At 40.5% G+C, this 55,864-nt stretch overlaps 3 protein-coding genes and 1 long non-coding RNA gene across 7 annotated transcripts; 3 read left to right on the top strand and 1 right to left on the bottom strand.

Annotated features, from left to right (window-relative positions):
• Window positions 1-6,025: 6,025 nt before the first annotated feature.
• On the top strand, window positions 6,026-18,425 carry kcnk5a (potassium channel, subfamily K, member 5a). Its single transcript, XM_018695128.2, has 5 exons — window positions 6,026-6,525; window positions 13,113-13,224; window positions 14,509-14,675; window positions 14,789-14,957; window positions 15,222-18,425. Exons 1-5 carry the CDS (start codon window positions 6,340-6,342, stop codon window positions 16,160-16,162), a joined length of 1,575 nt encoding a protein of 524 aa, XP_018550644.1. The 5' UTR covers window positions 6,026-6,339; the 3' UTR covers window positions 16,163-18,425.
• Window positions 18,426-23,860: 5,435 nt separating this feature from the next.
• Window positions 23,861-40,371, top strand: rab3gap2 (RAB3 GTPase activating protein subunit 2 (non-catalytic)). The gene is given in 36 exon segments (XM_018695115.2): window positions 23,861-24,258; window positions 25,497-25,585; window positions 26,018-26,135; window positions 26,220-26,301; window positions 26,513-26,560; window positions 26,673-26,748; window positions 26,925-27,026; window positions 27,523-27,622; window positions 28,158-28,256; window positions 28,653-28,801; window positions 28,952-29,031; window positions 29,477-29,569; window positions 29,689-29,828; window positions 30,153-30,348; window positions 30,523-30,586; window positions 30,588-30,667; window positions 30,846-30,928; window positions 31,036-31,100; window positions 31,204-31,294; window positions 31,500-31,621; window positions 31,850-32,060; window positions 33,000-33,097; window positions 33,992-34,100; window positions 34,255-34,415; window positions 34,614-34,788; window positions 35,517-35,684; window positions 35,932-36,038; window positions 36,233-36,299; window positions 36,396-36,466; window positions 36,570-36,605; window positions 36,784-36,858; window positions 37,893-38,108; window positions 38,416-38,505; window positions 38,611-38,832; window positions 38,958-39,122; window positions 39,551-40,371. Coding segments are annotated over 36 exon segments (4,110 nt in total). The 5' UTR covers window positions 23,861-24,149; the 3' UTR covers window positions 39,704-40,371.
• Window positions 40,224-51,472, bottom strand: iars2 (isoleucyl-tRNA synthetase 2, mitochondrial). 4 transcript variants are annotated; one of them, XM_051077950.1, is made up of 24 exons: window positions 51,042-51,472; window positions 50,581-50,703; window positions 50,206-50,359; window positions 49,973-50,121; window positions 49,683-49,732; window positions 49,474-49,583; window positions 49,284-49,374; window positions 48,454-48,569; window positions 48,185-48,354; window positions 47,557-47,647; window positions 47,304-47,455; window positions 46,949-47,109; window positions 46,684-46,786; window positions 46,309-46,402; window positions 44,915-44,992; window positions 43,967-44,075; window positions 43,463-43,565; window positions 43,167-43,289; window positions 42,939-43,070; window positions 42,715-42,821; window positions 42,486-42,631; window positions 42,206-42,396; window positions 41,826-41,970; window positions 40,224-41,086 (listed from the first exon to the last, which is right to left on the bottom strand). In XM_051077950.1, the coding sequence occupies exons 1-24, from the start codon at window positions 51,306-51,308 to the stop codon at window positions 40,941-40,943; spliced, it is 3,111 nt and encodes a 1,036-aa protein (XP_050933907.1). In that variant the 5' UTR covers window positions 51,309-51,472; the 3' UTR covers window positions 40,224-40,940. The 4 variants fall into 4 exon arrangements, with proteins under 4 accessions (XP_050933907.1, XP_050933908.1, XP_050933909.1 ...); XM_051077951.1 differs by having other exon boundaries at window positions 49,284-49,371; XM_051077952.1 differs by lacking the exon at window positions 44,915-44,992.
• A 429-nt stretch (window positions 51,473-51,901) lies between these two features.
• On the top strand, window positions 51,902-53,531 carry LOC108896123 (uncharacterized). Its single transcript, XR_001963068.2, has 2 exons — window positions 51,902-52,080; window positions 52,906-53,531. It is a non-coding gene; the product is annotated as an uncharacterized LOC108896123 (long non-coding RNA).
• Window positions 53,532-55,864: the final 2,333 nt, after the last annotated feature.

The following is a 55,864-nucleotide window of genomic DNA, read 5'->3' as shown; positions in this document are numbered from 1 at the left end:
TTCTCTGTTATAAACTTAAACATCAATTTCGAAAAGTTTTTTAAAATATGACTTTATGAGCTGTTTTCTCAGGGGGGGTTTAAAAAATCATTTCTTATTTGCTACATAGTGCTCGACATTTACCTTCCATAATTTTAAGAGTCCACATTCTGATTACATTCGGATTATACTATATGAAAATGGAACAGTGGTGAACAAAAGTAGTGAATGCACATCATATTCATAGATATCCAAATTGCAGTTGTGCAACACTACACAACTTCCCAGTTTACTGCTCACTGTAGAGTTAACTATTGGTGTTTTTTTATATTAGGAATGGTGAATAAGTGACAAAGCAACAGTCAAGTGAAACTGTAACCAATACTTTTTTATTTTCTATGTTTCTTAATCAGTTCTCTCTTTGCCCACTGTTATTGTCATTCAAGTCATGGTGTCCTGCTTTGATTTAGACAGATTAGAAAATAAAGAATGATCAAAATGGATGCAGCAGAGGCAAAAGAGTTTTAAACCATAGTGTGGGTCAAGCTCCAAAATCATTTTCAGTCCTGCATTTCCCATGATGCAACTCTATAGTGTCTCTTGGGTTGACCTTCAAAGCCTGGTAAATGGCTGTCTTTCAATTTCCATTCCCTCTGTTTGTGGTGCAGGCAGCCTATCAAAGATTTGTAGTCTCTGAACCAAAGCTGAGATAACCTTGAAGGGGTTACTTTCTCTGACTTTAGAAAACTCCTAAGAGCCACAAAAGATAATATTCAGCAGTTTTCTCAGGCTTATTAGTACTCTCTTTGACATGTAAATGAGTCTTGATGTGTAAAAATGGTGGAGTGCTCCTTTAAGATTTGCTAAACAGCAGTTATTTATGGTAGACTGGGAGACCATGAATATCTATAGGCCTCAAGCTCATGTCTCCACTCTTGTGCAGCCACCCAGTACTCTCATGCTGATTATGCTGTTGTTTCCAGTGTGATACCAGAAAACAGGTCTACAGACAAACACAGCCCCATTTCAAACCAACAGAGCTGCACTCTGAGATTCAGTCAGAATGAATCTGTCATTGTCTCACCAGTGGAATCCTGCCAATGATACTAAGACAGAGGCAGTTTGACATTTGACTACAATTGATAACTGTGTATAGTATCGTTAGCCTTGCACACAGCAACAGCACAGCAGCACAAAGTGTTACTACCTAAGTGCAGTTGGGGCTTCCAGTTAAAAGTTTTTGTCAAAATGCTACCTGACATGAATTCAGTGTCGTGTTAAAAGCCTTCACTACATGGGAGAGATTGTGTTGTAAGGTTGTGCAATGGCAGAGCCCAGAAACAAAAACCTGCCAAAGAGTTTATTTGTTACACAGGACAAAGAATAACAGTCAGCAACCCATTAAAAGTGGCTTTACTATCCCAAAAATAGGCTACATTACAGTGCAGTACTATCATTAGCATTAACATTGTGAGCATAGATAGTCTCATATTAAATGGGGGATCTGTTACAACATTTTTTGATTCGCATGGTGAACTAACAGGTTCTGTGGGTTTGACCTCCACAGTGTAATAAATCACAGGGAACAGAATGCTAACACTAAAATCAGCCTCCGCTTGAGGCAATCTGTGATTTATGTTTGACTCGTTGCTGTAGGCTAAAATTTGCTTATTCAGCTGGTGACACTCTTTTTAACAGTACTGCTAGTTCTACACTGTTTAAGTAAGAAGGAAGAAAAAATGTACATGAAAATTTTATTACGCTGTGCTAAAATAAACCCAGGTCATCAACGTATGATATGTTTTTGAAAAAAAAAATGTCAGAGAGCATGGACCACTAAAAACATTTATTATCAATCTGATTTTCTCTTCATGTGCTCTGATTTTTATGTTTGGGAACGCATAAAGATTCACACTCAAAGAAACACATACCAACCAGAGGCAAATTAGCTGGCTGATTGTGTAGGCTTCCTTCCTCTTCCAAGAAGCTCGGAAAAAAACACAACACAAACATAAAGCAATGGAACTAGGAAGCAGTTCTTCAGTCACTTCACATGGTCAAATCACTGGACACATTAAAACATGCTAAAAATAGTCCTTTACAAAGGGATGGCTTTCATTATTGCTCAACAAATAGGAAGAACAAACTATAAACACTTCTTCAGTGATTAATAGAAAACTCAATGGCTTTTTAAGTGTATTGTGTTAATGCATTACCGATGAAATTAGAGGCTTTATTTTGATTCAAGGTGACTAATTATTTATAGTCATACTATTAATGATGTTGTGATTGTGAAATTGTACTGTCACCTGTGGTAAGGTCAGAGGTCAACAACAGCTACTGAGCAGCACTACAATAGTTGTGTTGCCTAAGGACACTTCAGCAGGGCAGTTGTTTGCCAACATGATGAACCTGAGTAACCCCACTGTGTAATCTGTTAAACAAACATGACATCCCACTGCTCCAGAGATGTTGTAGATAAACTGATGCAAACAACAGCTGATTTAGTTTCTCCACTCACCGAACCACCTCTACCTAACCAAATAATGTACGACCACATTCACTTGTGACAGGATTTTACTGCCTGAACACCACTGAGCCTCTTTTCTGCAGTGTGAACCAGAGATTCTTGTATCTCCTGTTGTTGTTTATGTGGAAATAAACTTTACAGACTACTGAGGAACTGCCATACCATTTGCCAGCTCATATGTCCAACCTCTTCCTGGAATTTTGTAGATACATTCACTTTCTGTATCCAGAAAAGATTCTCTTTACACTTTGGTTAAACCCAAAGCAGGTTTAACCACTTTTTGTTAGGGATCAGTCTTTAGAGGTGTATTGTAACAAACTCTGCTACGTGGCTTCTACGTGACTTTAAAGCATTTTGCAGCAGCAGCAGCAACAGTGTATCAGTGCTATAATCTTGCCTAGTATGACTGTTTGTGTGTGATAACTGAGAAATATGATACTAACTGAAATGAATGAGTCACTCATTCCTGCTAAAGATCTGTGCATATATATATATATATATATATATAGAGAGAGAGAGAGAGAGAGAGAGAGAGAGACTACAACAGAACTACAACATCTGTGTTTTTAAACAGTTTTGTCTGTAAATGCAAGTAAGTAATAAAGTAAATAGAGTTAAGTAGCAGAAAGTCTGGTCTTTCCAAGATCTCTAAAAAGATTCTGCCCTCATTTGAGTCTTTTGGTCACCAATTGAAACATGTGTTAATGCATCCAAAGCAAATAGTGTGTAATCTGATGTGGCTCTTCCGGTTGTCTTATCTGGCCTGACTGAAACTCCGGAAGTCCCCTTGTATCCCAAAGGGTCTTTCACCAGACCACCATGATGGGCACATTTCTTTCTTGTCACATTTATAACTACATGTGAAAACACAGAACTTATACTCCTTAAGATGGTTAAGTGATGCACATCTGATTCATGGCTAATGGCTAATGGCATGTTTTTGTTGTTTCTGAACTAATATTTGAAGAACAGGATGACAAGATTTTATATCAACCAAAATAATGACTTGATATGACAAAGAAGGAATGAGTGTTACATAGTGTTACGACCTTCAAATGTTTTGCTGTCTCACCGTTCATCTCTGATCTCTGTCCCTACCACAAAGATACCCGCAGCTCAGTCTGCCTGTGCACAGCTGAGTCAGCTGATTTTTTGCTTTTGCATACCTCCGTAAGAGCTTTCATTTATCTCTTAATGCTAAATTGTGTATTGGTATTCAAGAGACATGTCATATGTTGAAATTCAGAGAAATAGTTGGACATTTTGGGAAATATCCTTACTTGCTTTCTTGCCAAGAGTGAGGTGATAAAATTGGTACTGTGAATACGCAGCTGGAGCCAGCAGCTTGCTTTGTGAACTTGCTCAGCAGAAAGTGTGGAAATGGGGATAGAAAGTCATAAAAATGTACAAATTTACACATCAAATTCTTCACAAAACAAAATGGATCTGAATGACTCAGGGTAAGGTATCTTCTTTTGTGCTTATAAAGTGTGTGTGAAATCGCAAAGCCTTCCTGATGAACTTGCATGTCATACTCGTACTAGATTATGGTCGATGATATTATTGATCTTTACATACTGAGAAGTTCAGGAGACGACAGAACAGTCAGAGGAGCCAGCGCAGCCTGCAGACATGAAAGGAGGATGTTATCGTGAACACACAAAATTACTGTTTTGAGCCTAACCTAAATATTTTAATGAAAGAAGAGCTTGTGTATAATTAGTTAAACTGAGCTGGCATGTTAATGTAGGCTACCTCTGACTCCTAAAAAAATAAAACGTCAAAGGTGTTCACTGACACGATGAAGGTGTTTTTTGCTACAGAATATCCAATGAAATGTAAGATACTCGTTCTTCATAAAGCTTTCACATCTTTCACTTGACTTTTACCCTATCACTGGTTTGTTCAAAGAACAGGTTAATACTTGCTCTTGCACAGCTTGCACAGAACTGTGAGTGTACAGTCAGTGTCAGTCACCACATTATGCTGTGAATGTAATCCTGGCTTTTATACAGTTCCACACATATCTCAAACATTTGCCACGCAGTGATATGCCTTCAATGTAATGCAAAAAGGAAAAGCATCATTATGTTAGCCATTTGTTATGACAGGAAGTATCACTCCACATGATGATTTTCACTTTCTCACCAAAGGAAGCAAAACACTGCAGAAATATGTGGGAGAGCACATGTCAAAAAAATGAATCACTAAGTTTGTAACTTGTACTTGCTTGAGCATTAAACAAAACACACACACACACACACAGAGAGAGAAAGAAAGAGAGAGGAGAGAGAGAGAGAGAGAGAGAGACGCCTAGGGCAAGTAGTACACCAGTGGTCATGATGCAATATCTGACTGTCTTGCATGCCGTGAATTCTCACACACACACCAACTTACACTGTTGGATCACAGGTGCACGACAGCCAACAGTGTCTTTGTACAACAAAACGATTGTTTCTCACACCGTCTCATGCAGTGTAATGAGTAATAGCTACATGCAGTGTCCCACTCTGTGCTTTGACTGAGTGAATGCTTACAAACCATCTCTGTCTGAGGATCTGTGGCTCCACCTAAACACTGATCAATATTTGTTCCTTTGTTTGATCTTTGCTCCTCATGGCATCAACAAGGAAAACAGAACGCATCACTTGAAGCAAACATTTGAGCAGTTGATGTCTGGACATTGATGCCGTTTATCTTTAAGGTGCACGTCCCTCTATAACTATTCTTTTAAGCTCAATGTCTTTATTTGCAAGATTGCTGCATATTGACTAGCACTATCTTTCCAAACACCCTGAAGACATAATTAGGCCACACCTGATTCTTGGCATGTCAGACAGGTTCACATGTGTGGTGAATGTCTTCAGACCGCTATGATATTTATAGCATATATAACAGTTTTTTTTACTGTCTGCCGGCACTCTTTGAAGTTATGTGATAAAATTTACAACCCTGAGCACATATAGTTTCATCATGGCTTTGCAGACTGATCCATTCTTATGAAACATATATGTTCTGCAGGGAGAAGCTGACACAGTCGCACTGCTTGAGTCATTGTTGGCCCATTTTCAAATCTTTCCAGTTGTTAACAGTAAACAACATTTAAAAAAAAAAAATCATTAAAAGTCAACCAGGCTGGAGTTTGTGATGTTTCTGATTTTTGATTTTTTTTTTTAAGGTCATTTTATTGAGGCTGTTCCACGGTTTGCAGTAAATTCCTGAAAAAGTGAAAATGATATGAGCTTTGGTGAGCTCTACTCAGTCTGTCTCGTACTATATTTAATCAAGAACGTTTGAGAACATTTTGAACTCCATGATTTCTTGAGATTTTTACCCCCGTTTAACCTTGCATATTAGCAGCTCCATACCTGCACTGATAAAAACTCAAACGATCAAACCGCAGAGGAGGTGAACCCCTCCTTGCTGAGTGTTTTTTTTTTTTTTTTTTTTTTTTTTTTTTTTTTTTTTGCTGGGCGGATCTTCTCTGCTCCTCTCCACCCCCGTTACTCAGAGTTCAGTACTTCAGCAGGCAGTATTTCTCTGGCTGCGCACGTGGGGGGAGAGAGTAGTACTTGCAGCTGTAGTAGCACGCGCGCGCACCGCCCGGTTTTGCGAGTACTTTCGTACTGTTATGTCTCGAGCCCAATGCTGTCAGCAGTGGCACGTTTCAGTCATTTTTCTGAGCCATCGCGCGGAAGAGGAAACATTTTGTAAGCCAAAAGACCTGCTGAGAATGAGTCCTGCATAACTTCGGGTATTGTTATCTACCCCCTCCTTTCTCTCATTTTCCCCTGTCCCGCGCTCTCCAAGTTGAGGCATTGTACATAAGTATGGTAGATAAGGGGCCCTTGTTGACTTCTGCCATTATTTTTTACCTGTCCATTGGGGCAGCAATTTTTCAAGTCCTGGAGGAGCCTAATTGGAAGCTGGCTGCAAAGCAGTATAGTGCCCAGAAGGTTAAAATACTTAAGGATTACCCCTGTCTGACGGAAGATGATTTGAACAGAATATTAGAGGTATGGACATGTTCTCACACTCAACACTTTCCTTTCTGAATTTCTGACACACACCCTACTTTAAACCACGTTAACTGCTGCACGCTTATTTCAGTCCTCATGAGGATGATTTCAAAGTGAATCACCTCATCCGTGTTTAATATTGCGCTGCAGTTTTCTCTGACTTGAAAGGGGGGTGACACATGAGGACCTAATGAGCCTCAGCTGGTATGTTGGCCTTCACCAAACACTAACAAAACTCTCGGGAATGAGATGTTGTCAGTCTATGGTTCATCTTTGTGGGTCAACACACCCACACTTGTCGCCTTGTCTCCCAGTCTGTCATGGATATTATCTCATGTTATCTTTGGTGTGGTTCCCTGTGTCCACAGTTAATGAGGATAATTATTTTATTACCTAGTTCATTTAGTTTTCTCCTGTAAACTTAACAGACTATCTGTCTGCAACGGTGATTAGGATTCCAGATGTGGTGGACCAATCTGTAACCTCAGCTCTTAAAAGCTGCAGTACATGGTGTTCTGTTGCCATTTTCGTGGCAAAATTGCAATTCTTTAACCAAGAGTAAAAGCTGGTGTCACTGACCTCTGTGGTTTTACTGTCAACACTGAATAAATGCGTAGTAAGTCAACATGGTTGTGATTTTCACAGGTGTTTGTCCACTTCCTTCTAATACAGAGGTTTTGCTTTTTTTGTGTTGGCTATGAGAAGAAGATATGATTTGTAATGCGCAAGACTTGCAACATACTATTTTAGAAGAACTGATACTGATAGTCATTCATTTCTATACAGAGAAGGATATCAGGCATTACTGAAATACAGTTTTGCTTGGTTGTTTGTTCTTTTTTTGCTCTTGCAAGCACATCAAGAAACATGTCTCAACCTGTTTCCCTTTTTGGGCCCACACCAGTATTGGCAGTATTGGGGAGATTTATTATCCCCCCCCTTCTGCTTCTCCTTTTTGTGTTGGGAGGACTGAAAGGGATATGCCCCGAACCTCCCCCCACTCACGGCACCTCTGTAAAAACCAAATCCCTGCAATGGCCTAACCAGCTTCAGCAATATTATGGGTGAGAGATTTAGGAGTTTTACCTTTTGCAGGTGAAAGATTTGGGACTTCAGTTGAAATCTTTGAGGCAACTCAACTGCGGCTGAAACATTTCCTGTCCTAATATCACTCTGTAGAGGACTTTTAAGGCCTTGTCAAAAGATAATATTAAATTATGTTTGACGCTTTAACCCTTTCCCCAGTTACACAGACAGTTTTGTTTTCTTGTTATCATCAGTCTACTGGTATTTTTCCTCTGTTGGTGGGTGCCAAGACACCTGCTGCAAAGGCTTTGGAGTCAGTATATTAAAACAGAGAAACCTACAGTATATTGCCCTTGAGTTGCTTTAACAGCCTCATTTGTGTTAGGAGCAGAGATTCCATTAGGTTTCCATTGTGGAAACTATGCTCAGCTTGTTAACAATTAAAATATATAAGCAGGCTTAACAAGAAAAGGCGACACTCTTGTAAAAGTTAGTCTTCTCTGTTTTATTAACAAGGAGTTTACTATTAACTATAGGACTCTTGAAGTGGTCACAGTTTACAGATTGGATTTTATGGCCCATCAATGTTGGCTCTTGAGAGGCAGTTATAAAAGCTCAGCAGAGGGGGGGGGGGGATGGGGGGGTTGCAAAGTTTACAGCATAGCACATACTACACTGTACTTGAATGCATGTATGTATATCTCTGTTATAAAAGTGGTGTTTGTTTTCATCGCTCCTAGAGTGTTGAGCTTGTTTCACACATTCTTCCAAGTGCCCCGTCATTTCCTCAGGTTTGATCCTTGATGCTCACACCATTACAGCACCCACACTTGTAAATGTAGCAATTATTTATGCTTATTCAGGAATCCATACACTTAGTTGGCAGTTTATTAGGTGCACTAATGTTCAACTTTTGTATTGCAGTATAAACAGAGGTGTTTCTGTTGTTCAGCCTGTCCTCAAATGGGGTGGACAATTTAATATGAAGCCCTGTCAACATTAACAGCAGCTTCATTAGTGCTGCAAATCGCAGCCTTCAAAATGACCATAAAACAGAACAGCCTTTTGACCCAGTTTCCTGCTGTGGGAAAAATGTAGCAATTTTGAAAATATTAGAAATTTAGATTTTTTTTTTAAAATCAGCCCAGAATATTACAGTCAAGAGTTTCCTATAAAGAGTCAGACTGTAACCAGTGATGCAAACTTGAAATTTGTCTTTCCTTAGGCACTTGTTGCTTTTTCCTTTCTCTGAGGAGCATTGGGTTATTTGATTGCACTTGCATGACTGCAGAAGTTGCTCTAGTAGCCCCGTTGCACATGACTTAAAGATCACGTTTGTGTGGCCAAAAGTTGTTCATCAATACACTGCTGTCACATGGTTCCAAGTGAGACATGGCCCCTGGTCAGAATGAAAGCACAAATAAATGAAGTAGCACACTGTTTTTGGGAATATCTAAACTTTGTCATGTGCCAAGGGTGTTGCGTAGGGGCTGCTGGCTTCAGATAGTTAAGTCTTTCTTCCTCTGTTGGGAAGTGTTAAAAAAAACAAGTCATGGAAGGTATCTTTGAATTTTAATGTAATTTAGGCAATTAATTGGCAAGACAGAAATGTCTTTATTGCTCTGTGTGTCTAATTTGTTTCTGCTGCAGACCCAGATGACTGTGTGCACTATACAATGTCAGTACAGTGTGAGAATGTCAGCATACCAATAGCAACCAACCTCTCTGCACAGCTGAGGAGGTTAACCTAGTTTAGCAACGACCCTGCAACAATTCCAAACCAAGTTGTGAGTTTGATTAAATGTTAATCAACTCAACTAAGGAATATGAGACTTAAGAAAAATACCATGTGTGGTGTTAATAAAGCAAGCCTCGCAATTTCATGCACTGTTAACAGCGTAATTTAAAGAACCACACAAGTCTGTTAATGGTCAAATATGCTGTTAACCAGATGTAAGATATAAGGGTCTTTTGCTGTGCAGGGATTTTACAGCTTGCCCCTTTAAGTTTTTACTAAATCCAAAAAAGCTGTAAAATGGACACAATTTGTCTGTACTTGGTCTTAATCAACAGCAGTTTCTTGTGAAGACATGACTGGTTTGTGCTTTGGAATATGAGGATCACGCAAACAGTATCCCACACCTTTCCAGATTTTCCATCTCTGGCAAAGTCCCCCCCCCCACGCTCTCTATCGGCTCTTTGATTGGTGCACACTGTGAAATCTCAGCATTGTTTCTCGGAGGCATTGTTTGCAACCCATCCACCTCCATATCAGAAATCAATACATAATGACATGGAACAGCTTGAGTGACTTCATTGTTTGTAAGTCGGTCAATCCTGCCCACAAGCAGCTGCTTGTATGCTGGAAGTGGAAAAGTACCTTGGAACTGGAATGGTATGTGGACGGCTAGCTGTCCTGATAACAGTTGGAGTTTGTCATTGTGGTTTTTACTGTTCCTTGTTTATCAGAATGTGGCAGTGGCAGACTGCTAATACTGCAGTTTGGCTATCGTTTCACTTCCACAAAAGTAAAGGAATCCTTTACTTGAGGAGTGTGGCACAGACTCTGTTTTGATCATGGGATTTGTGCGGCGTGTGATCGGTTTGGCTGCTTATTTTACGGCACCATATTGTTGTTTTCAATATGAATGGAGGTCAACATACTGTAATTCATGTCTTGCCTTTTCACATCTCTTTGCAATCCTTTTATTATAGATGTCTAGCTTAAAAAGTGACAAAAATATTTGTTCAATGGGTGAGTTATTATTGCTGTAATTATTGGTTTGTTTCAGAAAACATCCAAAAAAAGAGGTCTTGCAGAAATGTATTCTGTTTCCAATATGGCATTGTGTCTCTCCAGTGTTGTCCTCTGTTTACCGCAAGTTTAGCTGACAGCATCAAATTTTAAGCATAAGCATTCTGGAGCATTCTGTCATTTCCCTAAAATGATTTTGGACACGTTCTCTGTCTGTTTGTCAATTCATTAGTTAAATCTGTATCTTACCAAGACTGCTGGTCTATTTTGTGCTGTTTTTTCCATTACTTTTTTTTTTTCAAGAACTAACTCTGAAGAACATTAACAGAAGAACTGTTTTAGAGAAGCATCTAATAAATGTGGTTCCTTTCCTATGGTCATGTTTGATTTTTTTTTTCCCCCATTGGATTTACTTTAACACTTCATTTTTGGTCTATATTTAATGAATTGTCCAGCAAAAGAATATCCATGTTGTTAGCTGTGGTGTGACTTTCAGCTGTTCAGAGGTCAGACCTATGAAGAAGCCAGTGAAACAACTTCCTCCTGAGCTGGTTTTGCCTGAGCGTGACACACAGTGTCTTATCTTCCTCCCCCAGTACTTGTACTTTTTGCCTTGTTCCCAGGGTCATTTGTGACCTGAAGCAACTATGACTTGACCAGTGGCTGACCCTTTGCTATTCAAAGACTTTGTGCATTGCAAAGCCTGTTCAGTCAGTCCATGGAAATCTTTTCACTGGCTATTGCTTTGTGGCTTCTCCTTGTTGCCTTGTGTGAGTGAAAGTTAAGACAGTTCAATTATAGCCACACAGAACATTTTTTAACCTTCATAGTCTGACATTGTTGTAAAGGTCATATGTCTTGTCCTCTGTTTGACTGACACACTGAGTGCATGGCATTCAACCTCACGATTTAGCTTGCACTCTGCTCTCGTCGTATTCCTGTGAATCAGCATTTTGCATGCCTCAGACTTCAGCACTTTTTATCTGGCAGACAGACTGAACATGTGCAAATCACCCTCATTAAGCTCGAGTAAGGTGCAGAGCTGAACACACACAGACCACAGACATCACACACAAATGTAACATTTGTCACTTCATCTGTTCCCCACATGGCAAACAAACCTCAAACACCTCAAATTTTTAAACACTCATAACTCTGTGCGTGTGTGTGCATGCATTGGTGTGTGTGTGTGTGTGTGTGTGTGTGTGTGTGTGTGTGGTTTGAATTTTTAAATATCTGCTTGCATAAAACTTGTGCAGCTGTGTTATTGTAAAGACTGTAACACTTTCCATTAGTACAACCCACAGTGCCTGAAACCTACAGTATGTGTAGATGTAGATGCTCTTTTTCCTGTGGGTACATACAGAAGTTACCAAAGTAGCTTGTTTTTGATTTGATACAGTCTGCTTTGGTGTCTCTGTTTCACTAGTGTTTTCACTATTTGTGCAAAAAAAATAAAGGAACATTTTCACATTTAAAAAATACATTGCACAGATTACTAAGCACAGACATGTCTTATCTTTGTGTTTTAGAAGAACCCAATTCTACATAGTTGGAGGGTAATTGGAGGCCAACATGTTCTTGCCTGTTAACTGGTTCATCAGGTCAGCAGGGATATGCAGTTGCTAGATATCAAAGGTTCCTGTAATCAGTTTAAGCCAAACAAGATTTTAGCCTAAACAAGGCCAATAACTAGTTTACCCCATGCATGTAAATGTAAGCAGTCATTACAGATGCTATGAACTGTCAGGAGGACTGGCAAATGTAAAAGTGCGTAAGCAGTACAGTTATCCACTTACTCAGAGAGGTTTTTACTCTTTAATTTCTAGTCATGGTTTGAACACAAACTTGGTCATCACTGCTGTCATCCTAAAGCCCAACGGAAGAACTGTGTTGCTTCAGCAGACAAAAGAATGGCCTCCTCTTGTGCTCATAATTACACTGCAGGGCTGTCACAGACCTGTTATTATTAAAGAACCAAGCATATTCTAGTACTTATGTACTCATGTGAATTTTGCTATCCTCTGCATATTTCCTCCCTTCCAGCACATTTGGAGAAAGAGCAAGTTTGGTGTGGGGGAATGCATTGTCCCAGCACACATGGCCGAGTGTTTGCAAATACCCAAGAGAGACAATTCTGTTTCTGTTGTGGCTGTTCAAGCACACATTTGGTTGGAAATGATTTAAATATTTTTTTGTCTCCTCTGGATTTCGCACTAAGATGTCCTTGCAAGAGTGAACCAGTGTGTGTTGTTCTTATGCTCAAGGTGGTTAGAGACAAATATGGCCTGTGGGTTAAGCACAACATATGTTTTTTTTTTTTTTTCCCCGATGACTTTTTTTGTATTGCACATATTGAGCGCAACTTTATATCTTGACATAGAAAAGAGCAACAACTAAATAACCACCTGATGCTTTCTAAGTCACATATCATCATGTGATTACAAAATAGCTGTTTAGGGATGCAGCACTTGCCTTCCTGTTTCCCTATCAAAGTAAGCAGTGGTTGGAACTACTAAGCCCTCGGGTTAAAGGCGACTCTCCAGGGTGCCTGAGCGTCGTTTCAGCTCATCAGTACTACTTGAGATACTATCAACATATCACAGGAAGGATATGGTGGAAGAAATGGAGCTTGCACATAATAAACTTCCTGTCATCATTTTGCTTAACCAGATTGGACTCTTTTTTTTTTTTTTTTTATAACTGCCAATTGGTAGTATCCATCTCTTGTTATTTATTCATTTCTCTGTTATATTCAATTCCATCCTTTTCTGAGTTGCAGTCTTTATTTTTTTGTCCTCAGGTGGTGTCTGATGCTGCAGGCCAAGGGGTCACCATAACTGGCAATAAGACCTTCAACAACTGGAACTGGCCAAATGCTGTTATCTTTGCCGCCACGGTTATCACTACTATCGGTAAGTGCCTTCGAAGGTTCAGGTTCTGTTTTGCTAAACTCTGTATAAATCAAATGTGCAGAACAACAATGCAGATTTAAAGGACATGGGATTAAGAAAATCCATGTTACTGGCATGGGTTTGGTCATTTTTTTGTCATTAGGAAATTGTAATTTGCTATACTAAAGAGACAGTTTTTATGCATGAAAGTGTTGTTTTGACTATACATACATTACAGACTGTAAGTATATGGACAGTACCACATTTAGTTTTTCTTTGGGCAGGGTGCTATAACCTAGTGCCTAAAGTTCAGAGGTTCAAAATAATTGGACAGATACACATGAAGTCAAACTGCCTGAAGACCAATAGTCATCAGTAGACATTTTGTATCCTCCTTGGTGATGCTCTCCCAGTCCTTCACTGCAGCCACATTCAGGTCTTGATGTGGGATCTCTTTGCTTTTAGTCTGGACTTCAGCAACTAGAATTAAGCTCAGTTGGACTGAGATCAGGTGAATGACTTGGCTATTCAAGAATATTCCACCTCTTTGGCTGAATGTTTAGGATCATTGTTCCGCTGAATGTTGAAATGACATCCAGTGAGTTTTGATGCATTTTGGCTGAATTTGAGCTCACAGAATGCTCCTGCATAACTCTGCATTCATCTTGTGGTCAGCAGTGAAATCATCAATAAATGCCATACATGCCCAAGCTATAACAGAACCACTGTCATGTCTTACAGATGAGGTGCTGTAGTTTGGGTCATGAGGTGTTTCTTTTTTTATTTTGAGGTTGGTTTTTGTTTCATCAGTCCATAGAATTTTGTTCCAGAACCCTGCCAGTTTCTTTTTGTAGATTTTGCAATCTGTAATCTGGCCTTTCTATTTCAGAGGCTTACCGGTGGTCTGTATCTTGTGGCACACGTTATACTCATGAAGTGTTCTCTGGATCGTTGACAGAGAAACAAGTACGCCTACATCCTGGAGAGCATTCTTGACTTGTTGTGCAGCCATAAAGGGGGTTTTATTCATCATGCAAATGATTTTCTGCTCATCCACAGGACACTGACAGACAACTCCACCTCAATCTAACACTTTCACACACAGTCGATGTAAACCCAGTCAGAGCTGAGACTTGGCACTTTGTGTATAATGTAGTATCCTTTATTTTATTTCAAGCTGAATATGCTGAAGCACATATGCTGAATATGCTGAAGCACAGAAAATGTGTAACTGTCCAAATACACGTAGTCTGGACTGTAGCTGCAACACCCTAACAATTTGTTTTTATTTTCAATTTTTTAAAGGATATGGGAACATTGCCCCCAAAACGTCAGCAGGCCGTGTATTTTGTATCTTCTATGGGCTGTTTGGTGTGCCTTTGTGTCTTACCTGGATCAGTGAGCTTGGAAAGTTCTTTGGTGGCAGAGCCAAACACCTGGGCCAGTATCTAACCAAGAAAGGATTTTCACTCGTAAGTTGATATGAGCTTTTTCCATTTCTGGCAAACTTATTTTCATCTCTCTGTGGCATTACAAACTCTTTACCTGAACTAACGATTTCTTTTTTTTTTCTTTTCTTTTCCAGAGAAAGGCTCAGTTTACTTGCACAGCTATTTTTCTCCTTTGGGGTGTGCTGGTCCATTTAGTACTCCCACCTTTTGTATTTATGTCCCAGGAGGGTTGGACATACATCGAAGGCTTGTACTTCTCATTTGTCACCTTGACCACAATTGGCTTTGGGGACCTGGTAGCAGGTAAGTTGAGAAATAAATATTCTTAGTTTATTAACAACAGACAACCTTTAGTTGAAAGCAGAAATAAAAGCTGATTCTTTACTGCCTTGAACATACCAGATTTCCAAGATAATTTTTCATTCAATTATTTAATCCACTTCTAAATTGTATACAAATAAGAAAGGAATTATTGTTAATCTCTTAGAAGATTCTTTTGATCAAATAGATGATACAAGGCCAGGACTTTGGCTTAAATGACTTTTGACCATTTTCTTTGTCTTGCAGGTGTGGAACCAAATAAAGAATACCCAACTCTGTACCGTTACTTTGTGGAAGTATGGATTTATCTGGGGTTGGCCTGGCTTTCTTTGTTCTTTAACTGGAAAGTACGGATGGTGATTGAAGCTCACAAGGCACTGAAGAAACGCCGTAAGCTGCGCAAGCTCTCTCTTGATGAGCTCCGGCACTACAAAGAATCTCACAAGGCTTCACTTCGTTTGCCACCCACTCCTAATGATGTGAACATCTTCAGTTTCCTGTCCAAAAAGCAGGAAGGCTACAATGACTTGATAAAGCAGATTGGCACCAAAAAAGCTGACAGAAGCACTGGCAGCACTGGCAACACCATCAGTAAAGCCAACGAAATTGGTCGTTCCAAAAGTTGCAATGATGCTCCAATGTTTAATACGCATACCATCCTCAGTCTGGACCGTTCACCACGCCAAAAGAGACGCTATAGTTTTAGTGACCGCGTCACAGTTGCATTTTCAAAATCCAAGAACTACCTCCTGGGCTCAGACAATGGTTTGCTGCTAACAGAAGATCAGGTAGAGGGTGACCTAGAACTAGACCAGGACCAAATTTATGAGAACCAACTTGACAAGGACGTTGACCTTGAGAATGGAGTGCAGGACTGTGGACCAGGTGGTCGAAGGACATGGGATTCTAAGGAGTACCATCCTCTAACATTCCAAAATGCAAACATTACTTTTATTGATGAGGAAAACTTCCTCAGCAGTAACTTGGAAGAGGAGGATGACGACGACGATGATGATTCTAAAGCAAAACTATCAATTACTACATGTGATGAAAACATTGAGACAAACTCCAAAGAGGAGCAGAGTTCGGAATCTGGGTCTGTGTTCACTAGTGACTGTTCAGAACACAGCCACTCTTATGAGAAACTTGTAGAGGAATATGCAAAGGAAGAAAATACTGACTCTTGAGTTATTATGCAGTGTGCAACTATGTTTGGTCAGCACACCTTCCTGGTTGTTGACTTGTTGGCATTGAAGTGTATATATTCTAATGTGAACCATTTGAAAGGATATCAGATGTCCAATGTGAACCATTTGAAAGGACATCAGATGTCCAATTGCAGTTTGGTGGTCTGATAGTCAGACTGCAAAGCCAAGATCAAATTTCAAATCAGTGTTTTCTTGAAAATACACACCTTTTCAACAGGTTTTAAGAGTTTAGCTTCTTATGAACATATGATCTCCAACAATTTAATGAACATGGACTACAGAGCATGACATGTAACCCCATGAGTATTTAACATCTGCTCTATTTCTGCCTTTTACCTGGTTTGAGAAACTATATAACACATTTTATTAAAATGTGCACATTTTGTTCTGCACATTTTCCATGAGTACTTTTTTCAACTCATAGGCTGATAAGAAATTATATGTGGAAATGTATTTGATTTCACATCGTTTCTTTATGCATATTCACCATATTGGTGTTTTTAATAGTATTTATTAAAATGAAGGACATGGTAGCTTTTTATTTTAAAAAATCCCACCAAATGAGGACAGTTCACAGTCCACTCCATTGCAGATTGTCTTTTTAAAACCTGAGCCAAACATTTGTCCTTGAAGAAAATGTTAATAAAGAAAGGGTTATGGGCCAATTACCTTATTTTTTTCTTTGGTATTTCATGTTTATTTTATGAAGTCCTTGATAACTTGGTGTGTCTGAGATTGCTGTTTATTTTGACTGTATGGGACAGAATTGTGACTGCACTAGAGGTCATCAGTAATGTATAGACAACATTTGAGTCCTAGAACCAACTGAGAGCAAACCTAGAGTAGAAAAGCATTAATTTATAGGATTTATAGCAAAATCTGAATATCCTGCCAAAGTTACGGTTTAAACTGATTTTTTTGTTGTTGTTGTGCCACCCCCACCCCACCCCTTTTTTTTTTGGACTGCTGTAAAAGTCAGCTTTGCAAATGATCCTCCCATTGTGACATGTAGACGCCTCTTAGAATACACTCAACACATATTTTGCAGTTGTGTTTTGCTGATGGCAGCATGTCAGATGTCAAATATGTGGCTTCTGAGCCCTCTACCATGGCAGTGCATAATGGGAATGAAACTTTCACAGCAACAATCTCTCACTTTCTGTCTCTTTAGCACCCTTTCATTTCATTGTATTTGCCATGTAAATGTTGGCTGATGGCCCATCAGTAGCCTACAAACGCAGCTCTGCTCAGGACATGGCCTTGCTGGTTTTGTTTGCCTTTAGGGGCTCACACTGACTTGAATGACTGAAGTACCGCCTATAACAGGCAGCCAAGGTTAACTTGTAAGAGATCAATGCTCTCCTGACGTATGTCCTCGTCATGAGACAAAGTCAGCAGTCTTGGTGCTCTCAATTATTGTATAGTAATTCCCTTTTGTTTCATGTGAACACAGCTGTACTCTTGAGGGACCAAAATATAATGTCCATTGCTTTTCAGTCTTTTGTAAGAGCCCTTAGCTATCCTGCTAACCCACTGCCTTTTGCACATGTTAACTTGCACACAAAAACTTTTAACAGTGTTACTTTGAATGGTAAAATGGCAGTGATGCAGTGTCATTTGGGGATACTATGAATTTCAAACCAGTCTCCTCATGCCATATTCAGTAAAGTTGGATAATATACTCTAGATATATATATATATATATGTAGTTTTTTGTTAACACATGGGCCACACCATGCTAACTTCTAACTTTCCCTTAAGGATGACTGCTATGAAGTGAAAATGTCCTAAATCCATTGCAAAGCAGATGATATACAGTACAATGTAACATCTGTTGAATGCCTCACTGAAAAGGTGTAATCTTTCACTCTGGGTGTTTTACTTTCTCTTCTCCCACTCTTTTGTATTTCATCACAAGGCCATCACTTTTGTGTATTCCAATCCTCTTTCTCATTTTCACTGGTTTTTATGGATGTCTTAGTGCAGCATTGTTCTGCAGCCATGGTACTTGTCTGGACTGAATTTCAAGCATGTCCTTAGATCATTAACAAAGAACAGGTTAGGTTGGTTTAACCCATTGTCCCTAGTTTTCTTTTTAATGTTGCTCCATTGTGTAAAAACTCCAGTTTAGTTGTTATAGTTGTCTTTTTTATGATTAAATTATTCATGTTTGTCAAAGTTTGTATATGAATTTCAAACAAAACTGTATATTTCGTGTAAAATAAACATTTAATAAAACTTGTTTTTGTGGTCATTACATTATGTTAAAGGGGTACTTGACACGTGAGGTTTGTCATGTGGAGTACTAGTCAGCAGTTGTACAGTATGTCTTTTGTGGTTCTGGAGGGAGCCTTCCAAAGTTTGACAAATACACTTTGATGTCATCAGAGTTATCTCAGCTTGGACTTGAGACTGAAATTTTTAGCAATGCTGGCAATGATGTTGGCCATTCAGTCCACCACTCTAGTGGTCTAGGATTGACATGAATGTCTCTACGGACAGTCATGGTCCACAAAGGGCAAATATCACAAAATAAATGTTCCATATGCTTTTGGCCTGGAAATGGCAAAAATAATAATGGCAATACAAGCAAGTGCATTTCAGTCCTCAGCTAAGTGTTTTCTCTCAACATACACTAATGCGATTGAGATTTTTTAATCTTGTTGCACAGTCAAAGTTATATTGAATTTTAATTGAGGGGACTATAATAAAAACACCTATTGTTTTGTATGAAACTGTAGTCCTTGTTCAGTGTCAACAAGTTCATGTGTAAAATTTGCATATTTGTATTAACTTGTTATCATAGTGACATCTGGCATTGCTCATTATGTACGCACACTTCAAGGTCATGCTGAACCACACTGCAAAAAGAACAGGAAGCTGACATGCAAACCAGGTCATAATAACATCACCAAAAACTGAATAATATTCTGTGCTCAAAACAGGAAGAATCTCTGCATATTATCTGTGCATGAAATTCACCTCAGCAGTTTATGTAAGATTGTCAGTTAATGACTGGAATGTGGGTAGATTATAATAAGCATGGAGCCAATGGAGCTAGGCTGTTGACATTTCCTGATCTGCCAAAAAGACATGAGATTAGCATGTGCACAACAGTCAGCTGTTGTTGGCACAGGATAAAAATAAACACCGCTGCTTGAATGGATTCAGCAGAAGAATTCCCATCAGACACCTGTCTGTTCTTTTTTTTTTAACATGCATTAAGTAAAAAAAATTTATTGGGCAGCAACACATTGCTACTTTTTATTACTTTCTGTAATGTCTGAATGGTATTATTGCCTCTTGGTGTGATGGCACGTGGAACACTGATTCATAGTTTAAAAATCTGCAATGAAAACATTTTACACTGGACTTCTACCATTTATGTTTAACTGGAATGGGTGGTGTTATAGAACTTTGCCCTCATAAAATTTCAATGTTGAGGCCTTAACTGATGATGGTTACTGAACCAAACTGAAGACAGGGCTCACTTTGAAAATGTGCTGAGCCTGGTGGAAACCAGACTGTGTTCTGTTTCTGTGGGATTCCAGGCGCAACATAACTCCATCCCTTTTTTTGTCTTCAAGTTCCTCACTCCTAAGTTTGATCCCTTATGTAGAGATGTATTACTGTGGATGCCGAATTACACTGTTGTTACATTCCACCAAAGAAAACTTTTTTTTCTTTAGTGTTTTTTGGGCATGTTCTTTGTATGGATGCTGTGATATTAAGCCCTATGCACCACCCAAAATTAGCAATTAAATTGAAAATTTCAGTATATTTGTATTAAAATAATTGAAATTGAAACTCTTCAGGGCACATATTGTAAAGAAATCACATCTTACAGCTCCTGAAAACTTTGTTTACACATTTTTTTTAAATAAAATGAGAAATCCACAACAAAAATGCAGCAAAGTTGATGTTCTGAAAAAAAAAATCTTTTCATATTAATTTAAGACTAAAACTCTGCTTAATTCAGACTGCGTGAATGTGATTTGATCTGACTTGACTGACAGCTGCATGGCAACAGAAGTAAACAACCCACCACCTGCAATCAGATTCTGAAATAATTGTGTTTATGTGGGAACCCATAACTTATAATAAGAAGCTGATTAAGAAAATACATTCTCTGGGTCATTAAATTATGGCAACAGATTTCAAAAGCTCTGCCCTTTTGACTTTAGGAAACATGATCCTTTGAAAGTTTTAATTAACACAGACACAGAATGTGTCTGAAATAACTCCAGTAACAGAACTGCAGCCACAGAAATTTGGTCAAGTAAAAAAAAAAAAAAAAAAATCACACATCACAGTGCAAGTATGGGTAAAGGATCATCTAAGGCTGATCTCATCAACAAAGATATATGTATTACCATATGAATGTCCTTCTTGTCATCAAAATAACCACAATTTGAGAGATGCCACAGGACAGTGAAAATTGGCATTTGGTCTTTGACTAGTCTCTCTGTGAGGAGAATCAAAGGAATGATTCAGAGCCACTGTTATCTGTTGGTCAGCTCACAAAGAGAGCTGCAGTAGATATACTTGTTTCATGATTGTGAATATCCCCATGCTCATTTTGTAAAAACCACAGGTGAAAGAGGGAGAGTCTCACATCTTCATTTTTACAGAATGTATACTTCATAGATTTTACCACAACTTCAGCAGCAATGCTATCGTATGGTCGGGAGAGCAAGATTAGATATGGATAAGTTCTTCTGATATAATATGCCTTCCCTCAATTTGCTGACTTTACTTTACTGATAGGACCCGGAAACGTGCACCAAAAAAACACTAAATGCTGAAACTCTTAGAGGTGATTTTAACAGAAACATTAACTGGTTACATATTGTTATTACAGAGGAGCTTCCACTGCAGAGTTCAGAGAACATATTTTATTTGTCATAAAAGAGTGAACACAGAGACTGTCTGACCTTTGGATCTGTATTACTGTCTTAAAGCTATTTATAAAGTTATACAGAACTTCACAAATTAACATATGCTGATTGCAACAGATAAAACATTTTGTAAGATGCATTTTAAAAATTGGGTCTTAAAACTATTGTTGCGCAAGCTTTTCAATTTCAAAGAATTATGATACTGAATTCTGGGGAAGTTTCCTTTTGGCCTTGATTTAGTTTTATGATATGCAGTTATGGACAGCAGTAATGTTAACTAGAATGAATCAACAATGTGTACGTGTAAAAATGCAAATGATTTCCACTACATCTAAAAGCAGACTGGAAAATGAACCCTCGGTGTGATGAGCTGCTGAAATTTTTACACTGATATGTTGAATGACATAACACAACCAGCCATCATGGGAGAAAAGGCAAAAATGTCTTTGATATGTTTGTTTTTTTTTTTTTACTTTCTCATGTATATAAAAATGTGAATTTCTCAAGCCTCTAATCTCTTCCTTGGATAAGTTTAAGACAAGAATTGTGATGTTGCACTCCTAGTGACCTGCAGGGTTTTCAGACATGTGGGTGTATGTCTGAGTAGTATTCATTTGATTATGCAAGGGGTCCTGAAGCCAACCAGCGTGACGGACTCCCTCTTTCACACTGCACTACTTCCTTCAAAGTTTGTGTTTCCCAGATATAGAGTGTACTTGTGAAGAGATTACAGCAAGGCACTGTTCAAGACCGGTAGGCAAACACACTTAAAAGAGCATACAGCAACTAAAGCACTTGAATACTGGTCATCATGGTGTCTTGCATTAAAATAAAAATAATAAAAACTCTCCTCTTAATTCAGTTAATTCTAATTCTACAATATGAATCTCAATGGTGTCCTGTGACGCTGCTCAATTGTTTCTTTGAATGGCTATCAAGATGAACATCAAACCTGCGACACAAAACAATCCTCAAAGCGACCAAGGTCTTAAAACAGTGACTAACACTCAGTGTGTATGAATAAATCACTGCCATCTCTCTTTGTGTATCAACAACACGTCCATCCTGGGACAAAATGATGCCAGCTCATTTCCTTGTCAACAAAGGAAGAGGGGGAACCAGATGGAGAGTTGTTTCTGTGGCCTGTAAAACAGCCGACGCAACAACAGCTCAATAAGCAATGGCCCTGGATGGGGAAATGTGACCGAGGCAGGCCCAAGGACCTCCCTGACACCCAATTGTTTCCTGAGTTTCTGTGTCCGGCCTTCCGGACCGGAAACTTTTGGGCACCCCCCCCCCCCCACCCGCCAAAGGTGAGCTTGTATTTGTGTGTTCATGTGTGCACGCACTGTACTGTAAGTTTTTGTGTGTGTTTTGTCTGTGAGAGCGAGGTGGGATTGTTAGTGAAGATGCAGGAAGTACATTGGCAAAATGCCCATTGCTTTTTAAAGAGCGTGTAGGAAAGGATGGGAAAGAAAGACACTGTGCCGCCTTGAACAATGCAGCCAACAGCTGGTCATGTTGACTACAGGCGCTACACTTTGTTCACAGAGGAAAGAAAGTAGTAACCCTGACCTTTGACCTCACAAGACAATATGATACTTTCTGTGTGGTCAAGTCCAAGAATCACTAAATACTTTGAAAGAACTGTTGTTTTGGCCTTGGAAACATTTACACAGAACTTTTTATTTCATAGAATAAAGGACTGTAATGAATTGCCTACTCTGTGTATGGCAACAAGACAGTGTTTAACAGGGCATCACCTGTTTAATACAGCCAGTTAGCCAGTATTTAGGATCACGTCATTTAAAGGAAAAATCTCCCCTAAAACACCCTCTGTTGGCAGTATAGCTTACTTTTTTGTCAAACACGACGTTATATTCAAATAGTTCCAGTGCAATAGGAAGCAAATATCCAGCTACTGTGTCTAAAAGATTGCTTGTAAATGTCAGATTTTTTTTCAGAAAGCAAAAGACCAGAATGTAAAGAACAAGACTTAAAACACAACAGTGACCAAACTCCAAGGCAAATACCACAAACCAATACAGTTAAGTATCAAATTTCCTAAAAAAGAGGATATGAATAGTCATTTTGTAACCATACTTAACCTTTACAAGTCTACATGAGTGAAACATGCAGACCTGAGAAATTGGTTATTTGAAAAAACAAAACATAATTTCACAACCTACAGCACCCATGCAGTAGCCCAAACCCTTAACCCAGTTGCTGTATAGGAATACATAAAAAATTAATATAATTAAGATTTAACTACAAAGAATGACAAGAAAAAAGATGATTGTTTTCCAAATCCTCACCAGGCAACTATCAGAATAGTTATATGGACACAAACCTCACAAGACGCCACCAAACTGTACAAACTACAATGGAAAAACATACCACTATGTTCTGGTGTGAGTACAGTCAACTGAAGGTGAACAGTGGTGGAAAAAAAATATGAGAGCTGAAGAAGAGGCACAAGAACCAACTGTTACCCCAAGAAATGTTCTTCTACCGCCCTCTGCTGGAAAATCATAAAATAAGATTCTCCTTTATTAGTCCCACAACGGGGAAATTTACAATTTACAATACCAATTCACTTTCACAAATACCAATAAAATTGTTTTGGTTTCACACTTTTGGTTCTATATATTGGATATAATTTTCAGTGTTATTCTACGTCATTCTGCCTTTTAGCATTTTAGTTCTCATTTGCCAACAAATACATCTCACTCCGCTTTTATTTTGAAATTTTCGACTCAGTTTTAACCCGGAAGTGAACAAAGTGTTATTATGCTAACGATGTGTCATCAACGCATCAGGACTAGGGTGGGAACTGCAAATATTGGGAAAAATAAGAGTACCAGACTTGTATTATTATTTCAGTAGGGGATAGTTTGAGACAAGAAAGAGCTATTGTCTTTGTAAATAAGCTGTCACGAAGTTAACACGTTAGTAGGACTTGCAAACGTTGCTGCTCGGCGACGTTTATCTCTCACAACTGAACTGTTAGCAAGCAGGCTAACTGGCTGATTCCCTGTCTACTTGGGTCCTGACGGGACGGGAGAGAGATGTCCTGCAGCTTATTGGAGTTTTGTCGGCTCCAAGAGCTCAAAACAGTCCGGGACTTCTTGTTCAACAGCCAGAAAACCGAGCCAGTGGAGGAGAAAACTCAATCAGGTACCAAGGCTTGATAAACTAGACAGATACATGTCTGCAGAATGCTACTACAACATACTCACTAACTGTTAACTGAAGTCACAGCAGTTCAGCAGGCTACCTCTGGAACTACGTAGCACTAATTTTAATAAAACAGTTGCTAATTAACTTGTGGTCTATGCACATAGCCAAATAACAGTATAAGAAGAGTGGATAGAGGTAGCGAGAATTGGTGGGGGTCGTTTCATCGGGAACAAACATCTTTTTTTGAATTTTTGCTTTCAGGTTACATTTGGGAACCGTCCTCTTAATCTGGAAGCGTTTTTATGCGGCACAAAGCTAATTTATGCATACTTAAGAGATACCTTAAATGCATCTTGTTATAATATAACATAGTATAATATATAATGTAAAATAAGCGTTTTTTAATTATTTAATAGTGAGGCTGTTGTGGATGATGGAGCTTCAGCTGCGCTCTGCAACACCAGCAAGTTACAGAGAGGGTTAAAGGGAGAACTCAGCCTGCCCTTTTCGCTATGAGTCATCCCACACGAGGCGCCTGAGCACATTACTGCAGGATGTACAACAAAATAGAACAGACATACACAGAAAGGACACTTTGACCTTCTTGTACTCTACACACAATTTAATACTGATGCATGTAGATGTAGAGAATGTGTCATGACAGTCTTTCAGCACAGTGACACTGATCCTCATGCACACTGCACCAAGACAAAGTGACTAATGCTTCATAAATGTCCATGGCAACAGGATTTTGTCCTGGATTTTGCTATTTGCTCTGTTACTTTGCCTCCCACCCACTCTTGAATATTTTTAGGCTGTCTCCCTGTAGCTGAACCTTTGTCAGCCCTTCGTCTCTTGATTTGCATTTGGGTGTTTATGTAATATTTTTAGCACTTCCATTTACCAAGGTACTGTGACTTTAGCCTTTAATTTCACACCCCTCTTGGACAGTTAAATTAGTTGCTCACTGTTATGTTTGCTGTTTGACAGCTAGTACCAGAAGTGTTAATAATCTTTCAGCAGGTGCTGGACTTATTAAAATAACAATCTGACCACAAGTTTTCCCAATATTTGACTTCATGTAGTGATGTGATCCCTAGGAGAGCAAGACTGCAGCGAAGCGAGATAGACTACTTATGATGTCCAAACCACTGCGCATGTACTGTCAGCGTGACTTCACAAGCTAAACCCAGTTTTTATTGGATTTCCCTGTTTGGTCACTTTTTCCTCAACAGATAATGAGTTGTCTTGGGACACATCTGACTGGGAGTCAGCATGGGATAGTGGCGACAACAAAGAGGAGGAGGCCACTTCTGCCACAGTGGTCTGTTTTTCTGTAGTTCATTCTGTATTCACATATTTTGAGTTTTTCCCTACAGTATTCAGCATGAAGTAAATATTGCCCACTTTCTCCATAATTACAATATATTTTGTAAGCAAAGTTATTCATGAATTCATTTATTTAAATCACTACTGCTAGTTGAATAGTTAAATTATTCTTAAAGAATGTCCTGTTGACTGCACCAGAGGAGGTACCCTGCTCAGGCCATGGTTAAGGAGCAGGGTTAGCAGAGGTACAGGGGATTAGGATTGGACAGAATTGGAATTCCCTAGATAAACTGTCAAAAACAAAAACCACAAATAACCTTCTCCAATACTTGATACTGACCTGTTGTTGTACTGGGGTTTTCTCTAGCATTGTATTGAGATTTAAAGTAAAATTTCCTTCCTTCTGACCCTTCTCTTTGCTCTGCAGGCAGAGGAAGAGACCACAGGGAAGAGTGGACCCTGGCTGCAGGACTGCGTTGTGTCCCTGTCGCCATGCTCCGATCTGCTGGTGGTGGCCCGTGAACACAAGGCGGTCTTTCTCTCAGGTCAGATATTCAAACACACTCATCTTTATCTGTAAGTACACAGTGGAGTCATATATTGCTGTGTATGTTTATTGATTCTTAAAGCTAAGTGGCGCACTGATGACAGTGGCAGAGAGGAGATGACTCTGGCTGTGTCTTGGACTGGAACCCTCAGCACTGAGGAAGGGTGAGAAAAAATCATTTAATATGGGATGGTAAGCAGCATAGCTAAGGGCAAGTTAAATAGGAAGATGACACTACATTGGAGGGCAAAATAGATCACACTGAAAAGAGATAGCTGTTTGATAACGACTGAGTGCAGCAGTCTTGGGATACAGTGAAGCCAGCTCAGTCATGCAGACATTACACCTTCCAATGTGTATGCTTTCTCTCTCCAGAGAGTGTGTGAGCAGCTCCATCTGTATCCCCCTGGCAAGCCAAAAGAGGTAACACATTCTTAATGTGGGTGATAGAAGAGATGCCTGTGGAAGTGCCAAGTGCTTGCATGTATATATTATGGTTCATTTTAACCGTGAATGTTTGTGTGTGCATTTCTAGGAGCTCCACAGGGCGGCCTGACTGGACATGTGTAGTAGTGGGTTTCACCTCTGGCCATGTCCGCTTCTACACAGAGGTACCTCATCACTCTACAGTACAATTCTATCTCTCCTTTTTGTACAACACTGTTATTGTAGCCTGTGTGACAAGTGACCTATTCTGATAGTCAACAGAAAAAGGATCCAGGAGACCATTCATTTAAGGGAGGCAAGACTGAAAGTATCTAATATCAAACTGATTGTGTCTCATCAGAATGGTGTCCTGCTCCTGGCTCAGCTGCTGCATGAGGATCCTGTATTGAGACTCAAGTGTCGCACATATGAGATCCCTCGTCATCCAGGAGTAACTGAGCAGGTAATGTACACACTGGACACTGTCGTCAGAACTGTGTCGATTTTAAAGGAATAGTTTGGCATTTTAGAAAATTGGCTTATTTGCTGTATTAGAGAGAGTTAGCTGAGAAGCTTGATACCATTCTCAAACCTGTATGGTGAGTGAAGCTATCACTGCCAACCATGGTGGGGACAGGAGTTTGGACCTCGAAATAGTCTGGGCCATAAATTGTATTGTTTTAACACTTTTACGCTTCGTTTGTTTGTTTGTTTGTTTGTTTGTTTGATTTTTGTACAACGTGCTGGCAAGTCATTTTGTTACCTTTGGACAGACCCAGGTTACTTGTTTCCACTCTATTTTAGGTCTTCATGTTAAACTAGTGTGGAGATTAACTCTTAAATTATGTGTAATAAAATATTCTACACTCAAGGTTCATTTACTACTTTTTCTGGAGCTTTCAACTTATCCCAGCATGTTCCACGGCTGATGTGAGTTGTATGATTTTATACCTCCACAGCATGAGGAGTTGAGCATCCTCTACCCTGCTGCTCTGGTCACCATTGATGGTTTCAGCCTCTTTCAGTCTCTGCGTGCCTGCAGAAACCAAGTGGCAAGAGGTAATGTGTGTGTGCATACACCAGGGTGTATTAGTGTGTATATGCCTGTGTGTATCCATCATGGGATAAGAGATGCAGGGTTCTAGTTTTAAATGTTACAGCATTCTTGCAGTGTGTGTTAACAGATTTTTTTTCACTTGCTGGCTGGGTGGATAGTGGTTGCCACAAAGCATTCAGGTACTAAGGAGACATGCACTGCCTCACACTGAACTACTACCATCTCACACACATGCACTCCCTTATACAGCCTCTAGAGGATTAGTAACCAACAGGATTTCTCTTGTAGTACTCCCTTTGTGTATATGTGTGTTTGTGTGTATGTGTGCATCTACATTAAGTGCTTTGTGGCTGAAGTCTTACTATAACAGAACAGTGCTATAGATTTAAATTGAGCTAAATACAAGTCATACTTACTAGCTGAAAGCAACCAATAAATAATGAAAATCCTTACAACAAATTTGGTAATGCTCTCTTTTTTTTAAGTTGTTACTTTTTATGTCAACATCAATTGCTCTTTGCATCCTTGTTTATCCAGCTGCAGCAGCAGGTAGTGATGTGATCCAGCCTCCTCCCCTGGCCTATAAAAAGTGGGGTCTGCAGGACATGGACACCATTGTGGACCACAGCAGTGTGGGTAAGAGACTGTTTCTGAAATGGTAATTGATTTTTGTTCATGTTAGTGATTGACTGCCTTATGATAAACTGACTGGCTGTCATGACTTATTCCCTTTTAATTTACAACTCCACCCTAAGGTTGCAGTGATTTGAGGTGATTGTGAATTGGGATTACAGCATATTACATTGCAGCTATCACTTTCTCACTAAAGTCACAGTGTTTTCACAACAAACTCTCCATGGAGAAGCAGCAAACAAGATTTATTTTTCATTTTATGTTCATTCTGTCACTTTAAATGTAAAATTGAAGGAATGATTGACTGTCACTAATATCAATTGATTTTCCCACAGCTCTGTTCACCCTTTTACTGTCCACCCATTCTCTCTGTCTGTTTGTCCATCTTCCTCCTCTTAGGCGTTATGACACTGTGTGTGTTTGACCAGATGAAGAATGCATCTATCCTGGGGGGTTTTAATGCTTCAGTCAAGGGCAGCCCCCCTGCCATGAGCCAGTATATCACTGTAGGAGGAGGGCCTTACACAGGCTTTTACTATGCTGTAGAGGTATGTGTGTCATACTGATGTTCAAACTACATTATGTACAAAGGTCCTGTAAGAGACAGTGCAGGACATACCCTGGGTGTGTGAAAGAATGACTTTTTTAGGACTTTGAATAAATGTGGCTGTTGCATGAGTCTCTCTGTCTGTTTGCAGGGGAGCTCCCAGCCTCTTCTCTCTCATGTGGCTCTGGCTGTGGCTAGTAAACTCACCTCGGCCCTCTTTAGTGCTGCCAGGTATGTCTGTGTGTGCGTGTCTGTGTGTCTGTGTATCTGTGTGTATCTGTAAAACCAAGCTTCTGTGTGTGTGTGTGTAAGCAAGAATGACACTTTTCTAAATCATAGTCTTGAAGCCATTAAAACCAATAATACAACAGTAATCAAAGAAACAAAGTTAAGTGAATGAGTAATGGAGCAGGGCAGCTCTTAACAACCAAATCTCAATCTCTTGTGGTGCATTGTTCTAAAGACAGATAGGGTTGTCCAGTGTTTCTGTGTGCCTGTGTGTGTGCTAAATTCCTGACACACACACACAGACTGAATGTTGCACTGTTGAGTGTTCTGTTGCTACACAGCACAGAGCAGCCCAATCAATAATCTGAATTACAGCCTGTTCTCTTCTCAGTGCCTCAAACTCAGCATCTTATTTGTCTCTTGTTCACTTTCTCTGTGTCCTTCTCAGTGGCTGGCTAGGTTGGAACAAGAACAAGCATGAAGAGGAGGCTGTTCAGAAACAGAAGCCCAAGGTGGAGCCTGCAACGCCCTTAGGAATCCGGTACCAATCATGATATCTCAACATTAATACAGCGGTCATATATTGTACCGTATTGATACAGGCAACATGACATTTCCCTCCCCTTGTTCTTCCTCTTAAACCTCACCTCTGTCTTCCAGATTTGGTCTGCCAGATTCGCGTCGCCACGGAGAGTCCATCTGCCTGTCCCCCTGCAACATACTGGCTGGAGTTACAGATGACTTTGGTCGAGTCACACTGCTGGACCTGGCCAGGGGCATCACCATCCGCATGTGGAAAGGTGAGGGGGAAGTATAGTTAAAAGAACAAGGACTATAAATGATAAATATAGAGGTTTTGTAAAGGGATTTTTGTAAAGAACTGACTCGGTAAGGCATGGAGCTGTGCCAAGAAGGTAGATCTTTCATATCTGTTGTACCTTCCTTTGATTGTCTGTACTCATGTGCTAAAAGCATAAAATACTGAACCCTCACATGCTGTCTATCAAACTTTCAAACATCTGTTCCTTCTTTAAAGGATGTTAAGCCATGCTCTCAGCTTGAACACTGTTCAGTGTGTCCCTGTCATCTAAAGATAATTATTCATTAATTGAACTAAACTGCAGGTTACCGAGATGCTCAGCTGGGTTGGCTGCAGGTTCCAGAGGAGCGGGGTGACCGGGAGTTCTCCCCCTCTGCTTCCCTCCCCAGACGGCACGCTCTATTCCTGGTCATCTATGCTCCCCGCAGGGGAATTCTGGAGATATGGGCCATGCAGCAGGGGCCCCGAGTTGGAGCTTTCACTGTGGGTAAACACTGCAGGTATGTACAATGCACTTTCCAAATGTAACTTTTTCTCACATCTGTTTCTTAGTGTCAGAGGCATCACAAACTTAAAATGTACACTCAGGCAGCAACAACAACAACAGCACACTATAACAGCACACTATAAAGTATGCATTAAATATCATCTGGTGTGTGTGTGTGCGCTTCTAGGTTGCTGTATGCTGGTTACCGTCTAATGGGGGTGAATAGTGTGACCAGTCAGGGCTGGCAGCTGCCACACCCAGCAGGTGTGTCTGCTGGATCCCATCACAGGAGCACTGAGGACAGTGAACATTCCATTTCACCTGGCCCTTAGGTTGGTACACAGAGAAACACACATACATTACAAATCTATGTTTTGCTATAAAAGTATTCCCAATCCACATCTGATTGAGAATCTCCACAGACACTTCAATTAGTGTTTCTTGTGCTTAAGAAAATTCACTGCCAACAATCCATCCGAACCCCATCTTTCTGGGTCCTGTCCATTTCAGTGACAAGAAGAGTGAGCGAGCCAAAGATATGCACCTGTTAAAGAGACTGACTACTTTACTAAGGAGCAGAGAGGTGGAGCCTGGTAAGGAATACAGGAGTGAAAGCTGACTGTAGATATAGATATAACTGTATTAGATGAAAGAGGCTTACATTTTTCTCCCTCTGTGTTTACTCACCCTTTCTGCATAGATATTTTGGAGAGCGAAGCCAAAAGTGTGCTGCTGGATATTAAACACCCTGCCATTAAGAAGCAGGTATGACTAATGATCAGTACAAATGCCTTCACACACACTAACCGATGTGTATAGTGTGTTCAGCAGTCAAAATTCTAACTGCAGCCTTGGTATTTCCTTTAAGGCTTTGGAGTCTCTGCTGGCAAATAAGAATGCTCCTGTCTCTTGTCTTACGAACATCACATGCACCTTGTATGACACTCTGAAGCAACAGGGTAAGTATCAGTTCATTGGTAAGAGAGGACATACTATTGAGATTTTTCTAACATATAATATTACAACTTATTTGCTCTGCTAAATGCCTGAAATGTTAAAACATTCTGTGTTTTTGGAGAGAGTTCTTGATTTATACTATGTATCATACATTTATAACAGGCTTTATCTCTGTATTTATGGTGTTTTTTTTTTCCTGCATCACAGACCCTGAGGAGGTGGATACAGACTTACTCCAACTCTGCTCTTCACAGCTGAAACTGCTTCAGCTCTACACTGACATCCAGCAGCTGCACTCTGCTGCAGGCACGGAGGCCTGCTCTGAAGATGTGAGCAGACATGTGCACACATACAAACACACTGGCGTGCACACTTTGTTAGTGCACTCATAGTAACTGTAATACAACATAATGTAACATAAGCTCACTTAACTTTGTGGTTTGTGGTAAATTTAGTAACTGGGTTAGTGATGGTGTGGTGTGTCAAATTATTCCTCCTAATTCTATGATAAGTACATGTTGTTTTGCTCCACTTATTATTTTCTCTCCACCCAGCAGGACTCCCTAGAAGGCATTAAGGATGACTTGTCCCGGGTTGGCCCCACCTTGCAACGCTACGCGCAGTTCACTCCAAGACCCAGTGTTTCTTTTGTCCAGGACTCGCCTGATTCACCTCTGCCTCCCCAAGCCTTTCTCTCCCAGATGGAGTGCACAGAGAGCGGGGAGTTGAAGGTGATCCGCAGGTCTGAAACAGAATGGAACCAACTAGGTACGGTTGTATAAGTATGCACATTCTATGTTTTGACTTTTACCCAGTTAACATGATAGATACACACACCAACCACACTACAACAATAGAGTGGGTTCCACTCCTGTCAGCTAAGAGCATAAATCTGAGGCTGCAGTGGAAACAGGCTCACTGAAACTGGACAGTTGAAGACTGGAAAAATGTAGCCTGGTCTGATGAATCAAATTATACCATCACATATGGTGATAGTATAATGGTATAGGGAATCTTTTCTTGGCATACTTCAAAGCCTTTAATACCAATCAATCATGGTTTGAAGACCACAGTCTAAGTATTGTGTCTAAGTATTGTGTGCATCCCTTTAAGGCCAAAGTGCCCGGCAAGTGCATTCATTTTGATTGTGTCATTCATACCATATATACCATTTTGTACATTAATGGTGATACCAAAGTATAAATAGGACAGAATTTCATTTGACAGTGAGATGCTGGTTGTGTCACACCAGTGATTTTATTGCTGATTTACAAAATCAGAGATGCTGTGCTGCTCACACATAACATTTTTTTTATCCCACACTGACGTTGTTTTGACATGACAATGCACACACTACTCAACTGATTATAGACAAGGTATACTCATACATATGACGTTCATTCCTCTTGATTAAGTTGTTGTCGCATGCAATGAAAAGATGTAGAAGTCACTGTGGGGCAGGTTGCACCAGTTTTCCAGGTACAGATGTGATGCACTCTGTGCCAAACTCATGTGGTGTGTGTGTATCACATGGGGCAGGTGTAAAAATGGTACAGGGAGAATTTACACAAGCCAAGCAGTGGGTTGTGGAGGAGAAATGAAACACAAAGTAACCTTTAATATACAGAAATATCAGTGACATCACACATGGAGTGAGCACACTACACAAATCCAGACTGAGGACTTTGCTCTTGTGTGTCTTTACAGGGAACTTTCTGTTCTGGGGTTGTCTGTGTGGAAAAAGCCCACTCCATAAAGTCTGTGACACACTACAGCAAGCTGGCATCAGTCCACAGCAGCTACTGGTAAGCTGGAGGAAAAGACTGATTGATGGAAAGGGTTTTGCTAGTAGAGGTAAAAAAAAAAAGTGTTGTAACATAGTATAGTAATAATTGAATGTTATTGTACAGAATCCAAATATTAATCCAAGTAATTTTAAATCAAATCAAATAATGGTTGTAGAAACTCATACTCCCAACTCTTTGGTTAGTCCATTTTACCCAATTAATTGGAGTTCCAATGCAAACTAAAACATCCCACTAAATATTTTCAGTTTGCAAGACTGGTGTGAGTTTTGTGTGTGTGTGTGTGAATCCGTGTGAAGGGTTAGACAATACAGTGGGCTGAATTTGGCCAAGAAGTATGAGATTTATCACTTAGCTTAACTTTCTGGAGATCCAACCCAGACAAAGAACAGTTACATCCAAGTAGATCACAGAGAGGATAGACCAGCTTCCATCCAAACCCCTCTCTGGGGCGTAGCTGTTTATCTCACTTCAGAAACTGGATTAAGACTATTAGTTATCTCATCCTTTTGACAATGTCACCCCTCTCTCTGTTCTCCATTCACAGTGTGTGTCATTTATTTCCTCACCTTCCTCACTTTCGTTTCCTCTTGGGTTGTAAAGGATTATGCAACTCTTTCCCCCTTTCTGCCACAGTGTGGTCAGAGTTAACAGATGAAAATGTCTAAAGGAAAAAAGTCAAATGTAGTAATATGAAGTTTTTGTTATCTTATAATTAGAAATCTATGGACTATGCATCTTCACCTTGCCCTCAGTTTTTCAGGATGTGCACATTGTCCATAGCTGTAGATGTTGCCCCAATGAAAACACTCATGTAAATTTTCTGTATTTGTTTCGCAGAATGACCATTCTAAATCAGTGCTTTTTCTCCAATATTTAATTTTCACATTTCAGTCTTTGCTGCTGAACGTGTGGTTGCAAAGGGAGAAGGAGGTGCTGCAGAAATCAGAGGAAACTGTTAGAAACCTACACACACTACTCATCGCCCTCAGCAACATGAAAGGTATGTATTCTTCTTTGTCACTAGTCTTTTACGTAACTTTTAAGTGTGTGACACATCAAGTCTCAGCTTGGTTTTGGTTACAATTAATCACAACCAGTGACACTCACTAAAAAAGGATGAGAAGAAAGTTACATCTTCTTCTTCTTCTCCTCAGGTGCAGTTGAGGAGTCATGGGACCCACAGTCTGTCTCTCCCTGGTGGCAGCAAGTTCGCTCCACATGTATCCAGTCCCACAATGCTGCTGCAGCTCTGCTGGCTGCCTTTGTTGCTCACCGTGCTGCTAAGGCTAGCATTACCAGCCATGCTGACAGTAAGGTTAGAGAAGTGTCCTCAACACACACATGTACATGAGTGTCCTCATCAGGCAAAAATAGAAAAGCACTTCCTTATTACCTTACCATTAAAATTATTCAACACTGTTACAATAAGTGTTTCCCTCTACTAGGCTTAATATTGTCAGCCCTTAAAACTGCGTTCACAACTTGGTCTGGTTTATGTGTTTGTGTGTGACAGTTGCAGTCAGAGTGGGAGGCCGTGTCCCTGGAGCTGGAGCAGTGGGTGGTGTGTGTTCGCCAGCTGGAGGATGTGCTGGTGCTGCAGACTCTGCTGCTGGTGCCTCCTCCTCAGGGAGCAGCAGGGGGGGCTGCAGCACAGTGCTCCATCAAAACGCTGTTGGAGGGAGGCACTGGTAGGCTAAAATGTGCTCAGGAGTGTTTCATACTGTCTTACTTTCTTGTTAGCTTAACTGTCTGCTTCTTAGGCCCATCACTAAGCGTTGGGGTGCAATGCCCCCCTGGGGTGCATTGCCTGTTTTTGGCCTGAGTCATGACTCAGTGACTTGATTTCTTTCTGACTATGCTGTTTTTGTACTGTTATATTGTTATGCTGATATGATGCTGTTAAGATGTGATTTACTATGTTGCAAGGGCATTATGAAAGTTCTTTGCACACAAATGTAACTAAATGCAACTGTTATGCTGTGATTTTACCTGCTAACTTGCAAATACACTGCATCCATTGGTTTAGCAAGAAAAACACATAAATAGATGCAGCAGCCTCTCACAAAAATTCAATGAAAAAAAGAGACATCTATCTATCATGAATCCTTGAATTCTGAATTGTAGTATTGTTTAAATGAAATGGAAATATCAACAGTATTTCCTTAAATTGTTATTACTGCTAATTTGAGTGAAAACAAAAACTGGGGGACACCCAGGGGTGCTGCTTCTCTGTCTTATTTATTGCTGTCTTGCTGTCTATTTTCTGATGATTTCTTTCTAAGTGAGCTGAGAGTCCTTCACTTCCCTTTTGTTCATTCATTTTTTTTCTTCTTTGTTTATCCATATTCTGTTGTGGCTGCATAAGACACATTCTCTTACATTTTTTATCGTTTTCTTTTCACATCTACCTGTAAAGGTGGCATTGCCGACAGCGTCTCCAAGTGGGTGTTCAGGCACAGCTTGGCTCCTGAGCGACTGAAGGAAATTCTCCAAAAGAGAGAAGACAAAGAAGCAGAGCAGAAGGCAGGAGGAGAAGGAAATGATGAGAAGCAGCAGAGCCAAAAGGACACAGACAGGACAGCAGGTCAGGACCAAGAAACATCTGGCAGCTGGAATGGAGTCTGGACAGAAACGGGTCAAAATGTTGCCCTCTGACAAACTAATTAAATGACACATTAGCTCTCACGTTAAACAGCTTTTACTGCTTTAACGGTTTATCTTGTTAATAACATTTGTTAATTCACACGGACGTACTTGAGTGATGTAATCACTGTACAGTACATGCTATTAGTCACATCTAATTCAAACACTGTCTACAACTTTTTTTCCAGAGCTGTTGGTGGCAGTGTGCCAGCGGTTCCCACACTCGCTGTCACCTGACCTGCTCTTTGCCCATTGCTGTTGGGAGTATGTAGTGCAGTGGAACAAGGACCCAGAGGTGCACATACACACACATCAACAAATATTGTCCATTAAATGAACTAACATATGGACTTTTTTGTGATTATTGAAGTACAACAGCCATTCTTAAAAATCAATGTTCTATCACTGTTATTATTACTATTATTTCTGTTAATTGGTGTATATTATTACTACTTGTTAAATCTGGCTCACACCTGCTTCACTTCCTAGGAGGGTCAATACCTGTGTTGGGCTGTGGAACATTTGAAGTTGGTCTCCAGTCCACATATCCAGCTGGGTTAGTGGCTCAGTGGCTTTTTTACATGTTCACAAATTACTTTACCTTCCTAAGTTTATTATTGTGTCAATGGATTTTACTTAATCTTCCTCACAGGTATTTCTGCAATGATGTGGAGTACGTTCATTGTCAAACGATTCTCAGCAGCAGCCTTCCTCATGGAGAAGGTAAGTCATGCACATGCAGTATCCTGTATGTCTGTGTATCTGTGGGAAGGTGTTGCTGAGTCTGAGAGGCATTATATAAAATGTTTACACTTGTTTTTCCTAGGTGGGGAAAGCACCCAAAGATCGCTTATGTAGACGAGTAAGTATGTGTTTCTGTACAGATTCTAAAATTGATCCTACGTTAAAATATATGATGCCAGTTTTGACATTTGACAGATTTTCTGCTCCCTTAATAAGATTATTTCAGGTGTAAAGTATTGCAGTAACTGTGTAAAGCTGCATAGCAGTACATTAAGGACATGTGTGTTGGTGTGCAGGATGTCGGGATGGGAGACAAAGCTGTGACGTCTTTCCTGGGCTGCTGTGTCCAGCTGCTGCAGATCCTTATGGAGGTGACTGGAGTATTGGTTAAGAATCAGTGCCCTTTGTCTTTTATAAATTACTATGTAAGTAAAACGATTCCAGAAAGAAGCATGGAGAATGGCCAATGCCTTGCATAAATCCAGCATAGAGCATGGTCAGTGAAGTGTGGCCAACGCAATCTATTCTTTGCTGGGTTTTTTCTTTTGAACTTGAAATGGAACAAGATTTTAGGCTTTTTATTTAGAATGCATTAGGAAGTGTTTTGGCCTCATCAATTTGCAATAAAAGGAAATTAGATTTGTTATTATATATATGTATATATATGTTTCTGTATGTGTGTGTGTCAGTTTTTAAACTAAAGCTTGTAGTTGGTACCTAAGATATAACTGTCATTAACATTGTCATTGCAATTGATGTGCCAGTTGTTGTTTTTTTTTTTTAGTTCAATTACTGCTACTTATGTATTCCCACTGCTACTAACACACCACTTATGATATCATCACTACCAATACTAAACCTCACCTATACTTGGTGTGTATTTAATTTACTAGCCAGCTAGCTTACTTGAAGATCCTCTCCAGACATGATAAATTTTTGTCTTAGATTTGTATCTGCTCCTGCTCCATGAATGTGCAAATATTGTTCATTTTTAAAAATATCCCTTCTGAACACAAGATTTCTCCTGGTTTACTGAAAAGTCCTTTCTGTGATTGGCATATGAACTAGTGTGAAGTCTCAAAATCATCTAATGTGTACTCTTGTTAAACTGAAATTTAAGGTGAGCAAAAAGAAACTTTTTTTTTCAGCAGATGAATGTGAAAACAGCCTTCCAGTGTCAAACTGTACATACATGGCTCTGCTTAGTGAAGCTCAGGCATCCAGCGGAAGCGGCAGTGAGCAAAAACACATTCTTGACTGGAGGGAACTTTTCAAAATTTGTGCATGCACTCAATTGATTGTGTGAACTACAAACTAAAGAGAGTTTAGAATACAATGTAAACGAGCCACCTGTTCTTTACAAGTGCACAGCCCCCTCCTCTCACCATCTCTCCTGTTCATGCAGTCGGACTCGGCGGTGGAGGAGGTGTCTGCCCCGGAGCTGTCTGTGGAGGAGGTGTGGTGTGGAGCAGAGGGCCCCGCCTCCATAGCTGAACTGGCCCTGGAGCAGAGAGGCGTCCACTACCCCCTGGTCCAACACCACTGCCTGTTAGCCTCCCTGCTACATGCTACTATGACCTTCAGTCTGAAGGTCAAACCACTCAGCCTGTTTGACAGCAAGGTGAGAAAACAGCACACACACACACATACATTTTTGTCTGAAGGTACACCTACCGAGGTCCACCAAAGTTTTTTATACACTCAGGGATACAGGATTGATACTGACTGCTCCCTTTAAACACAACACAATCCAGCCAGCCTTCAGGGTCAACGTCACACAATAAAATGATCCATTTTTTGTCCCTCTGTCTAAATATTGTACATCTTGCTATATGCCTGCAGACCACATTGAATTAATACTTGATTGAATATGTCATCCATGACCTTAAAATAGAGCTGTTGTTATTGAATGAACATATTTGTTCCAGGGTAAGAATGCGTTCTTCAGAGATCTGACGACAATCCAGCTGATGCCCAGTGGAGACATGGACCCAGGCCTGGTCTCACTACGACAAGAGGTGAGAGGTGGACTTGAACGCAGACAATTACATGACAATTACTCTCCGTACCTTTTGTCTCACATCTTGTTTCCCACCTTGTTTCCCACATCTCTGCTCTGTCAGTTCCTCCTGCGGATGCTGACCGGCTGGGTGCAGGCTATCGATGATCCTTCCAGCTCATCCTCAGCTGGGTGCCCCCCTCTACCATCGAGTGGCCCCAAGGCTGACTGGTGGCCCTCGCTGTGTCTGGAGCTGGGATCACTGCTGCAGGTCAACCCCGACATCCTGAGACGACACCTCGTCTGTGAGCTCTACAACCAAGGCCTGGACCTCCGTGCAGAGGAGGTGAGGGAAATGCTGTCTGTTCTTTATTTGCTGCAGACAGAAGCTAAGATTATGATAATACTACTTTTGTTAAAACTTCTCTGACTCCCCATGTCTCCTGTTTGGTTTTACATCCGATCCTTCAGGTGATGTTAGAGGTGGAGGATAAGGATGTTCTGGGCTCTCAGCTGTTGGTGCTGACTGGACAGAGGCTGAGCTACTCACTGCTCCACAGCCAGAGTCAGACGCAGGCTGCTATGGAGCTGCTGGCCCGCCTGCCCCCCACCCTCTGCACATGGCTCAAGGCTATGGTGAGACACCCAGCACCACACTGACCTCTGACACCAAATACACTGAAGATATTTCAGTCAAGATGCTCTTTTCCATAACTGCATTTACATATCTAATATTTTTCAATATTTTTAACTCTTATGATACAGCATTTACAGTATCTTGAATCATATATATTACTGTAGCTAATAAAAACTACTAGAGGTGATGGAGTGAAAAAGTTTCAGTGTGCTCTCACTCTATACAATTTTTTACATGTAATCTTACATGTGAGCTAATAAACCAGACAGGAGGAGGGTAGAGGTTAGAGGTCAGACCTGTGGAAAGCACTACCCAAACCCAAATTTCAAAAGAGAGACCCATTTTCATTAAATAAATGTTAATACCACCTAATTCAAAGTTAAAAGTTTTACACTAAAAGGCATATGATTCATTTTCTACACTGCAGGACCCCAGTGAGCTGCGGTGCCCCCTGGTCCCCCTGTCCCAGACCAGCCGGCTGGTCAGCCGTCTCATCGAAATCCTGCCAGAGAACCACGCCCAGTACAGCCTGGCCCTGCACCTTCTGGAGGCCGTGGAGGCACTCACCACTGAGGACTGACCCTGAGAGGGAAAGGGGGAGAGGAGACAGACCCTCCCCACACTCCACCCCCCAGGTACCACTTCACAATGCAGATTGTGGTGAACCCCACTCACATGCAGCATATGAGACTGTCCAAAAAAAAAAAAAGATGATTAACAGCCTTCTCACCCTCTCTCCTCATTATCATGGAGGAGGTTTTGTGGTTTGTCATTGAGCTCATGTTAATATGATAAATTCATCCTCACAACTTAATTGTAGAAGGCAGTGATATACACAGTATGTTCGGCTTTTATTTTTTTTAATCCATCATTTTTTGCGCATTTAACATAAATTATATTGAATACTTGTGTTATTGAAAAGTATTGTTTTGAGCATAAGTATATGAGATGTTAAGGATTGGGGCATGTCTTTTCACTTCACCTTCATTTTCAATCTGTTTAACTTCAGATGTCAGTGTGTGGGTGTCCTGTGTGCCATATCAGACTTGTGTTGGACATTTCTCCTCCTATCTTCCCTCTCACAAACCAGAGATGTATCATAAAGAAATATGGACCTTTATTTTTTATTTATATATGCAGACAGTACTGTACTAGCTGTGCCTGTACACCTCCTTTTCTGTAGTCTTGCATCCAGCTGCTCCCACTGGGCTAATCCAACACAGAATAAAGAGGTTTCTGAAGAGCTTAGATGTTGTTTATGTTGTGATCATGCAGTATTCCTAACTACTACACTAACATTCAATCAAAACACATTCCAGATGAAAACTCCATTAATTTATTTATAACCCTTTTCTGTCCGAGAAATTCTCTACTGTTGTCACACAGTGACACATATTGTAGTGAATTCCTTTTCCATACAATTATATGTTGAAAAAAAATACAGGAGGTCCTCTAACACGTATCCCTCCACGACTGTAAATCAAGTCAACATCTTCAATTCCCAACTATATTTACAAGTAAACAATCTTTCCTCTGATTGCTTGGTGGTACAAGAGCTAACATACAGCCTGCACATTGATGCCACAGTCAAGTTACTAGGACTGACTGTGACATTTTCAGTTGAGTTGAGTTCACACTGACAGTTCCCACATGCTGTTATAACATAGTGTGTAGGTGGTTAAAGCAACAGCTGATTTGAAGTCAGTTTTATATCTCTGAGTGAATAGACAGTAAAACCTGGATTCTATTCAGTCCTCAAGGGAAACTTCAACCAAATGCAGTGACACAAAACAGTCTTGGTGACAGCGTCTGGTCCGTCAGTGAGCCTGTGAAACGACGGCCTGGCAGCGTGGGCACATGCAGTCTGCTGACTCAGCAGTGTATCGCCGGCACCGTGGGCACCGGCTAGCAGAGGTGGGCACCACTGCTATATTGTAGGCACTGTCCTCACGGATAACACCACCTGACAAGACACATACACATATGCATACTGAGCATGTTTTCCCACAAACGTTTTCACAAAGCAGGTTCAACTAAGTCTGAGTGGTCCTGAGTAACTGTGATCATAAACCTGGTTATAACCTGGCTCAGTTAACACCAGCTTTATCAGGGTTTGTCAGTGAGTGTTTTGTGTGAGGGAGGCAGAGTTCTTAATTACAAGCAACATCAACTTGAGTATTTACTTTGACATCTGATGAAATGGTGATACATGCAGTTTGGAGTGAAGGAATAATATCAAAATATTAAAAATAAGGCTATAACTAAGTTTAATGATTATTACCTAGACTGTTACATAGACTAAAATGGCTAACATGTTTCTCTTTCTCTGTCTCGTGATGAACAACCTATCAATATCAATGAGTAAGTAATGAAAGCATGGAAGAAAAGTACAAAAAAACAGTCTGAGGTAAAGAAAGGCCTGATAAGGTCTCTGACCCAAATGTTGCATTTCTAATTTTCCAAGCTATTAATACTGTGTGCAACAGTGTGTGCAACGAATTTGCTTCTATTATCACTTTTCATTGGTAAATTGTTAGAAGTCAGGTTTTAACTCAGTAGTTATGTCAATGGCAATGTTATACCTGTGCTGACAGGTGAGAAAGGTCTATAATGACATCACACAAACGCTACTTTTTTCCCCCAATCCTGGTCGATTAACATTTTTGTCATTACAATACTAGCTCAGTGTTGAGGTTCCTCACCCTCTAGGTTGATGAGGAAGGTGCCGTGGTTCAGTATGGCATCTGGGGGCAGGTCACGGGGCAGCTCACTGGTCAGGTTGACCCGCGCTGCCATCATCAGCTCAGCCAGCTGGGAGGAGGTGGAGGAAGGCTCCTCTTGGAGAGACTGGAAGTGAAGTCACATGTTATATGTATCATAATATTGTAGTACTCTGGCACTGATGACATCTTATGTGTGGAAATCTATACTTCACCCAAACTTGTTTTCAAAAGGAGTTAGATACCTTTTGTCAAAAATTTTTATTAAATTTTGTATTTGCTGTAGAATTTACTTGTACCAAATATACTGTACCTTATACCTATATAAATAGTTTAGAGCAGTTTCAATAGATTAAACTTGCCTCCATGAGTTCAAACAGTAGACCAGGTTCAATGGCAATAGTGAGGTCATACTGGGCGGCATTTTTCCCGGGAATAGAAGACAGGAACGAGTCTCTGATGGCACATGCTCCTTCCACTGCCTCCTCCAATCCTGGGCGCCGCCACACAGAACTGCTTTTTATCCAGCCACTCTTGAATAATGTCTCCCCTTCTGCATGAAGAATTTTTAGTCAGAAAGCAAATGCAACAATGTGCACAAACCCTACTGCAAAAGTCTCACAACGCAAAGCAGGCACATACTGTCATGTCCTGGTGCATGTAGGTAGACCTCTTCAGCTAGATGTGGCAGGATGGGAGCTATGGATCTGATTACTCCGTCCAGAACTTCCTCTAAAACAGTCTGACACGATCTTCTGCCCAGAGAGTCCTCTGGATCACAGTACAACCTGATTTAAAGATATGTCTGAGGTTAAGATACTTAAGGCAAAATAGAGACATTAGCAGCACACAAACACAGCAAACCCCAAACCTGTCTTTGATGATGCTGAAGTAAAAACTGGAGAGGTCTCTGCTGATGAAGGCTTGGAGGACACGGATGACCCTGCCGGCATCAAACTCACTGTAGGCGTCTGTAACCTGTGAATGCAGACACACACAAACTTCAGTGCTTTGACAGCTAGAATCATTTCAGTCACCAGCTCAAACTGTACGGACACAGAATGACAAATTACACTGCTCTACTGTTATACACACCTTTATGCTGTATTCACGGAGCTGGTGCAGCATGTACTGATCGATGTAGTGCATCTCTTTGGGGTCCACAGCCTGAGTAAGTGGGTCGAAGCCATGCAGGTTGCCGAGCAGGAACTTCAGCGTGTTCCTTAACTGGGAGAGAAATACAGAGGGACAGTGAGGTAATGAGGAAAACAATGAGTACCACTCAGAAAAAAGCACTAAAGAACTTCCCTGTTCCACTGGTACCTTGCTGATGCTGTCTCTGGCTGAGTTGAGTGCAGTTGGCCCAATCTGGACCTCAGAGAATATGTTTGACTCTGCTACCCACCAACGCAGCACGTCTGCCCCGTAGGCTGGCATACTTGGGTCCTGAGAAAGAAAAAAAAAAAAGACATGAGAACAAAGAATGGGAAACGCTTGCACTCTGAAGGACTGCAATGACTTTTCAAAGGAATAAAACCAAACCTAGTTAAAACCAAAGGAGACTGTCTCAGAAGCTGAAAACATGTCATTTCATTTCACCATCTCTTCCATCATCTCACCTTCCCTCCATTAATGATTGTATCAGGATCCACAACATTGCCCAGAGACTTGGACATCTTTTCTCCCTTCTCACTGACAGCAAAGCCATGGACCACCAGAGACCTACATACAAACGCATCAGTGTCTCATATCAGGAAAATAATTTACATATAATTACTTCACTCATGACAAATACATAAAACTCTTGGGCAACTAAGCAGAAGCCTTGTGTTGAAAAACTAACTTAACATCATTTGTTGATTTTAGCAAAAATATTCACAATATTTTATATTGGTGGGATTTGTTGGGTCTCTCTCTATTTTAAAGAGTATGGTCTAGACCTGCTCTGTATGAAAAGTGCCTTGAGATGACTTTTGTTGTGATATGGCGCTATATAAATAAAACTGAATTGAACTGAATTATATTGCAATGTTAGGGTCAATTCAATACATATTTTTGCCCTATGTAACTGATACATTCATCTGGTCATAGTGTACACCATGGCATACGGATAGGACACTCACTTGTAAGGTGCCTTGTTCCTGACTGCTATACTGGTGAGCAGTGACGACTGAAACCAGCCTCCAATCTGGTCCTTTCCCTCCACATATGCATCTGCCCTGGAGTCTGACTCTGTGTGTGACAGAGGACATCAATCAATCAATTCTACACTCACACCACACTTAAAATTGGTAACACACGTTTGTGAAGAATGTCTAGAAAGAGAAGAGAGACAAGCCAGTGTTAGTGTGGAGACTGCAACAATTGATGTGCAGTGAGGCCACTCACAGGTGACCATTGCTCAACACTCCATAAACATGCCTTGTCAAATTAGTCAGCTTTCTAACAGACACGTGTTGCAGCCATGGTATCACAGGCATAAACAGCATAAACAGCCTCATCCATCTCCACCCTGAACCAATTCACAGAGAAAACTAATAATGAAGAAGAAGCGCAGAGTTTGGGCCATCCCTGGAAAAAGAAACAAACTGCCACAGAGTTTTCCCAAGCCAGATGCTCCATCTTAAAATCCTGCATGCAAAGTAGAGAGAGGAAGAGAGGAACAGGGTGAGGTGACATCCATGCTGTACTGAGGAGATCCTTGTAACGTCCTACATTCATGTTTGGTATTTTTAAATCCTCCCTGAAGTATATTCAAATGCTTTTGGTTTTCATTTGCTGAAGTGGAACAGAATGGTTGTTTTAGTAACCAGACACTGCAGAGCTGCTGTGTTATTCAGTGAGAGAGAGAGAAGATGAGAGATGCTCATCTTGTGTGTAACTGACTGGTATTGCAGAACATTTCCCAATTCATGATTACAACGCATCTGAGAGCATTTGAAAGCAAACAGAGGAAGTACAAGCAAAGTGGGACACAACAGGAGTAAAAGCCTGAGAAACAAAGACAGAGAGGGTAAAAGACACGTTAAACTACTGCTGTGTTCACCACAGTAGGTGGATGGTCAATTAACCTGTGACCAGAGGTTTGCGTAGTGGAGCGGGAAGCCAGCTGAGACGTGGCTCAGTCTCCTCGGAATCCTCCTCCATCTCTGGAAATGAAAACACAACCAAACACAGACAATGCAAAACATGTCTGCTTTGGAAAGTCATTTGGTATCACGTTCTAAGGTCTTAACACAGGGGGAATCTCTGCAAATAAGTTTTGCAGAAACAGAAGTGCTCAAGGTATCTGCAACATCATGACAGACAGGAGTCTACATCCGTGCATGTGGCTCTATGAGGCTGTACTTTGACACAACAATGCTTTGAGCTAAATGCTGGTGTCAGGTAAACTGTTTCCCATTTTCACAGCCTTGGTTTAGCCTGTTAGCATGCTAACATTAGCACTAAACAGTAAGTACAGAGGGTGATAGGAACGTTATTAGTTTCACACGTTTTTGTTCATAGACCAAAGTATTGGACACATTTTAAAAACCAATTAAGGGATCAGCAAATGATTATGAACCGACAGATCAACGCTGCCATCCCTTGAACCACACCACTCGCGTGTACAGAATTCCACAAAACAAGAGAAGTTGCTCTCCCACTTGCTTGAAGGAAATGAAGTGTTTATGATTTTGAATTAGACAATCTGACTTATTAAGTGAGACAGTTTCTTCTTTGAACCAAGAAAAAGAAAACTGAAACAATAAAATTCCTGAAACACATTATCTTTCTCTGGAAACAAGTGCCATTTCCCTACATTGGTATACATCTATATGTATAATGAACAATTTGATGACTTGTACCTAAGATGATTTAAGATGACTTCACTAATTTTACTGTGTACAGTTCTAGGGTGTTGAGCTCACCCGGCAAGGTGACCCTACGGTATGCTGAGACTGCAGTGTGTTCTAATCCAGTGTGTTCATGTGGCCATTAAACTATTACTTTTGCTTACAATACACTTTGCAAAGCAATTTAATTGGTATGGTGGATTAAAGTAGGTTTAAGTAGCTTTCTCTACAATAAAGCTAATTAAAGGAGACTTGATTAAAGGCCTTTTGAAAGCTGGCAGTCACTGAAGTGAGTCAGAGACTTAACTGCTGCTACTCTGGGAACATCCCTGATGAGTGTCAGTGGAGTATCTTTATCAATGGACAATATAAATGCACAGTCTTACTTGAAAGTAGTCGCTGTCTTGTAGATTATGAACACTGGATAAGAAAACATTTGCAGCTGTGAATGACAGCTTTCACCAGCCACATTTTATTTATTTAACAGAATCTACCATTATTAATGAAGAAAGTACAACTTATATTAGGACTGATGAGAATTTACAGTATATCACTGATGCAGATTTCCATGAAATTAAGAAAATCAGTTTGTGTTTAGTCTGATCTGCAGGAGTTTTTTTCAGATATACCTTCTAGTACAGCAGCCCACGATGCTCCGCTGTCAAACCAGATGTCCAGCACATCCTCTCCACGAATGTAGTCAGTCACTGGACCTGCTTTACTCTGACAGAAACATGCACAGATGAACTGTAATTAATTACTCAAAAACACAACCACGTTTTGATAATCAATTGCTTAAAGCTACATTGGTTATTTTTGGCCACTAGGGGCAGAAGAATATTAAAGATACACAGCCCTGACATTATCACTCTATAAGGTTTTCTGCCACCTGAGTTTATATCATAGCCAGTGCCATCAGATGTATTACTGACACTACTTCAAACCCATACCTCGATCCTAACTTTTTCTCACCCTCACATTCACACTAACATACACATACTCACCTGCTTGAGGACCTCTGGTGGCAGCAAAGTCTCAATAGGAAGCTCCCACCAACAGTCACTGTTCTTTTCTTTGAAGAGCTTTGCTATGTGAGACACTGTGTGTCTGCAGAGGCCAGAGACAAGAAGAACATCTAGTAACACATTTGTGTGTGTGTGTGTGTCTGAAATATCTTTGAAAAAAGTGAGTGTGTGCACTTTTTTTTTAAAGAAATTACAGACAAACATATTTTCTGTTTGTCTGCAGGTGTGTTGTGTATCTCCTCACTTGTTGATGAGAGCCTCTCCAGTATCTCTGTGGTAGAAGACAGGGATTGGGACGCCCCAGCTTCGCTGTCTGGAGATGCACCAGTACGTCCGTCTGTCCAGCATGACCAGCAGGCTGCCCTTAGCCGACTCTGGCAAAACACGTACCTTCTGCAGCGCCTCCTGCACAACCACACACACAGACTGTAAATGAGAGCTGAGTATCTTTCTGGTAACATAAACCACAGCCCCACCTGGAAAATGACAAAGCATTACTTTCTGTGCATCAGGAACAGACTTCTTATTTCTTACAGGAACACTATTTAACAGGAACTCAGTAAAAACTAGTTTGACCATTATATAGCCGTCAAGCTTACCTTGGCTTTGTCTTTGAGTGATTCTGTGTTGATGAACCACTGCTTACTGGGCCTGATGACAACAGGCTGCTTTGTCCTCCAGTCATATGGGTAGCTATGGACACATGGCTCCTCTTTCACCAATGCCCCACAATCCCTCAGCATGGAAATCACTAATACAGGCAATATGAAAAAAGATGAAAAACACCACTAGTCTTCTCCACATGGGCTAAGGGAGAGTGCTATGTCCTCTTTTCACATATTTATGCTGTACCTTTGTCAGTGCCTTCTCTCATCACAGGCAGGCTCTGTAGCTCAGGGCCAGCTAGGTCATTGAACTTACCGTCCTCATCCACCATACACTCCTGAGGAGAGTTACAAGCATGTTTCACCATAATATACAGTATATCAGCAACACAATTATATTAAAACATTCATAACTGAAAAAAGCATTTTTATTTGGCATTGATTAACCTGAATTTACCTATCCTATCACCTCATATCATGTATTTTTTTAAATATATAGCTTATAACATTGTCTCTTAAGTGGAATCATTTTGTTAAAGTTTAAATTTAATCTATAAAATATTAAATAAATAAAATAACTTAAAAACTGAGAAATGAAGCAAATCCTTAAACTTGAGAAGCTGGAGCCAAGAATTGCTGTTTCCTTTTTCTCACACAAACAATAACTAAAATAACTATTAAAATAAAGTTGTTGACAACTTTTCAATCGAGCAACTAATCATTTAAGCACTAACTTTCATGGCCACTAGACCTAACACATCTGTAAGAAATATTCAGAATTATTAAATTAACAAAAAACAATGGCATAAATGATTCCAACAAGTTTTTTTTTTTTTTAATTCCTGAAAGGCTGAGTTTTTAAGAATAGAACATACCACAGGCAGTTTAAACTGTGAAGCCACACTGTAATCATCCATGCCGTGAGCTGGTGCTGTGTGGACCATTCCCGTTCCCTTCGCCATAGTCACATGATTGGCTGGCAATAGTGGCACTTCCTTGTCAGGAATTGTGGGGTGTTTGCAGATCCCACCTTCAAGTTCAGATCCTTGGAGGTAAAAGACGGGACATTTGCAAGGTTCTGTTTGTAACTGATAAGACACACTGAAGACTGCTGCATGTCTGTATGTGCTGATGGAAGCATTACCTGTAAAGGTAACTACACTCTCCAGCTCTGTGCCCAGCAGTGCTGCCATGCTAGCTATACGCTCAGTGGCCGCCAGCAGCAGTTGAGAGTTGTCAGCCCTTTTCACCACCGAATACCTGCATTGTACAAAACAACAAGAGGATGCTGTCTTCCACTTGTAATTCAATATTATGTTTTTGTCTTTTTAAAATTGGAAACGTCACTCCACCGTTTCTCAGCTCCTATTAATCCTCAATACAAGTGTACAGTAGAAACAATCAAAGAAGGAAGAGGCAATGTTTCAGCATCCAGACAAAAAATCCAGTCCAGGGTGGATCGGAAATGTGGTTTTGGTTTCAGGAAAATCCCTTACTACCACTGGTGTGAGGACATGGCACATTAGTAAATGTAATGTAACGCAACTTTTCAGATAGTTGATAATAATTATATTAAATTAATAATTTTAAGGAAAAATGCCAAAAGTCCCAGCTTCACAAATGTGAGTATTTGCTGGTTTTCTATGTCTTCTGTGTTAATATATTACCAACTGTAACAGATATTTTTCATTATTGTCTGATTTTTAATGTGTAAATGATTAAATAAGACAATAAGTAGCAGGTTAAGTTATGATGAAAATATTGGTCACTTGCAGCCCTATGGCAGACAATGGAGTCTGACAAGTACAGGCCAAACTAACAAAAAGGATCTGAGGACAGCTGAAGTACATCAGTGCTTCCCTCAGCCTGACAAAGTAGAACTTAGATTAATGAAAACCGACAGCTTCACAAGTGAGTCTGAGATGTCCCAAATAGGCCAATGTGTACATATAATCTTTTGGTGCAGATACGTACTGGGCATTGGGCATGTAGCATACAGCCTCGTTGGCAGGAATGGTCCAAGGCTGGGTGGTCCACACTAACACAGAGACACTTTCCAGATCTGCTGAGATACACATGCACCCACACACAATTAAGACATTTTCGCACCAGGTCAGAAATATAATATTTCTGATTTACCTGTATGTGTGTGTATTTGTATTACCTTTTTCTGAAGCTATCTTAGGTGGCAGCCTGACCAAAGGAAAGGTGGCATAAATGGCTCTGCTCACATGCTCAGGGTTGTACTCCAGCTCTGCCTCTGCCAGGGCCGTTCTACAGAGACACAGAGACAGGATTAAAGTTTACAAGATGGTATTAAATGATGATATAGAGTAGAAAAATGAATATGTATCAAGTATATGAACTCAGTACCTTGACGAAGGAGACCAGAAGATTGGCTTATAGTCCTGGTAAATGAGCCCCTGAGGAAAAACACGGTGGAAAAAAATGTTACACTGTCTAGAGAAATCAAATAATATCCACTTCTACAGCCAGTGAGAGACAATGTGTGTTTCAGTTCATTTTCTTTCCTTACTACAGTAGTCCCCTGTTGGTTTTGTTACAACAACTCCTAATTTTGCTATTTGGCTAATAGATATTGAACATTTTCCTGGGCATGAACCACAGCAAAAAAACGTTGGCTGAATGGCACAATTGTCCACCTTGCTGTGCATTTCCTGGAAAACTTTCAGCTGAGCAGCCTCATAGACCCCATCAAAAGTGTAATAGCACTGGTCCCAGTCAGCCATCACCCCCCAGCGCTGGAAAGCAGCCTTCTGACGCGCTATGGCCCCCTCTGCAAACTCCCGTGCTGCATGAGACAAATGAACAAAACATTAGAGCAGCTGCAAATCTAATAGTGCTATAATTCAGGGGACTGTCCGTCCTCTCTAACCTTTCTGTCTGATCTGTAGCGGACTGAGGCCGCTGGTCCCCAGCTCTCCGAGAGCCTTCAGCTCGATGGGCAGGCCATGGCAGTCCCAGCCTGGGATGTAGTGGACCTGTCGCCCTCTCAGCATTTCAAACCGGTTACAGATGTCCTTTAGGATCTGTATCAAACAAGATACAATTAACTTAATGATCACTTTGGCAGTGTTTGAGCTGTCAGTGCCACCAGAATGCTGTAATTTTAACAACAGAAATTATAGCATGCAGTTGTCAGCAGCATTCAAATCATAAATCAGTGATTACTATTTGTTATTCTATAATGGTAAAACAAATAAATAAAAATAATAGCTGAAATATGAAAAGAACAGTGTAAATAAATCACCTTATTGAGTGCATGTCCCACATGAGGGTCCCCATTAGCATATGGGGGTCCATCATGAAGACAGAACTCCTTCTTGGCCTTCCTCTCTCTCTGCCAAGAGTACAAATCTGCAAATCCACACTCCTGCAATACACAGAAAACGAGTGTTTATATTTTTCACCAAAAGAATACAGCATAACTAGGAGCTGTCAGTGCCTACCCATCCACTTGGTGAAATGTAAGAATGCACACACACACACACAAACACAAACATCTTAAGGGTGTGATCAGTCAGTTCAGTGGCAGACATTATTTGCAGTCTGCATAATTCAGATTTTAAAATAACCTCTGGTCACGTGTCGAATGAGGCCGAATTAAAGACGTGTAGAAGATATTAAGTCATGCGCGGCCATGTCTGTCCAGCTGTCAACACGCAAAGTAAGATTAACTTGACAGTTTTTCAGCTGGAGGACTCGTCGTACCTTCTGTATCTCCAGTTCTCGGTCCAGCAGCTTCTGTCCGGTCAGTTTCATCGGGAACTCAGTCCGAGGAAGGAGCACTGTGTCTCGATACAGTCCCTGAGCAGAACCGGTCTCTGACGGCTGAGCGCTGCTTTCTCCTGAACCGACACCATGACAGCGGCCGGAGCTGAAGGAGAGAGCACGGTGGAGGAGGCCGCCTCCCAGGTGTGACCTCCGTCCCCATCTCGCAAGCGCATGGCTGACTGCTGAAACCCGGCACAGCAGCATGGAGAGGTGAGGTAGCCCTGTGGCCACAAAACTAAGGCAAAACCGCAAAAACTGAAGGTTGTAACTGTGTACTTGTTGTGCAGTATGCAGTTACCGTGTGGTTGTGTTCCACTCCTCCTAAGGTATTTGTGTTTTTTCCGGAAGAGATAATGGAGCGGACAACTACGGAAAACCATAGGGGTCACAGTAATCCAGTCAGTCGCTTTTTTTTACAGTAATGTCGTGCAAGCGGTCACTAGAGGGCGCTGTTTAACAATCTTAGAGGAAACATAACTAAATAACGTACTATCAATGTGCATTTTTCTATAGGAATGTGCACATTAATAGTGATATCAACAAAAATATTATTATACTTAGGTAATATAGATACTAGTATTAACTATTACTGTTATAAATAATATAGTTATACTGCTTTTATATGGAAATCTGTATTTTTTTTAATTATTTTTTTTTAATAGTGTTGTGTCTTGTCTTGTGTCTGTTTTGTATACACCTTATACAATCACGTGGGAGTGAACAGAATATTAGGAACACAGAAACCTGTTTTCGGTAAAGGGCTGCCAGCATGAGTGAGTACTGGAGTGGGACTGATGATGTCACCGCCGGTATAAAAATGCACGGCAGCATCTCCACTTTCATTCACCGCTTCTCAAACTTGGGGACTTGAGCACATCAGTGAGTCCAGGCTTTGTTAACACTCCACGCAAAGATGAATAAGCTGTGTATAGTTTACCTCGGAGTTCTCCTGCTGGCTCTTCATCTTTCATTACAGGTTAGTTTATCCTACCGCTTCATTTTGAACTTTAAGGGGACACTGGTCTTAATTTGTGGGGGTTTTGTCGAAATAGAGGAACAAACCGCTCATGTTAGGAACCGTTTCTTCCTCTGGTTCTAGTCAGTGTCACGGGTGGCTTTCATTGCCAATTAGATGATGCCGCGCTTAGAGTTCTGTGTTAAGTATTTTGCTCTTAAATGACCATCTCTATACACTACAGGTTGATTATAACCGCCCCCCCCCCAAAAAAAAGGTTTAAATGCCTGATTCATTTGTCGCTAATGCAACGCAGCTTCACGTAAAACCGCATTTAAGTTTTAATCTTATCTGAGTCTTAGTTATGTTAAGACCTTGGAGAACATAAGGCTCCTCGTTTTTTCATAAGATTTGGAGGAACCTTTTGATGGAATAAGTACCTTCAGACACTGTTTGATCCTTACCACTGGTGAATGGCCATCTCCAACATATTTATTTTATATAGAATAATAATAATAATAATAAAAATTAAAAAAAAGGAATTGGTCATGAGTTTCTCATATGGTCCTTAGTTGAAATTCATTTGAAAACCATAATGCCAGGGGATCAGAACACCAAAAAACCAGTTCATACTGTAAACATTATGAAGGGTACAAATTCAACGTTTTAAGATTTGTTTTAGGAAATTGTATCAATTTAATGTATTGTTTGACTTTATTGGTTTATGATTGGATTCAACATTTGGAAATAAATGGAAAAGGACAAACAAAAGTTTATCTTCTGGAACCAGTTTCTGTATGTTTGTACCTGTAAAAGGACTGGAAATGATGCAATCTTGTGATGCAGGTGGCCACGGTTACTGCAACCAATACCACCGTGAAGCCGGCGACCGATAAGAACGGCTGTGAGAGGGCCGAAGGCCTCACACTGCTGCTCCCACTGGCTCTGGCAGCTTGGCTCCTCCACGGCTGGTCTCACTGACTGGACTGATGGGTCTCTTCACCGGACACAAGACCAGACTGAGGGTGCAGCATTCTTCAGTTCTATAAATCCCTCTCATAAAAGTGTCCAGGATTTCAAAGCTTTACTCCTATTCTCATGTTGGAAATTTTTCATTTTGAAAGGCCAGAGCCATGTCTCTACGCTTACAACCAGGGAGGCACCTTGCTGTTCTTGTTCCTTTTTGTCCTGTTCTTTGCAGGGGGCTCCTCATGGACTACCTGAAAATTCACAGTTGACTGGAAAAACAATGGTCTCTTGGTTGAGCCTGTCAGTAGAGATGGTGTAATCATATTCCCCCTGTGTGCTTTTTAAAAAAATGTTATACTTGATCCAGGCATCAGGCCAAAAAGTGTAAACAAGTTTAGAAAGTTTGTCTTACAAATTTGGGAAATATGGGAGTAATGTTAATGTGACTGTGCTTTTAGATCTTGACTTTTCTAAGTTCAATAAAACTAACTTGAAAGTAACAAGATGGACTGTCGGTGGTTGCTTTTTTTTTTTTTTTTTTTTTTGGCAAGGTTAAAGGCTAAATGTACAGTTTAAATGCCAACATTTGAGTTCAACTTTGCAATTCAAATGATCACCTGAGCCAACCAGGCATGGATGGGTGACATAAAATAAACTGTTTTAGCAAGGTGTTGAGCCAGAAAAGCTGGCAGTTGTTTCCTCATTTGGCTTCCCTCAATTGAGAAGTTGATTAGACTCAGGCACTTTTTCCACCCAGACAAGCCCTTGTTGGTATAACTGGATGTAAAGTTAAACCTCTGCATTAAAATGTCCTCAGTTTTAAAAAAAAAAAAAAAAAAAAAAAACGGTCACGGAGTCTGAATTTAAAGGTGTGGTGTGTGAGCCCTGCCTCCTCTTTCACCTAGTGCAGTCTCCATCAAAGGCCCCCTCTCTTTGAGAGACTGCTGGAATTCACCTGTAGTTGCCCCCAACCCCCATGCAAACACTCTCCATCTCATCCCACACTGGTCACATGACAAAGGCTGAATTGTCTAACTCATCTGCTCTAAAAGTAGATCCAGATCAAAATTCCTGCTCTGTGATCCTGCCTCTCATCCCTCTGTCTCTCCTCCTCCGGTACCTCAGCTTCAATCTCATAAACATGTTTTTTTTTTTTTTTTTTTTTTTTTTTTGAAGATGTGGAAGTGTTTTAAGTCAAAGCTAAATGGGCCCTACAGAGCACAACCAACATTCCTGCAGCATGACCATGAAACTTCAATGCCACTGCAGTGTGGTATTAAGAGTTCTCCTTTAGTTGACCACCAGAGTGTGACCACTTAAAGCCCCTCTCCTCCTCCCTTCTAGCCACTCCACCCATCCTCTCCTTTCCACCTGAGACGTAAGGAGAAACCCAGGTTTAGCTGCTGATGGAGAGGGGGGAGGTAGCACGTGCAAAGGAGCAAATAAAAGAGAGGGGAGAGGAAGGGCAAGAGGAGTGGGGTGGGTATTGTGGTGGTGAGGTGGGAACAGGGAAAGGTGAAGGACACTCCAGAGTTTTCAGCACTGAGCTGTACAGCCCCTTCACCTGCTCTCAATCTCACTCTTTCCTGAGCAGGAATCTGCATTTCAAAACAGATGAAACGATGATGATGCAGTCTCTGATAAGTGTGTCAGCGTCACACGCTAAACGACCAAAATGATTTTAAACATTACCAGCATCTTACCTAAACACTTCTGCTTTCAGAACCAGTTCTATCTCTCAACACTGTTCCAAACAATTCATTTCAGTGGTGTTTAAAACTGCAGGTTAGAGTTTGCTGCTCATTAGGAAGTAGCTAGAAATATCTCTTAAACTTTGCTGTGGTTTCCCAGCATGATGCTGACATCACTTTTAGATTTTTGTACAGATATTCATAATACGTAATAAGTTAATAAGTTTTGTTGTATTTCTGTTAGTCGGTCAGTCAGCACCGTCCGAGAAAATGGTCCACAGCAGCAGTGACGTCATCCTGTCAAATTGGCAACCACCAAGCCTCTTCTTTATCTTGGGGGAAAGGTACTTTTCTAAGGAAGCCAAATCAGGTGATTGTTAGACAAACTCAATTCCGACTTCAAATACTACCATCAGAATTCAAAAATGTGAATTTCTCCAGTATAAATATGTTTATGATCAAATATCTAATATATGGATCAAACTCTACTGTAGGCTACTTTGTGTTTAGTGCTAATTATCAAATGTTATCATGCTAACACACACACACACAAGATGGTGAACATGTTAAATATTATACCTGACAAATGTCAACATGAAAAAAAGAACATCACCATGGAAGCAGCAAGTCACAGCCTGAGAGAACAATAGATGTAACTGTACAGAATGCCCTCAGAATCTTACTTCATGAAAACAATTAGTTGTTATACAGATTTTAATTTGAAAGGGGAGACAGAGAGAGACTATATTGCTGACTTATTGATTTAAAACAACTGATGTACCACAGATTCAGTACTGCAACACCCTGTATGGGAAAGGTAGAGGTAGTAAGATTATATACCTGTCCACTCAACCACTGAATGGGTGTGAGTGTTTGCAGGAAAGAGAGAGGGAGAGAGAGAGAGAGAGAGAGAGAGAGAGAGAGAGAGAGAGAGAGATCTCATATAAAAGCCTGCTGTGAGCTTGAATGAAGGGGAAAAGGGAGCAACTCCCTGTTAGCTTTCATTTGTCTTAAGATGCATCGACTCTCCATTGCAACTGAGTGTATGCACGGCCAAAAAGGAGAATAGTGCACAGTTTAATCACAATAGCTTCAATCTGACAAATTTGATGACTTTAAAGGAACATATTGATGATGTTCATCAC

The sequence above is a fragment of the Lates calcarifer genome, linkage group LG19, assembly GCF_001640805.2.
Source record: "Lates calcarifer isolate ASB-BC8 linkage group LG19, TLL_Latcal_v3, whole genome shotgun sequence".
Taxonomy (NCBI): domain Eukaryota; kingdom Metazoa; phylum Chordata; class Actinopteri; family Centropomidae; genus Lates; species Lates calcarifer.
The sequence above is the reverse complement of the archived record's forward strand: the minus strand, read 5'-3'. Positions and strand labels throughout refer to the sequence as shown.

Bases quoted from the DNA above. Each gene is read 5' to 3' on its own strand.
- iars2 (XM_051077950.1), bottom strand. From the start codon at position 51,308: ATGCTGCTGTGCCGGGTTTCAGCAGTCAGCCATGCGCTTGCGAGATGG. The intron at 49,733-49,972 runs GTGGACAATTGT...GTTTTTCCTCAG, and splicing joins TCCAGGAAATGCACAGCAAG to GGGCTCATTTACCAGGACTA. The intron at 42,397-42,485 runs GTATGTGCCTGC...TTCTTCATGCAG, and splicing joins ACATGCACCAGGACATGACA to AAGGGGAGACATTATTCAAG.
- kcnk5a (XM_018695128.2), top strand. From the start codon at position 6,340: ATGGTAGATAAGGGGCCCTTGTTGACTTCTGCCATTATTTTTTACCTG. The intron at 13,225-14,508 runs GTAAGTGCCTTC...AATTTTTTAAAG, and splicing joins CACGGTTATCACTACTATCG to GATATGGGAACATTGCCCCC. The intron at 14,958-15,221 runs GTAAGTTGAGAA...TTTGTCTTGCAG, and splicing joins CTTTGGGGACCTGGTAGCAG to GTGTGGAACCAAATAAAGAA.